Below are 72,089 nucleotides of genomic sequence, written 5' to 3' on the forward strand. Positions count from 1 at the left end.
TGCCCCGTTTATCTCACAGTCCATGTAAGACTAAAATAACACGCCAGGCTGAGTTTCACTGCCTTGTGATCCAACAGCCCACCATGATGGATTGAGTGACTGCAGCAAGTTGGCAGCTAAAGTGTGTTGTAACAGTATCTTTCTGTCAGCGCAACACAATGGATTTGCTGATTCCTGGGTTTTCCCAGTGTTCATCGTTACCATCGGCACAGAATTTTCTAAAGTTCATTTTCCAGAGGGCTGCAAACTGATAATAAATAACATACCAAAGGTTACACCATGCTTTTTTTCCCCTCCGCTGTCCTACTGCTGACGAAGTAGGGCTGTGGTGCCAGCTTTACTGCAGATGCAACAGCCATAAATTCCTATCACTTACTTTTCCAGAAAGGGCAGCTCTGACACTCTTTGTGTGAGTTCATCCTGCTGGGCCAACGCACGGCACACAGGGCATTTCAGCCCTGAACACAATGCTGAATCCAATGCAACACAAAAGGACGCTGCCACGTAAAGCAGTTCTCTCCACAAGAGCCACAGACTTGCTTTGGGGCTGGGTTTACAGCGTGCAGAGACATGAACATCAGAGTGTTTGTGCTGGGCATCCAGAACTGATCCAGATTTGCCCCCTTCCACCTCTGATACTCAAGATCCATATAACTCTAAGCAAAATCAAGTGTGCCCCTGCCAACAAAAAGAATGACTAAGAAGGTGAATGCACAAGAGAAATGACAAAATGCACACAGAAGGGACTTAAACAGGGAAGATCAAAGACAAGGATGCAAGGATATGAAGGAAGGGTGTAATGGGAACATGGGGCCAGACTGAGGAGCTGGATGAAGAACAATGTATGGCTGCTCCCAACAAGAATTTGCTTTTTACACTGATGATGTGAATCACTGCACAGCATAGAGCTCAATTCAAGGTGCAGGAGAAACAAGCTTCATGAGTTGTACATCCGTATTCGTGAAACAGAAGAAACATTCTTCACTACAAACTGAAACAGCAGCAGCGTGATAGGGTCACTACTGATGCAAGTCTTTGCTAGCTCAAAGCAGGTAATTACCCCAATACCTTGCAGAATTTCTCAGGAGAATCTAGCTCAGAGTTCTGTGCACCCCAGCACCACAGCCTGCAGACACATTACTCATCTAGCTTTGAACCTCAGAGGCTGCCAACAATGCCGACACAGCAGTGAAACAGAAGATGTGCTGTGAAAGCAGTTGGAAGCTTTACTGAGGCCAGCGCTTGTCAATCCACCTCTACCTTGCCAGTTGAGCTCAGCCCGTATCTGCCTACACAAGCTGCTGCAGCCAAGCCCTAAGAGCTCCTCAGGGGAGGGCGAGATACTTACACCTTAGCACAGTAACACTGAGGAGGGCACACTGAGCACACAGCCAGAAAGCCTGGGAATTATTAGGAAAAACGAGTGGGTGGGGGAGCTCAAGGGACCAGTGGGAGGATGCGGGAAATCAGTAACACTGATTTGAATAACTGGTAACAATTATTAGATCTTTTTCAGTATGAATCATCTCTCAGAGACTCACCACTTGAATGATGTCACTCAAGGGGCAGTAAAAATACAGTAGAAGAAACAAGCGTGCCCTGAAACAAGGGTTTCGAGCCGTAAGGTGAAAGAACAAAGTGGTCTGAGAAGTGCTGCAAACGTGTCTTAAAGGGAGAAACTTCTGTGGAGAACACACACTTTAGCTGACAGGTTGAACAAGCTTTCAGAAAATTATGGTGTTACTTAAAGCTCTGCCAAATCTCTTCAAACTGATGGAAAAAGAGTGGTCCTCCTTATCTGGTGACCGCTGAACTTGTCCTTGCCCCATTCTCTCTCCAGTGGTGACATCTGCATTTGAAAAACAACAGGCTGTAAAATTAGTCAGCCAGAGCCATCCCGAGGGAACAAAACAAAACCAGAACAACAAACCAAGGGCCCCAAACAAGCAAACAAAAACATGACTTTAAACACAATCCATTCTCCGGGTTCACCAACTGTACAGAACTGCTTCTGTCATTGCAGGGGATGGGGCAGCAGAGAGCAGTGCTGCCTTGTGCAGATTTTGACTGCTACTTTTACTTTTGAAACAACTGCATGAGGAGAAAACCTGCGAAGTAACCAGTGGCATCAGCAACAGGCTGATGCAACAGGCAAGCCCAGAAACTACGCTGCAGTTCATACTCTTTTTCTCCACCCCTTCTTCTAACACACCCCTACTCTTCCCCATCTACAGAAGAGACCTACAGCCCCTTTCTGTCAATAGGAATACCAAGCTCGTGCACCCGTTCTACATTCATTTCTCACCTATCAGAAAAAACACTGGAACTTTAAGAAAGCAGAATGACATCCCTGTTCCCTGGCAGGAGAGGAGTTAGTGAGCTCTAACTGTAACAGTGGGCTGCACCACAGCACTGCCATTCCTGCCCTCTCACTGGGTGAACCTGCATTGCTCTGAATGCACCAAGGCATGTCACCAGCTCCCTACCATCCTATGGCAACGCTGGGCTGGCCTGAATGACCAACATCTGGTATGGGAAACATCTGGTCTGTGTAGTAATGGCCGTCTGAGCTTCAGTCCTTCCTCAATATCCAGGAATTTGAGATACAAGGGAGACACTGTCAGTACTGCTTTGCAGCCAATCTCCTAATGTAAAGCTGGCAGTGCCTGAGGAGCTGTACACGAACTCAAACGCACATGAAGAGCAAGAAAAACTCGACCTCCTTCTCAGATCCAAAATGGGGGAGGGAAGCCATCCTGCTGCACTGAGCAGAGCAGAAAATACTCACAGCTCTAGGAAGGCTCACAGCTCCCTGAAGTCAGTGCTTATCTCAAGGTTTATACAATGTCCCTTCCATTTTAGACAGAGCTCCTGGCATTTACCATCTGAAAGTTCACTACCGATAAAAGGCTCTTTAAAGCCTCTGCAAAGACCTCTGTTTTATGGAATTTAGGCACGCTTACAAAAATCAAGGGCTGAGCTCCCAGAAACGCTGTGCAATAGGCACTTCAGTGGGTTTCAGGCCTTCCTCACCTACAGTGAGTGAAAAGGAAGATCAGAGAACAGGAGTTCCAATTTCAAAACACTGACCCGAAGCCAGAGAACTACATTTGAGGGTTTAAGCACTCTACTGGATGTTACTTTCCCACAAAGCTGCCACCCCACTAACTTCAATGTGCTTGGAGAGTTCTTGGGAGAAGAAGCAGTGAAGATTTCAAAACAGGCCAACAGAATAAATTCCGCTCTGGATTCCGTACCCCTGGAGGAAAGTCCATGATTTATATAGAGGTGATGTGAGTAAGGGCCATACTATGCCACATGCATTAGTAACTGAGAACAAAATTAAGCTTAATGGTTAGCATAATGCTATGTTTTTACAACATCTGTCAGCAATCATTTGTATTTACTTGCACTGCAAATGCAGATGAAAAGTCAGAGAAATATAAACATCAGAATTCACTGAATTCCCACCAGCCCTGCATCTTCCCACAAAGACTCTCTAACCATTCCTGTTCAGGCACTGTTTGCTCCCTGCCCTCTCCAGCATGGAATTTCTTCCTCATTTCTTCTCTATGACCAGGAATTACTGGTAGAGGTTCTACACCGGAACAAACACTAACTAACCCTATGGCCATATTAGCATTAACTTCAGTGCTCTTAAGACAGCAATCAGATCTTTTCTGGACTCAAAACAACAAATCGAACTCCTTTCAGTTCCTGCTCTCTCCTTGGCCATGCCTCACGCTACAGCAAAAGAGAAGGCAGGGAAAGCCAGGGTTGTGCTCTACTTGAGTTGTACTCCACCTGTGCAGTGCAGGGTGAGCAACAGGTTAGCTGGGTGAAAAGTTCACTGCAAGCTGAGCTGTCTGTTTCTCTTGCTTAATTTATCCGATATTTGGCTAACCTTGCTCTGAACCCAGCCCCCAAGACCCCCTTCCTCTCATCCCTCCCCAGCGGGCTCATGTCAGCCAAAGACACCGCCCCTTCTCCCTTCTCCCTGACCCTGCTGAGCGGAGCGGGGGCTGGGACACAGGGCCAAGCACAGAGCCAGAGTCCACGCGCTGGAGAGATAGCAGTTATTTATGCTTCGAAACAGGCCTCGTGCTCAGGAGCAAAAATATAAATCCTACAGCCAGCAACATTCACTTGGTATTGTATCCACATTTATCAGTTCTTCCAAGGCCAGATGGCACCCAGCCTGCACCCCCCACACCTCTGTGCCCCGCCGCTTCCAGAGATGCAGCACTCCTTGTGACCTTCATGCAGTCCACAAACTGCTCACACAGCACACTGTACAAAAGGCTTCGTCCATCCCTGCAGGCTGACCAGTGATGGTGCCTACAGCTCCCCCAGACCCCCCTCCTGTGCCCAGAAGTGTGCCAGCAGTGAGCCCTGAGCAGACTACCCTGAAGGCTCCAGTCCCAGCAAACACAAATTCTGCGTCACCTCCAGACCACGCACGTCACAGCTCCAGTCAGGTGACGCAGCCCACTGGAAACACTGCCCAAGAACACAGCTTTCTGAAAGGTCTTCATTATATTCCTGCTGTGCTCAGGACTGCTCCCAGCAATCTCCAGAGCAACACAAAGTGTGTTTGATGGCTTTCTCAACGCCTGGATACATCATCAGAAAACCAAACGCACACACCAAACCTGCCATGTTTTTGCTGCTCTGCTGAGCAGCTGGTACTCCTTCATCTAGGACTGTAAGAATCAACATGTTGTTACATTCATCTGCTGGCACTCTGGGCCTCTACGAGATGGTGAGCAAGCACGTGGCTAGGCTGCTAACAATACATGTTTCCTGCTGTAAACCTTAATTTCATTATGCTCTTTAACCTGACCAAGCACTCTGTAGCTGTCCCACACCCAGGCCGCTCCTGCAGAAACTCACACAAGCAGCACGTTGCTGTTAATGGTCTGTATCATCGCTGCCCCAACACACTACTGCAGTGCCACTGGGCACACAGAACAAAGCTGCAGTCTCACTGACGGGGCAAAGAGGAACAGCCTGACAGCTTTACAAGTAAGTGGAAATTCCTTGTGGTCTAAGAATAATATTAACTGGCTTCTCAGGATCACCAAATGACCTCGCCTCGACACATAGGTTAATTAGTCTGGAAGCAATGCAGATTGGAGAAGTTCTGATGTGGTCACTAATTTAGTGACACCATCCATTTCAAACCTCACCACTCCCACACCAAGGTAGCACAAGATCAGCCTGTAACAAAAGAGTCCTTGTTATTGAAGGAATCCCAGGCCCTTATCAAAGAACAAATCCAGCATCCCCCACGTAACCCCTGCATATTTTCAAGGCATGAAAATTGCTATGAAGAGCCAAGTAGAGTTGTCAGGAAGACATCAAACTTCAAACGACCGCATTAGGAAAAAAATCAGACGTTACACACCAAACTCTCAGCTCACAATGCATAACTCACCAGCATCTGTATTTCCCAGCAGCAGACCCAGTGCAGACACCCTCCACTGCATCAGGACCATCTAATCATTAAAATGGCAGACAATTATTGTAACTGTCCATAGCAGCAGTTCTTTGTGCTAAGTTTTCAAGATAGAGGTTTTAACATCTCTTCAAAACTATTCACAGTTAAAATAGAACCGGAATGACATGGCAGGCATCAACGATAACATGTAAAATCAATTGCAGAATGCAGGTACCCCACATCCAAGCCCTGTGCTCCTTCCATTCGCTGCACAGAAGAGCAAAATCGCTTTGAGAGAAACCACACCAGCATGGGAACATTAAGGGTAAGCTGAACTGAAAGGCAGCTCAACTCGTGGTTTAAGAATCATCCCATTAAAGAAAAAAAAATAAAATAAAAGAAGCTGATGTGATAATTTTAATCTTTTCGGCTTCTCCCAAAAGTCCAGAGTTTGTCAACATCAGGAGAGGGCTTCTGAAATCCTGGCCGTTCCTAAATGGAACAGCTTTCACTTCAGAAAGACAACCTGAAGGAGGATTGGTTGAACTTTAAAGGTAACAGCCTTCTTTTCAATGTATCCAACTTAAAGGATACTGTCATTTGTGGGAAACAAAAAAAACCCTGGCCCTCACCCACAGCAGCAAAACCTAAGGCAGAAACAACTGGAAACTGGAACTGAGCGTTTTGGTCTCTCTGGCAGATTCTTGGATTCTTCCAGACTGCACAAATTGAAGACAAATCTCTTTCCCCTAAAATGGCAGCCCTTCAAAAGCACGAGCCCTCTGCCTCCAGTTAGGGTTCGAGAAATTTCCACTTATTGCCTCTGCCATGAATGCCTGTCTGTGTTCACTGACAGCAGTCCCTTATACCTAAAGGGCAGGTTACCAAACGAGGCCTACAGACGTTGTGCTCAAAACGAAACAAAACAAAATTATCTCTGGACAACCAACTTCCACCCAAAACAGCCTCCGACATAAGACACCTCTGCAGATGGAAAAGGTGAAGAAACACAGCGCGATGGGAGACAAATTTGTCACATCAAAGTCAGCTGTAACAAAGGACAGGTGTGGAGAGACAAAACCTTATCAAGTCCACAAGCCGCCTCCTATTTATTTCCACAGAAACTACAACCAAGAGCACAGTAGCACTATTTGACAGAGCAAGTGCCCAGCTACAAAACACTATTTTTCAGCATAATCACCACCACAAGATCTGTATTTTCACCAGTGATGAACAACAGCCTGCATACCATGCTTATAAAGACCTGTACCAGCAGAGGTGACTGCTGCCACTGCTGAAACCCACCTCCCACCCATCTCTCTGTGCTCACATCCACTTTTTCTCTCCATAAGCGTTCAGTGTCAAGGAATGTAAATGGGTGCATTCTTTTCCGCAGGGAAGAATTCAATTACACAGCTTTCCTTCAATTCAAAAAAGACAGGGGTCTTCTAGAGCATCTAATGGTGGGCCACAAAGATGATCAGGGGCTTGGAGTACCTCCTGCGTGACGAAAGGCTGTGAGATCCCGGGCTGCTCAGCCTGGAGAAGGCTGGACTTGCTGACCCCAAGAAGTCCCTCCCAGTCCCTACGATTCCCTGATTCATTGGCACTTCCATGTCAAACACCATTTTTGTCAGACTGCCCCTCTGCTGCCAATCTGTTGCGCAGCAATAAATCATAGAGCAATAGTGCCAAAAAGCTTCAATCTCTACAGCCATACCACCAACAGCGACCCCTGACATCGTGGGCCAACATAATAAAACAGAACTAAAGAATCATTAAGTTCCAAAAAGAACAGAATCATTAAGTTCCAAAAAGACCTCTAAGATCATTGAGTTCAAATGCCCACCTACCGCAATGCTGCCCACTAAGCACATCCCTCAGTGCCATACCTCTACGTTCCCTGAACATCTCCAGTCGTGGTGCTTCTACCAGCTCCCTGAGCAGCCTGTGCCAATGCCCAACGATTAGTTTTTCCTAAAATCCAACCTGAAACACAGGACATTCATCCTGGAGGGATGTAATGGGCAAAGAGCCCCAAGCTCAGTGCTGGCACATGCCCTCATTCAGCCCCACTGCGCCCGGGGGTGCTTGGTGCTGCTGAACGTGCAAACGGCCTCAAAGCTGACAAAAGAACAGACTCTCAGCTCAAATCCTCCCAGCCCACAGTCCTCCAGCTGGCCGTCCATCACCAAAGCTCACAGTTCGGCTTCATTTCCCTCAGCCGCCCAGCCTCCACGCTTTCCAAACGGAGGGCGGTGAGGCTTTGGAACAGGTTGCCCAAGGAGGCTGTGGATGCCCCATCCCTGCAGGCATTCAAGGCCAGGCTGGATGTGGCTCTGGGCAGCCTGGGCTGCTGGTTGGTGACCTGCACACAGCAGGCGCTTTTTTCCCTACCTGCCTTCAACATCGCCGCTCTGGAAGGTTCTGTGGCACCGCCTCGCTCTTCTCCCTTCATCGGCCCTTAGCGGCCAAGCGGCACCGAGCAGCGCGCCCCCTACTGGTCGGAGGCCGCGCTGCACCCACGGCTCCGCGGTACGCCCCGAGCGCTCCATCATGGCGGCGGTTCTGTCAGCGCAGCGCGGGAGCCGCAACCGGGACCGGTTGTGTTACCCGGCTGTGCTACCAAGCGAACGACCCAAAATATTAAAAATCGCATCAAATCGTTCACATGTGGAACCCATTAGGAACACTGAGAAAGAATTCGCGTTCATTGTTTCGCTTGAAATATCAAGGTTATAAAAGTTAATGGCCGCCTGACAGGCGAGCTATATGAAACACTCAGAGATTTACGGAGAGGCCGCTGCGCTCTGCGGGCTGAGAGCCGCTCCGCAATGGGACCAACCTGTGGTTGGAGCGCTGGGGTTTTCTGGCAGGTTTTGGGGTGGTTTTTTTTCTTTATTTGACCTTGCAGAGCAGTGTTTGGTTACCACAGCACGAAGCGAAACGGCGAGGCTGCTTTTCTCTTCTTTCGAGTATTTATTTCTTTTTGTCCCGTTAACGTCGAATAATGAAAGGAACTGTGAGGGCTTTTGAAGGGGGTTGTGAAAAGAACGAAAGCGGGAGAAAGGAAAAAAGAAATATACCATCATAATGGCTTAATTTCTCACAGCATGTGCAGTGCAAATGAACAGTAAACACATACCACAGAAAAATGCAAACAAAGGCTGTGTTTGCTAAAAGCTCCAGGAAAACATGGGGAGCGCCCTGAGCAGTCATTTGTGCCATGAAACCCTCTCAGCGCTGTGCTGCTAGATCCAACAAGCCCAGGTTTTGTAGAATCGCGGAACCATGGGATCCTTGGAGTTGGAAGGGACGCTAAAGGCCATCAGGTCCAACCTGCACTGAGCAGGGACACCCACAGCTCCATCAGAGCCCCATTCCCTGACCTTGGGTGTCTGCACCACCTCCCTGGGCAGCCTATGCAGTGCCTCACTGCCCTCACTGCAAAAAAAAACTTCTTCCATTCAGTCTAAATCTTCCCCCTTTTAGTCTGAAACCGTTTCCTTTTGCCCCATCACAACAGATCCTCTTCCAAAGAGTCTGTTCCTTTCTTTCTTACAGCTCCGCTTTAGATACTGAGAGCCATTCTATTCCGTGACATCAGGTAGGGTTGTACAGTTTGCTCCTTCTCCTGTTTGCATCTCCTAGATGCACAACAGGAACTGAAACGCGCTGGCTAAGTGCTGTGTCTCATAAATAGTGCCTGTGGGTTTGATACAGGTGTTTCAAATGCAGACTCAGAGTCAAGATGGAGACAACGAATGTCAGGTGAACTGAACTATGCTCAGCAGCAAGCGCAGCCTTTCCTCTAACACACCTGTGCTCTTAGTGCATTTTAGCATTCTTGTCCTATGTTTGCTTTCTAAATTTAAGTGGCAGTACATTATTCCATCTACGATTCTATTTTCTTAAATGAACTGGGAGAGAGTACACTGCCAAACAAATCCCAAAGAAGTCTTCTACACTAAGGGTAGTGAGGCACCGGCACAGGTTACCCAGAGAGGTGGTGATGCCCCATCCCTGCAGACACCCAGGTCAGGCTGGAGAGGCTCTGAACACCTGATGGAGCTGTGGGTGTCCCTGTGCACTGCAGGGGGTTGGGCCAAATGGCCTTTAGGGTCTCTTCCAGCTGAAACAATCCCATGATTCTATGATCCTATGAAAGAATCATAAAGCCATTCTCCTCGGATGGAAATATGCCATCCCCTGATGTCAGGAAGTCACTTCTATAATAATAAACTTTTTCCAGTGTCAAGACTGTTGTGTTTGTTTTGTTTTGTTTTCCTATCAATCTGAAGCTAAGAAGGAGCTGAATCCTATGAAAGAAATAAAACACATGTGAACATTTGCTGCCATAAGTAAAGGCAAATGTATTCTTGACAGTATCCCAAGATTTTTTTTTCCCTTGAAGATTTCTATAGGCACGTTTTTGATCACAAGATTGGAATATGTCATGAGCACATTCAAATATTCATTTGCATTGATATTGTTGCCAGAAGCCATCTCACAGCCATCATCAGACATTTTGGAGCCCCTACAAAGCTTTCTGTGGGATTGGAAAGCGTCCAACCAGGGGAAAGCAAAGCCACCGTGAGATTTGGACAGCCAGTTCCACGGGAAAACTGCACATTAATGAATGGCAAGAGCTCAAAGTAGTAGTTATGGTGAATAACTTGCAAGCAAATTATTGGCTGAGACCCATCATGTATTTAAGCTATTTGATAAATGAAATTTTGAAAGAAGCCTGTTTAAAAATAATCCATTAAAAGACAGCAGGCTTATTTTATAGCTAGATTTGCCAAACAGTACTGCTAGCTGTAATGAAATCACTGGATTATAAGTTGCCCATCAGCCTTAATGCAGATCCACCGTGATCCAACTTCATGCTGCACTTGTACAAGTTTAGGCATCATCAGAGCCTATCTCTGATTCATGAATTATTGGAAGAAATCAAAACGCAGCACCGGGTATCTGTAGTTCAGATCTCGCACTGTATTCCCAGCATTTCAGAAAAGGGCTTGTGTGCTTTGTTCTTATTTTCTATTTCCTCAGCACTGGTCTATAAAAGCCACTAGATCCACATTTCAGTTCTTTGTCCCAGGAACTGAAGACACCAAACCCATTTTAGCACTCCGGACTTTTCACACCTGTATTGCCCACTTCAGGATACATCAAGTTTGCAATCCCCTTTCTAACCATCGGCCTAACAGTCCCTCTAAGTTTAAATTCAAATCCTGAAGGCCTTAAAAAAGCATATCCAGTTGTCAACTCGTTAGGCAGCATAACACAAGCTCTCTGCTTTTTGGTACACCTCGTGCTTAAAAGGAAGCTAATCTCAGAGATATTTAGGGCAGTTTGCAATGTTAATGTATGAGAAGGTGTGGACACAGGCATGTACAGGTGAGACTGCCTGAAGGGAAGGCAAGGAGCTGAACAATCTGCATGCACAGCATTCTGGCTCAGAAACTCTCCAAACACAACCCTCCCCAACAGGGAAAATTGGAAGAGACAGATGAGAGGATGAAAAATGAAGGGATCAGCAAAAATGAAACCTAATATAAACCCGACTAAAATAAACTCAGCATGGCTCCTGTGGCTCATTCAAAAGAACATCTTCTCTGAAAGTTCATTTGCAATATCACTGGAGAAATGCAGAATATAACTTCTGTGTTGTGCAAGATGAGGAGGCACTGGCAAATCTGTCTGATGAGATGGAGAAGTTTGTAAAGAGAAGTACTGAGCACTGCAAGATTGCCTCACAGGAAATGCGGCAGAAAGTGACAGCACTCCTAAATATTGGGGTTAAGAGTTTGAAAGAATGAAGATTTTTTTAAAGAATTGGTTGAAATGAGGTCAGAAGGCTCAGTGCTGTGACACTGCAATGATTGAACCAAGGAAGTTGTGCTATTGAACAACTAACCATAGCTGTTTGTACACGACTTTTGTTTTTTTTCTGAATGTATGTAGCAACTCTTGCTGCAGGACATCAACACTGTTGTTTTTTTTTTATATAAATAGTTGTCAGAGTCAGCAGCAGATCCCTCCTGGAGAAATTCAAGGCTGTATTTCATTTGATTAATGTGCTTGTTAAGCCTCAGCTATGGCAACGGGACAACAGAGAAGCTAACTGTGTTGTAGGCTTCAAAAGTATGAGAATAATTGATGTGGGTCGAAGGGGTTTGTTTGCTTTTGTGCATGGTTTTTTTTATGCAATAGCAGACAGTTGAGAAATATGTCAGATCACTAATACTGAATTTTCAAGAATATTAGGATATAAAAAGCTAAAAAGCTACAGACTATTCAGCTACCAAATTAGCTGGTGCCAACCTCTGTCTACTCTCTTTAGCATAGCCCTGAGACTAGCAATAAATTATTGTCCAGCTCTACAAGTATATTCCATCTCTTTACAGCTTTGATGGGAGTCCAGAAGACACCACAAGGTATTTTATTGTTGGGAGAAAAAAGCCATGCAATAGCTTACAAATTGATTTGTGATTGTGTCTAATCCTATTGCTGGTTTTAGTCAATCCTATTCTTCCCACTGTGTTTTTCACAGAGGGAAATGTGGTCTGGCACCCTCAGGATTCAGCTAGGAGCTGCTCTGACTTCTTTTTCTTGTACCTGAGAAAGTCTCCTCATCGCAGGCTGATGCTGAACTCAAGAATTGCTTTTATTCTCTGACATAAGGACATTAAAAAAAAAAAAAAAAGGCATTTATTGCTCTGCACTCAACAACTGAGAGAGCAGAGACAATGAGCTTGTCACCTCTGCTATTGCAATGGGCAAAATTGCAGGGGGTTATAATGACAGTGCAAGTCTGTTGAGCTCTGATATCACTTGTTTTCTGTTACAGCCATTTCCATCTTCTATTAACACTCTAACATTCTTCTGTGATGAGTCCTTATTATTATAAACCCAAATTCCATAGGACAGCATTTTCCATATAGCCGCGATGTTCCATAAGCAGTATCACCTCTGCGTTTATTTCAAGACCCCTCTCTGCATAAAGAAATTGAGAAAGAAAATCTCTTCCAGGAGATTTTCCTGGAGAAGACAGCACTGAATTAATTATTTTTTTACACCACTTTAATGCTGTAATGTGCTGAGGAGGAATGCAGGGAGAACTCAATGCTTAAAGCAACTAGCGGCTATGCTGCCACTAACACTGAAAAGGGAAGATAAAGAATTTCATGTCATGTATTCATTCACAGTAATCATACAGATGGTTATTTGAGGGAAGAAATTGGTCAGGATCAAATCTCAGTGGCAAACTGCCCTGAAGACACATATAGGAAATCATCTGGGGAAGCTGGGGTCATCTTCATATAGAGCCTGCAGGCTTCTGAGAGGTTGGAGCTAAATCAGAGATGCCTGGCTGTGAGAAGTCTGTACAATACAGAGGAATTCTTTCAAATAAGAAAATGCTTTTGCATAAGGAAAGAAAAGGAAAGGGAAGCACATCTACCTCGTACTGATGGGTCAGCATCAGCCCAGAGAACCACATGTCCTCAGGATACCTAGGCATGATGGATGAGCTTTGCAGCTGGCAAGGAAAAAGCAAATAACAAGTCAACATGACCTTTGTTTTCACATATATGAGTTGCTGTGCCTTCCTCCAAAAAAATAAAAGGACGGACAGCAAACAGTAAGTGAGGCATGGGAAATGTTCTGAGCCAGCAAGATACAAAGTGAATGGATTGCTTTTTAGGGCATGGTGACCCACAGGAATAAATAGAAGTAACAACACGCTTCTTTTAGAGACTCTGTATTTGGATGGAAATCATAATGTCCCTGTTATTATGTAAGTTCAGAAACAAAAGGCAAGGTCTTGCCTCTGGCTGGTTAGGGCCTCCAAACTCCGCCTCAGATTCTATCTACCCTGTTTTGTTTTTTTCCATATAATTGTTCTTTGGTCATCACCAAGCTGAAATGAGAGTACTTCATTCCTTCGTGTAAGGGAGAACTTTCTTTTGTAGATTTATGCAGAGAAATCAGCATATCTACGTCTTGATTTTTTTCAACTTGAATGGCTTGATGCAAAGATGAGCAGATGTGCAATATGCCTCTTTATGTTCAGACTTTTTTTCAGAAGAAAAGCAGGAATGGCCTCTGAGAACTCTTGCTACTGAAGAGAGTGCTAACAATCTCCTTACTTTAAACTCGGCTATGGGGCATGCATTAACTAAGGCACTAATGAGCCTGCACTCTTTGGGAAGGTGTGAAGCTATAAATCAACTCCTCATAGCTCTGTTCAGTTGTATCCAGTCCATGCAGGTCAGATCACTCCATGCTTCTGCTGAAGCTTCAACTTGAGGGATACAGGAGCAAGAAAAGAAGACAGGAGGAGCGACATATCTTTATACCCCATCAGCAGTGAAGCTGTGTTCTGTGTCTTCCATCTCTAGTTCCCTAGTCTTCCATTCTAGTTCTAGGTTGGGGGAATTAAACCCCCTCCATTAAACCCATCACTGGTTTTCTCAGGGATGTTTGTTTGGTGGAAATGGTGTAAGAAACATTTGACATCAGCTTGCTCTATCCCAAAAACTTACGAAGAAGAGCTGTCAAAAAAAGTGGCCATCACCCAGATTTAGTTGATTAAAGCCACATGAATAAAAGAAAAATAGATGATCCAAGGTCACCTCATTTTCTTTCCCAGCAGTTGAATGTCAGCTAGAGGAAAACACGAGGCTGAATTCATGTCTGCTACAAACAGATGTGGTCCCTTTGAAATAGATGTACCCACTTACTCACACGGTGCCTGCATTAAGTCTGTTAGTGGGTTTTTATGAGATCTGGCAAGTGTAATGCTATCTGTTAATATCTGAAGGTGGGAGTGTTCAGGGAGTTGTCTAAAAGGCTTGCAAGACTAGATCTGGTGATATCCACCCACACTAATTAGCACATTACATAAAAGTACAACAAGTTTCTCTTTGCAAACAGTAGAATCACTTGTCCAGGCACTTTCTGTGATTCTAGAAGAGCTGCTGGAAAGGACTCTGTTGCTTTTTAACCTCAGTGGAACAATGGAGGGGAGGCAGAGTTCAGTTCCCACTTTCAGGGCTCGCTCCTGTTCTCCACCTTCCAAAAACACGCCAAGCAGAGGAAGGATGTTTTTAGAGTTCATCAAGGGCAGATAAAGGAATGAGATGATTATTTTTTTCCCCGTCAAAAACAAAACACAGAAATCAAATATTGAAGAGGAGAAATCAGTTTTACTTACAAATGACTCCTTCCAGTCCTTCCCTCTCCCTCCCTACTCTGACTTGCTAATGATGCAAATTCCTTGGTGCAAACATCAGCCTCTGAAATCACCTGGAACTGAAAATATTTCAATCTGGGCTCATTTAAATACAGGGTCTTTTCATGTCAGGACAACAAATGTCCCACAATGGCTAACATTTCTTCATCATTCCCATTTTAAAACAGCAGCAATCTCCTACAGAAAAACTATACTAAAGGTCTACTTCTTCAGAGAATGGAGCAGTAAAACCCAAAGAGCTTACCTAATTTCCTATGAAACCTCTGTGCCCTGCTCTTACAGCTTCACCTCGATTCCTCCAGCAGGATAATAAATACATACCCTGATTTAGATTTAGTCCAGACTCTTTGTGTGACATCTGGCTTCAAGATGGTGGCACTGAAAAGTGCAGTAATGACACAGGAATACAGAAAGAAGCAAAAAAAGTTTGGAGGAGTGGAAAGCAGGAGGCAGTGGAGAGAGGAGGGAAAACCAAAATTAAAATAAGTCAAAGGGCGGAAATTCCTTTGGAAAGGCCTTAGGCTCCTACAAAGCTTGTCCACATTTGCAGCACTTCAAGATTACCCAATACCAACCTTATGTACAAAGGGACAGCAGCCCTCAACGGGCATTCCAGAGGAGCTTTTCTTTTTTAAGAAAATCTTTGTATGTATCCATCCAAACTCACAAGAAACTCACTGTATGTAGAGCATTGTATCTTGCAACACTCACAAGTGAAGAAACTCTATTACCCAACTCTTCCTTACTATCTGAAAAGCAATGTCAATGTTTTCCTCATTATTTTCTGTTTGCTGCATACCTCTCCCCCACTGTGACTGCTATTTGACCTGCTGTCCGCTCAGAGACCCTAAGGGAAAGAGAGAGGGAAGTGTGAGCGTGCGTCTCTGTGAGAGAAGAGAGAGATCATGAGAGTCCCTGCTACATTCTGACTGGTTTATATTCATTAGAAAGAAATCAACTGCACTTAGGATGTAAGACAACCTCTGAAGATAGGGAACATCTTTGATGTAAGGCAGGAAAAGAGTGGATGCATGTAAGGGACAGCTGTGGGCATGGGTAGAGTTGCTTTCAGCATGCACATGAGTTTTTACCTCTCTTTTGCATTAGGATGTCATTAATGAATAGAAACTCAACAGAGAAGTTTGATTTAAGGGGGACACTGCAGGGTGCCTTGCTGCACCAATCCCTTTTGCTCTTGCATCTACAAGCCTGGCGTGCCTGACTGTGGTTAATGAGAAAATAGGAAGGATGAGGGTGCAGAAGGGGAGGAATTATCCCTCTCCAGTGTTTCTTAAGCGTGCACCTCTAATACTGGCAGATCCTGGAAGAGTTCTTCCCCCATTGCAGCTGTGTTTTCAGTGAATTAGGTTTCCTCTCAAAAAGCGGACAGAAAAATAATGCTGAAAGCATCTATTAGGGAGGGCATCACAGTCACTGAGATCAAAGTTTCTTTTCATCCTCTCCAGAGAGCCTCAGACATTTAGGAATTTAAAAAGCCCTCCATTGTGAGATGCCTTGTCAAGGCTGGCGCAGGGCTTGACATTGGAAGGAAAGCACTGACCAAGACAGGAGAACGCCTCGAAGCATCCATAGAGGCTAAGGGATATCAGTGATACTGCACCTCTTCAGCTGCTCAGCGAGACACAGCTAGTGATCTGCAGTAAGGACAACATTCATACCATCATTCCTCCTAAGTAGTGAGTCTCCATTCTGAGATCTTCCTTTGGATCTGCCTTGCAAAAGCAGCTCTCAGCTTTCCTGCTGTCATTCATACCTCTGTACAAAGTTACAGATTTCAGCTTTTGTTTTTTTTGATTCCTCTCCACCATTTTGGTTTATGGGCACTCTTCCTTTCTACGGTGTTTTCCATTTGAATCTGCTGAGCGTCTGACAGACAATAAAGCAGTAACATTCACAACTCCTGAGGCAGGGAAAAGCTACAACTATCTGTTTTGCAGGTCAGGGTGTGCCTTGGGATTATGCAGCTTGGCCCAAGAGCATCTATGAAACAAGGTCAAAACTCAAGCCTGGAGCACTGACCTCACTCCTTTACTTCAACCACATGGCTTTCCTTGAGGCACTTCATTCAGGTGTCCTCCAGGCTGGCTTGTGACATTCCTGAATTGCAATGATATGAATTCCTCTTTTAGTAGCAGTGTTTCAATATGTTTCAACTACACAACTACGCCTAGGTTTAGATGCAGACTGCATCTGGCACTGGAATGCAGTGTTGCTCTTGCTACGCTGTCAAAGAGTCTATCATTATAAAAATAAATAACATCTAGCTGCTTCTGGCATTTCAGTGCAAGCAGTATTTATCACTTTTGGCTGATCAGTGCCTGATTCAATGTCTCTAACAAACAATGGGTATATTCCCAGTTGAATTCAACATGCATTTAATCAGGCCTTTGCTAACTGTGCTTCCAAACTCCACATTTCATGAGCACTACAGCACTGTCTCTTCCATTTTCAGAGAATTATTCCTCTTATTTCATTGTGCAGATCAATACAACGGATTTTACTCTATGGATTATGTCACTGAATGTGTTTTTGTACAAGCAGGCTCTAGATTTAGTTTACCCCCCAATGCGATGCTGTCTTACATGCGTGGCAATCTGGAATTAATGCTAAAAATATATATATATTTCATCATAAATGAACAAAAATATTCAGAAGGACAATTACATTCCATATATGAGCTCAATGACAGAAGGAATCTTCCGTGATTCAAGCTGTATGCTCTTCTGACTGAGCACTGCTGTCCAGCCTTCATGGGTGCAGTAAGACAGCTTTCCTGGGCACAGAGCAATCCTTGCAGAGAAAAGGCCTGGGGAGCCTTTCACAAAGAAAACAGCAGTTTGCTCCCTCCCTGACATGACTTGGGAACGGCTTCAACAACAAATATAAAGTGAAGGAAGGGAAGGAACTTCCATTCAATGTCCACGACTTGTAGCTCTTCATTTTTAAAGTTCCCCATTCAAAAAGCTGAAATGCAATCAGTGTCAGTTTGCAATTGCAGTTCCTCCAAAGATAGCGGATGAAGCCTGGGGTGCAACATGCTGCCTCTCAGCTGAGACAGCCCTTTAGAAACAAAAATTACATCTTAAAACTATGAGCTGATTTAACAATTGAACCCTAAAGAATTTAACATCACATAAACATTTCACACTTTCTGTTTTTTCTTGCCAAGGGTCCATAGTCTGGTCATTAAATCCTGTGCAAAGGTCATGTTACTATGGATATGACCTGCAAGAAATGTGTTGCCTCAAAGCAGCGCGAGTCACATGAACAGGCTACAAGCCAAGACTGCTGATTCACAGCCCTGTCAGGATTTTCATGCTTGTGCTGGTCTCTCTGAAGAACAGTCCTTCCACCACCAAGTCTATGTTCGTCCTTTAAAAGTGTTCATGCAGGTGTAGCTCCCAGAAAACTTGTGGATTTCTTCAAGTGCTGCCTGAGGGAGAATGCTGCAGGAGGAGCAGAGAGAAAATAAGCAGACCAGACAAACCTTTCAGTCTGTTCTAATAGGAGGATGTGTAAATATCTATATCTATCTATCTATTTTTTTTCCTCTTTTAGTATTTAGTATTGTGATTACTTTCCATTTCAGTTCCTGATTGAAGTAGGTTTTCCACAGGCTTTGGTGCAAATTTGCACAGAAAAACGTTCTTATGTGCTTTTTCTATTCAGTTGTTTCAAGATATAAAGTTATGACTTTCTTTCCTTAGGCACTTTAAAATAATCCTGTCCTAATCATACACACAAATATTTTTGATAGCTTCACGTGTTCTCTAAATACAGCTGTGATGCACATACTTTACTGCATAGGAATCCATTACAATACAAAGCACAGAGTCCAAAGAGTGGCTTACTGAATCAAAACGAGACGCACATGTTAGTGGTTAAGAAATTTCCCAGATGGCAGTTTTCAGACCTCAGGAAACAGAATCCTGGGGAGATCGTTTAGTGGGCATGGTGGTGATGGGCTGATGGTTGGACTCGGTGATCTAAGCGGTCTTTTCCAACCTTAACGATTCTATGGCTCTAATTTTGGGAGTAAAACTGGTTACAAGGGGCAAACTCAAAAAGAAAATCTAACAAATCTGCTAAGGGAACCTCAGAAAAGTTTCCCTCTACTGCTTCTGTGGCTCTCCTAGGAAGGGATGACTTGGTCTGAACCGTTACCTGATAAACAGTCAAATTGAGGTTTGCTTTGGTGGACAGACAGAGCAGGACTGCAAGTAAATCTTGCCTCACTAGCTGGACTATTGCTGGGCATGGGAAATATTTACCTTTTCAGGATGACCAGAACATTCATTGTCCATGGAAGGAGCAGGAAGGCTTGATTCATCTGCACAGCTTCCACTGTCCTCCTAGCCACAGTCTCTGGCTTGAGAGGAGGAAAAAGATTAGGGAACCTAAATAAATAAAGTAAAAAATAAAACAATTATTTGTTAACCAAACTCCTTCTTTTAGAAATCACTGTCCACGTTCTGTTACTCACTGTAAGTTATCATTGGCAGCTGATATTCAGACATGCCTCAAAGCAGGCTAAGAAGAGGCAGGAGATTGTGAAGCCCAATTCCAACCACTGGTACTGTATTACAGCTAAAGGGTTTAGGATGAAGTGGCACAAAGTATTCAGCACCCTGATACAGGGATTTTCTTAAATTGTCTGCAAACCAAAGCCAAAACGCTGCCTTTCCAATGTCAGTGTTCTTTCTCTCTGGTGCTTTTTGATTCATTCAAATTCTCGACAGGTGAAAGGCAAATATTTTTCAGCTCTTAATATCAAACGTAATTGGAACTAGATGATCTTAAGGGTTACTTCCAACCCAAAGCATTCTATCATTCTATGACTCTGTAAGGCTTTTCCTGGCTGGATGCTGCATATTTTCTTGACCAAGAGGTTATTTTGTTGATCGTAAAAGATTAACTTGGTCAGCCATTAGGCTTTTTTTTTTTTAGTTTAGCTTGTTTTAAAGGATGTAGTGAAAGCCTTGCTTCAGTAAATGGATTTCATGCCCTTTAGTGGGAAAGGATTAAATATATCAATGGATAAAGAAGGAATTTGCACTGTTAATTCTCAAGCAATTTGTAGACTGCTCCGTTTTGAATGACCTCAATTTTCAGATTGCCTCTCCTCCCTCTCTAAGTGGCTGCAAATGGCCCAAATACACCCAGGGAAAAATAGCTTTCAGATTTCTCTGTAGAAGCAACTGCCTCACTAAGTACAGGCAGGCAAGCTGGATGAATATGCCAGCAAACTGAGGGAACCAGTCTGATGAGTCCCAGGTGGCCTAGAGTGACCCTCTGTTCCCAGGCAGCCAAATGAGACATCAAATTCTCTTAACTAAATGAAGCATTAATTAGGAGTGTATTCTGATGATTCATTTAAAATGAGATGCTTTATTCTAGTTCCCCTGGACTGACCTGATTCTCATGCCCTGGAACATCTCTGTGCTCGTGTGGAAGGGCAGCACTGTTGTGGCATTCACTCCAGGACAGTCCAGCAGCCCCAAGGTCAGGCTCTCCATAAAGGCAAAAGAAGAAGCTTTGGAGGTGCAGTAGTCAATGGCACCAGGGATGGCTGACAAGGCCAGGACAGAGTTCAAGCAAACTATGTGTCCATTCTGCAACTCCAGCATCCTTGGCAAGAATGCTTTGGTGGTCTGAAGAGCACAACAGAGGGGGTGAGGGGGCAGAAAGGGTTTACTCAGCAGAGATGCAACAAAAACAACAGTTCCTGAAAAAAACAATAAGGTGACACAGAGACAACAAGTCAAACTGCACTGCCTGTTCAGCCAGGAAAGGAGGGGAGGAGTGCCTTGTTGCTTTGCACTCTCTGAAAGCTTTTAAACAGGAAAAGTTGGTATAGAGGATAACCAATATTTCCTAGTACGTACTTAAGCAGTTGCCTCAGATCAAGGCCACAAACAAAATGCTTTGTATGTTGAGAGCTTCTTGTGGAGGATAAAGTCCTCAGCAACGAGATGAAATCACAGGAAGCTCTTTTTTGTTACTATTATCTAACTCAAAACTGAATGCGTTTCCTTCCCCCAGCAAGGCAGTCTTGAGCTGATGTTCCGTACACATCACTGCACAGAAAACTCTCCTCTGTGGGCTAAGAGTTTCTCAGAAGACATCAGATGTTTTGCTGGAAATGACAGAAGGGGGATACAAGAGCATCAAATACTGCATTGCTATTGGAACCTTTGATGGTTATTTTATTAACTTCCATTTAGAAAGACAAAGCATCAGCCACGAGTTTATCTGTCACTCTCAGTCCCAAGTCTGAACCCGTGAGATGTGAGAGCTTATCTTACCCAGAACTGTCCCAGGGTGTTTATATGCTGTGATTTGAGCAGTGCATCATCGTCGCTGTCCATCAGACTTTTACCATGGACCACAGCAGCATTGTTCACTAGGACAGTGATGTCACCCACCTGCAAGGAAACAAATAACTCGTTACAGCACTCACTGTTTTATCTGAATGCCTACTACTGCCAGGTTACACTCTTATTTTCACAGCTTTTGGCATCCTGTCTGCAGGCATCCTTCTGGATCACTTAGAACTTTGCATGACATAAGCTGGATGTTCACCTTTCTTTTTTCCAGTATGACCACCTTCCTCAAAGAGAAGGAATTACTGCATTTTGCCTACAAACACTGTTTCTGCACACCAACCTTCTCCCGCACAGCTTTGGCTTGCCGATAGACTTCCTCTCTGTTTCCAACATCACAGATGAAATAATGGCATTCTGTCCCCATCATCCTGATTTCCTCTGTGGTCTCCTTCAGGCATTTCTCAGTTCGACCCCACAGGATGATCTGCAACAACAACAACAAAAAACCCAACAATCAAACCTTTTGTTAGAGCCAAAGTACTTCTGCTTCAAATCTAAGATAATTAAAACATGCTTCTGACTTCAACAAATTGATGAACATCTTTGATGTGTTTTCACTGTCAGCCCTGTTGCATTGCTTCACTTAAGACTAACAATGATTTTATAGTACAAGCAGATGGGACTTCAGTGAGCTGCTGGTGGCTGGATCCCACTGCTGATACTCTGCTTGCAGGTCCTTTACCAGCAACAACAAGAAAGCGCAGTTATTTAGCTTAACCCAATAAATACACAAAACACTTCACAAATACAGTAAGACATTTTTTTCCAGCATATCCAAGGTAACAATTCCCAGTGCTGACTGTTTCCAGGCTGGTGTCCTAGCTGCTTTTCAAGCAAGGCTCATCTTAATACAGCCATTTAGAGGGAGAGATTTCAACCATTAATTTAATTTGCAGCTAGTACAAGCAAGATTTCATTTGCCACTCCCAGTTAACAAACACAGTAAAACTGATACAATAGTTCCTGCATAAAGAACAATACTGGACACCCATGGAAACAAAACATTGTATAGCACAGATCTGACACACATTGAAGACAGAACCAGCACAACCCTGTCTGTGTTTCTACACCATCATGGAAGTGAGAAACAACCTGAGATGCTACCAGGTTGGTTAAACATCCTCATGGGGTTTTACCCCTGTAAGTGTTCCTAGTGAGACAACAAGGTGAGTCTCAAACATAAAGTGGTGCTTCCACCACAAGCTTTCAACCACTAATCCACAGCTTAACAGATTCAATGGAACATATATATATATATTTTACTATATGCAACACTATTTTTCTATTTCTTATAAACTAGAAAATGACATGATTCCATCTCTGTTACCTAAAATATCTACATATGAATCAATCTACCATTGTTGCCCTTCAAGCTACAGTCTGCTCTGTGTTCATCATCTTAAAAATGAATGGCCAGTGATTGGAGAATGATACAGAAACCATCTGACTGCTCTGTGATCCCAGCAGCAAGGTCCAAAGGAGAAAGAGCAAAAGATCGCCTCTACTCACAACCGTGGCTCAAGGCAACACAGGTTTTTCCACAGTAGGTTATGTCTATTGTGCATAATTGCTATTTAGTACTAAAAAAAATAAACAAAGACATTCACATAATCACATGCAGGTTTACTCTAATCAGGGACAGGTAAAAAATAGGCCTTGAAAATGGAAACAGTTTCATTGCTCTCGGAATGATGCTGTTTCCAAGCAGTGGTCTTATCACCTGCCACCCAGGATTACAGTTGTTTCCTGTATCACAGGAATGGAGTATGGATCTGACTGTTAAATTGAATTTTTTATGGTTAAATAAGCACACTTAGATTACTATATCTTTATAGTTCAAGTTTCTTTCAAAAGCAGAAAGAAGAGGGAAAGCAGGTCTCAATTACACCACTGCTTATAACTCAGTCCCTATAATTAATCACGGATCCTAAGAGTTGGAAGGGACCTCTGAAGGCCATCTAGACCAACTCCCAAGTACAGACTTAATACCAGCAGGATAAACACAACAAATTGGGTCCTGTGGTTTTCCCTCCCTACAACAAATCCCTTGCAGAAGGCTTTAACATGCTCATTTTTAAGGATTACTTAAACCCATCTCATACCTGGTACTAAAACTGATATCTGGCAGGCTCAAAGAGCCCTTCCCAGTGCAACTAAGCAAGAGTAAAGCCCAGAAGTATCTGGGTTCTCATTTATTTCCTAAATGAGTTAAATGTACAATTAAGCCCATTTATTAATCACTGGTGCACACGCAGGCAGACTGCTGGCTGTCCATTCTCAAAATCATTGAAGGGCTGCAGAACTTCAGAGCAAGCATGTGCATGGCAGAGCCATTTCATGGGAAATCTCATCTCAGAGCATCTCATTTGCAAAGAGAGAGCTGTGTTCAGACTGAAAAAGCTGTAAGAAAGCAGACAGATAACAATTTGGCCTGCGTGTTGGCCTCAGCACGTTGCTGTTGGCTATCAGGCTTTGGCATCTACACAGCGCCTGTAGAACTGAAGACTATTTACATGCTCCTGCACTCAGAGCTAGACTGGGTGATATTCTGTATGCCTACTCTGCAGACTTCAGGGGAAATGGAGAACATGTGAGAAATTTCACAGGCTCCCAGGAAATATTTACAAAATATTGCTTAACTGCAAGGGTACGCAGTTACTTGCTTTCTTTCACAACCTACATCTCTGTGGAAAGGGGAGAGAAAACACTACAAGCTGTCGACAGAAGCAGCAACAGAAGCATTTGACTGCAGTGTTTGCATCGGAGTGGAGTTCAGCCTCCTCACAGGACTGCATCAGTGATGTGCAGGCACTGCAAGGTCAACTGACAGCGCACAGAGCGATGGAAGGCACAGCAAGAAGAGCAGAAAGCAGTCAGGTAAAGGCAAGGGGAATAAATATGGTTAGAGACGGACCTCACATATGCACTGTGGCTTTCCCACTCCTATTGCAAAACAAAAAGTAGATCCCTCACTCTTCACTTTCATCTGTTTCAAACATCCCCACTCCCCAGAGCTGCCACTGATTCATTGAATGCCAGGAAACATACATGGAGGAACAGTTAAGTGAAGGACAACCTGTTAAAGGAACATCTGCCTGTGATGCAGCCCTTGGACACAATATTTTTTCTGCCCCAACAGTTATTTTGGGACCTTGAATATCCTATAGGCAAGTCATGCATGCAACCCTATTAAAATTTGGACCATCTGGGGAAGGCAATTTGTTGATTATCCTGCTGGCAGCATTAAGTTCAGGACTGATTTTTTTTCCATGGGAAGTTTTCACGTCCTTGACACTGCTCACACTCAGGTGAAGGCTTCAGCCTGCATCAGAGAAAAGCAGAAAATAAAAGACCATTCTTTTGTGAGAGGTGAAAGTTCCCTAATGGCACAGTAGGAAGTGAGGTTTCCTGCCATCATTTCTGCTACTTTTCACAGATGTATAAAACTCAAAACTCGATACAACTTGCTTTTGGTCCAAGTTCAAGATTGAATGCTCCTACACGGCCCTATGAGATCTCCAATTTCTTGTCTTACATCTGGCCAAATTAAATTGGCACAGGCTTCATCCTAAAGACTCTGAGAAGACTGAGTGGCTGCATCAGCCTCATCACCCATCCTCACCATCACAGAACCACTGAGACTGGAAAAGACCTCTAAGTCCAACCACCAACCCCACCATGTCCAGTCACTGCCCCCATGGGACGCTGGCCAGGAGGTCACCACGCTTTACTGTTGGGCCCCATCTCCGCCTCCCATGGAGCAGGATCTCCCCAAGCTCTTTTTTTGTGTTTTTTTTCTTTTGTTGGCCTGCTCACATGTGAGCCCTATGGTTGGACATGGGGACAGAGCGTGCTCAGAGCAGTGGGGCCACTGGAGCATTTTATTAGGAAGCATAGCTTGCAACACGTGGGCACAGTGTGTGTTGCTGTTCCTTTTTGAGGTTAATTCTAAACTGGCAATGACTGTGACCCAACTGGAGAGAATGACTCTTACAGACACGGCCTTTCCTGTCTGGGATGGAGAAAAATGCAGAAGAAAGGAGAGGAGATTCACAGCACTGCTTATTACACAGCCCGTCAGGCACTGCACAGCCACCCATTCACGGTAATTTAATGGTGGATAGAGGAATATTTAATCTGTGTCTCGGAGAAGTTCTTGGACAGACAGTTTTCCGTCCTGGAAAGAATCCAGCCACCATTTCTTCCCCCTTCATCTTTTCCCTGCCGCACCAGACACGCTCTCCTTTCACAGGGTTACTGACCAGAAAATTGGGGAGGGCAGCAGCCCAGCGAGGCGGTAAATCCCTGCTGTGGCCCTGCTCTTACCTCGGGCTGACCCCAGCAGGCAGGTGGGGTGTGAAATCCATCGCCTGCGAGTGCTGGCAGGGCAGGGAGTTTCCACACCGGGCACAAAGTAATGGATTTACAGCAACAGAGGAACTCAGCGTGCTTTTCTCTCTTACCTCTGGAGGAGGGCTGTGACATCACAGTTTACTGCAGATTTTCCCAGGATTTATTCGTGCTAAACAAACCTTATCTCTTTATCTTCTCCCCTCTGGCAAGGCAGAGAGCTGCTTATCTTGGCCTCAGGAAAATCACTCCAGCCCCAGTGGCAGACCCCTAGCCCTGCTCTCCCAGAGGCCTCGTTTAACTCTGGGCTTAATCCGCTAATGAGACATGCCCTAAGGTCAGAGGGCAGCCAGAGGGAAGGCTTTGGCTGCTGTTGGACTGCAGATTTTTCAATAGAGCCAGCACTGGATGCAGGCTCGCAGCCCCAAACCTGGCTCTAGGTTTCAATCCCTGCTTTTCACCCTGCACAAGTCCACATTTGAGTTGTTTTTGATGATTTATATAAACTGGTCTCGATTGATGCTACTGCCAACCACAATATACTCACATGACCTGCGCTCCCAGAGCCTCAGGTATGTGATTAGTACAGGAGATGAGGTTAATTTTACCTCATTTACAAAGCTATTTAGCTTGTTTGCTCCAATCTTATTGCTAGCATAAGTCAAGAATGACAGCAAAGGGATGCTGCTGTTACATCTTCAATTAAATTGGCACTGTATCCCTGGCAGAGCTGCTGTGCTGGACTTCGCACCACAATTGCAAGGTGACCCACAGCAAAAGCTTTTCTGAGCCTGAACACAGCATGGCTTAGGTTGGGGAGGACCTTAAAAATCAGTCACTTCCAACCCCCTGCCATGAGTTGGCTGCTCCCCACCAGCTCAGGCTGCCCAGGGCCCCATTCAACCGCCTTCAGAGATGGGGCAGCATGCTACAGCACCTAGACACGTGCCTGTCTTGGTGCTCTGGGTTATCCAGGCTGTATTCTACTGCACAATTCACTGCTACTCTTTTCCAACACAACAGCATGCACAGTGACTAGGAAAAGTAACTTCCATCCCCAGAGTCTCTGCATTTCATGATTCAGAAAGCAATCACCTGTTATCAACTGGCAGGCACTGAAAGATTAAAGAGTTGCAGAGACGAAAGTGCCCTTCCTGCCTGATCTCATCATTGCTACCTCCACAAACCAACCACAACGCCTTGCCTATCTCTAGATAAGAAGTATTTGGTAGGTCAACACGTTTTCCTCCCTTTCAACCTCCGTTCCAGCCCAGAGAAACAAAAGTTGCTCTGTTTGAGTTGGTAACTGTAATTGCACAGACCTTTGTTCAAACAGAGAAAGCCCTTCTGCACCTAATTCTGTGCTTTTAGGAAGTACAAAGTGTCAATAATCCATTGAAGTGAACCGGTCTTATCCCCACACATTCACAAAGCCCAGCAGTGCTAACTCACACTGGCCCTCCAAAGGCACACATTCCAGTGCCATAATCCTGGCAGAATTTGGGTATCATGAGATCAGCAGGCTAAATCCTACAGCCTCAAAAGCGTTTCTGTATTTTACATGGCAAAAAGGTTTTCTCCTTCACCCCTTCCCTTGTCTTGCCCCCAGGGCAAAGTCAGACAAGTTATTTCAGGAGCCCTTCATGGGAGAGGCATGCTAAAGACAGATTACTGGAAGAGTGAAAGGTGTGGCGATTCAGTGGGAAAAGCCAATCTTTGCTTTAGAAAGGGGAAAGAAAAAAAAAAAAAAAAAAAAAAAAGAACCTTTTGATGCCTGAAGTAGGTCAAAATACTTAACCCAGCTCCTTAGTGACACTGGTATAAAAATAAGCAAACAAAGCAGGTCATTGGCAAAATTTTCTCAATTCCCTCAGTGGAAAGTGAGCACCAAAGCTGGAAGGATCTGGTAGAAGAAAGATTACAGGTAAGCACAGGAAAAAAAAAAAAAAAAAAAAAAAAAAAAAAAATCAAAGGAATGAGCCTGTTTAGCCAGTTTACACACATGTTTCTCTAGGCTGGTACTTAGAGGTTGTAAAGACATCAGGTGAGAAGAATTTTATTTAACCCTGCCACCACGGTAAGCACAGAACACAGCCCTTATTATGAGCTGCTCTGAGTTGGAGCCAGGAGTAACATGCAGTAATGAGGATAAAAGTTTGGTCTACAGAGACCTCGGAAGGAGACAAAAGAAGTGAACTGCAGTTCCTTTCCCCTGGAGTCAGAACTTTTATTACTTTATATTTTGACTTTGCACTCAATGGAATCAATGTTATTTCCCTAAACCAAAGTCAACTCCAACTGTACCCCAGTCACCTCTTTTTCTTCCTCTGCAGGAAACAAAGCAGCACCTAAAACGTCATGGAGAAACACAGACACCTGCCTGCCGTCCAGCAGAGGCCTTCCTTGGAAAGCAAGCTTTCAGTCCTGTCTTGCAATGAGGCATTTAAGACCAGCTCCCTCTGAAGAAGCGAACAAATGCCCACTGTTCTCACAGTCAGGAACATTTAAGGACAGGTGGCCCCACGCTGCCTTTTTTTTTTTTCCCCCCCAATGGTTTTTCCAATTGCTTTTGTCTGCAACACGAACTGCAGACTGCCTTGGGAGCAACACTTCTCAGCTCTGCTGTACAGAGCAGTTGAAGAAGGGGAAGGGTGAGGGTTGTTTGCAAGAAGAGGTCACGCAGGAGTCAGCCTTTACAATCCTATTAACGCTGGGACAGGGTCAAACGGAGTGCACGTTCCAACAAAAGCACCAAGTGGCCACAAGCTGTCACCCCGCAAAGGTTCACCGAGGCATTTGTGGGGGAAAAACGACAGATTTTTAATGGTGAATGTCTGCCACACCATGTGTTAGAGCCGGCCTCTGCTCCGGGGAAGCAGAACACACAAAGAAACACCCAGCAATAAAAACCCCTTTGGCTGCAAAGCACAAAAAGTGTCTGGGGCTGAGAAGGGGGTGGGGACGGGGACATTTGGAAGGTAGGGATTCCATAAGAAGGCTTTGCAGACATCCACCAACAGAAACATAAGGCTCCATCCTGCAGAAATAGCCAGCGTGCCGCCGCCTCCAGTCGCTTGGCACGCCATCCTGTAATGCAGGCTCATGTAAAAACGTCCACAGAGAGCTCAGGAAATTGTGGGGAGGGTAAACATGCAGGTGCAGAAAGCCCTTTTGTCCTGCAAGGAGAGCAGGCAGGATGGGGGGGATAGGATGTCAATAAATAGCATTTCAAAGGAAAAAAAAAGAAATGACTGGGTCTGCTTGGCAGAAATGCTATGGTCTGTAGGTTTTCCTTCCAAAATTCTGCATTATTGCCTTTACTTACGGCCCATGGCTCTCAGAGTGAATTCTCACCCTGTGGCAGGTTTAGTGTGCATGTCATATAGCTAAGCACTGACTAGGACACAGCTATACTGACACTGAACAGTGTTTGTTTCAGTAAAGTTACAGACAACCCAGAGTTCGGATGGCAGGGAAGTGTTAGAAGGACTTGGATCCAACCATCTGACTGGGGAATGGGATTCCTAAAGATTCCTGGTTCAACCAACAGCTAACTGAGAAGTCTGCTCCTTCTTCACTGGCAAACTGGAAAAAAAGAAATCAGACCCAACATGAGCTTGTGGAAAACAAGAATTAAAGAGCTAGAATTATTGCTTTTTTTTTTTTTTTTTTTTTTTTTTTTTTTTTTGAGTTTGCCTTTATATGATTTCCACAGTGCCAAATCTTGAAGTGTTTCAACACCTCTTGGAGAAGGTTGGCCAATGCATCACCACCACTGCACTCAGAGGCTCAGGGCTGCTCCTCTGTATCACTTATTACCAACTGAGGGAGTACACCAAGCCTGCTTTAATTCACAGCATCTTCAGTTTTGCTTCAAACTACATCATTACAAGTGTATTGTCAACACTTATTTTAGGGGGGTATACAAAATTCCACTGTAACCTCAATAAAAAAGTAATGCAACTTGCCAATTAGATGCTGTGCTCAATGCTACGTGCATTGGAGGCACATTTAACCCACAACTGACACAGTGCTGAGATGTGTCATTACAGCCCTGCTGCCCTCAAGGGGTCTCGGCATTCAGAAATAAGGTGGATGAGATGGTAAATGGAATAGAAGCTCTGCTGGACAAGGAAAGCCACAAGGAATGTCTAACAGCCAGAGGACAGGTGGGACAGAAAATCCCAGTCTTTGCAGGAATATCACTGGAAAGAAAGACATGGGGAAAGTATTTGAAGTTATTAAACTTGAGGAATGCTTGCAACAAAAACAGACGTGGAAACCTAAGAATGAATAATGTTTCTAATGCTGTCATTATAAACTGCCCTCCAGAAGGACCTAAATGTGCTCCAGATCAGCCATGCACATAATATGATGCAGCTCGACTGAAAAAATTTCTCCCTTGAGGCTCCTGGAAAAGAACAGGGAGTTGAAATGCCTGCATTAAATCCACATATAAACTGAATGCTAGCAGCAGCTCCAGACAAGCTCCCCTACAACTCTCCTTACTTTGACTCCAAAAAAAAGAGGTTTGCTACCATTTTAAACCCATATAAAAGCTGTCAAAAAGCACCTTTTCATATGAGTATTTACTCAAAGAAATATGGGACACAGTTTAGAAAAAAAGCTTTGATATGTAAAAGCTTAATTGCTTTCCCCTATTTTTCTGTATGCTTCCAAATGTTATTTTTTAATGATGACTGTTGCTACGCAACAGGGCAGAATTTCTAAAATCTATCCATCTGCTGTACAAACGGTGGTTATTAGGATATATATTTAACTCTCTCAGCCCATCAAGACAAAGAAGATGGATGGGAATCAGAGGATGATAAGCTTCAGACAGTGCATCTCCAAAAAAACATGCAGAGTGGCCAAAAGGGTCTTTCAGTGGCCATAACAAGCCATAGAATCGAGGAATTATTCAGATTGGAAAAGACCTCTGAGATCATCCAGTCTAACCACCCTCCTCCCACCAGCACTGCCCATGTCCCTCAGTGCCACATCTCTACACTGACCATCTCCATGGACAGTGACCCCACACCTCCCTGTGCAGCTGTGCCAGCACATCACTGCTCCTTCTGAGGAGAAACTCTTCTCATATCCAACCTGCACCTCCTTGGCACAACTGAGGCCATTCCCTCAATACGCTGCAGACATGAAGTGTAATTACCCTGCTCATAAACATAAATATGAATTCTAAAAAAAGACAGGAAAACCAGCACAGCTCCAGCTCAAAATGACACCTGAATGTAGAAACAGAATTCTTATCCAGAACTGATCAGCTCTCCTGAGGCTCTGCTACAACGATGCTTATTTAATAAGCTTTTAATATGGCTGGTCAGGCAATCACAAATCAAGCTCTAGCATATTAATGAGTTACTGCTCTGGAAGATTCCATCCTTTGGATATGATTGTTCTTTGTAATATCATTTCAGTGGTTCAGAATTTCCCACGTTTAGTTTTCCCCTCTCAGCTCAGACAGGAAGAGCCGCTAGAATCGCTTCATGGAAGTCAAAGGCTCTCCTACATTTTTGATGCTGCAGAAAAATACTGGCCTAAAAGGATGACAGTGGGCAAACCCATCAGCTCAGCACTTCCTCTGTGTGAGTGGTAAACAAGTGCAGTGATGTCAGGAGGAGCTGGCTGACCCGCTGCTGAACCCTGGGTGTAAAGATGCAGAGTGCCAGATAGCGCCATGCACACACTTGCCCTCACACTTACACACACGTGTGCACACACACTCACGCCCTCGCAGCACAGGAGGCGTCACAGAGCAATTTGCAAGGGTTGCATGTCATCTGGGGAGATCAGCAGGATGCTCATAAAGAGACAAAGCACACATTCACATGTAAATACAATGCAGACAACAATCTCCAAAGTGCCTGGATTAAAATCCTATAGCCAGCAACACAAAGCACGCTCTACGACACTGCACAATCAGCAGATCTCAAACCCAAAATCAAACATCTCACTGCAGGGCTCCCGTGTTTCCCAAGAGCCTTGGAAACGTTCTGACATCACTTCTGACAGCTCATTGCCCTGCTCTATTACCACTTCGGGAAAGAAGCGTTTGTACCAGCTGGATCTCTTTAATATTCTACTTGGAAGCATGACCTCCTTGAGGCAGTAAGCTGAGCGTTGTCCTCACTGCTGAGTTCCTTTAGGAGATAGATCATAGGGAAACTGGAGTTTGTACTTAAAGTCAAGCTGCTAGAAGCTGATCTCAGGATTTCCCATTCCCTCTCTGAGCTACAACAGCCAAGTCTCTCCCAGTGCATGTGCTGACCAGAGATGAAGTGTTGTTTACTAGTAGCAAGAAGATTAAAGTGACAGATCTAAGAGAAGCACTAATTTAATCCTCACATAAAAAATACCTGATCTCCTGTTTTCTGTTATTGGTGATCCCTTCTTCTTAAAGTTGTGCTGGGGGAAGTGCAGGTTGGATGTTAGGGACAATTTCTTCTCCAAAAGAGCAGTGATGTGCTGGCACAGCTGCACAGGGAGCAGTGGGGTCACCATCCATGGAGGTGTTCACTGTGGAGATGTGGCACTGAGGGATGTGGGCACGGTGGTTGGGTTGGACTGGATGATCATAGTGGTCTTTTCCAACCTGAATGATTCTATGAACACTGCAGTGTCTTTACAACAAGATTTTCCACTCACATGCATTTAAGTCTCATAATATTTGAAGTTTTGCTCCAAGAGTTAAATGGTTATCTAAGAATTTTTGCTTTCATTTGAAGTGGTGCAAGTTTTGTTCGCTCCTCAGATATGAAGGAAATCTTGAAAATGTAACTTGGGTATATCCAGTGATTCAAAGGGCAAACAGAATGAACAAACAATTCTAATTGCTTCAAATCTCCTGTTTCTTTTTTTTTCTTTAAGTAATATCTCATGATCTCTTAAGTTCAGACTAGCAATACAGATGAACTTTGCTGCACAGAGAAGCTTCTAGAAGCACTGAATTAAGACTTTGTTCAGCCTCCACAATTTTCATTTTTGGATACAAATTGGTACGGAAACTCAGCTACAGTCCAGCACTGACTGGGAGAGAAGCCAAACCTAAAAGACAAATGCTGTCTACCTGTACAACTGCTGCAAGTTGGTGTGTGTGGGTTGAGAGGAAGAAAGCCAACACAATGGGAAGCCATGCTTGACTGCATTTGACCTATTTTAAAAGGTTGTTCCATTTAGATACAGGATGAAATATAGCAGCCAGGTCATACCAACAACCTTACGTAGGCAAACCTGTGGCTGAAAACATGCCCAGCCATAGGACAATCACAATCTCTCATCTTTCCATGCATTATTTTTATAGCATCTCAAGTATGTATAGTTTTAAGAGTTGCTTAAGCATACTCAAAGGTGCAACTGCCATTGATTATACACTGAGAGCCACATTTATCTCATGGTCACAGAATGGCCTGGGTTGAAAAGCAGCACAATACTCATCCAGTTCCAACCCACTGCTGTGTGCAGGTCGCCAACCAGCAGCCCAGGCTGCCCAGAGCCACATCCAGCCTGGCCTTGAATGCAGGGCATTCATCCACAGCCTCCTTGGGCAACCTGTTCCAGTGCCTCACCACCCTCTGGGGGAAAAACTTCCTCCTCATATCCGACCTAAACTTCCCCTGTCTCAGTTTAAGACCATTCCCCCTTGTCCTATCATTAAACAGTCACATTGGAAAGTTGTAACTGGTTTCAGCAGAGCTTCATTTGTGCTTTCAAACAATACTTTCTTGTCATTAGAGCATTGGCACATTTGGTCAGGCAGTGTTAGACAACAAAAATCTACGTTAATCAAAATAAGTCGGCTCTGTATTCAATAAATTGTAATTAAGGAGGTGGCAACATAAGTGTGGCTGTCCACAAAACCCTTTTGTAATTACACGTAGTTTATGGCTAAACTAACAGGATGAACAATTTAAATTAGTTGCAAGGCCTGCCAAGGTACCCAGCTATTCCCAAGTCTATTAATTAGAATTGGTTTGATCCCCACTGGGATAAAGGTCAAACAACATGTATTTGACCCCTTCCTACTGGCGTCAGTGTTATCAGCAAACACATCTGTCAGTTCCTGGCTCTGACTTATCCAACTCTTCAGCATGTTGATGTGATGCTTTGAAGAAGAGAGTCTGGACCCAGCTAGGAAGATCTCTATAATAATTTCTGCTCTGTATGCCTTAAGGTGCTGGAAGGTGGCAATGAGGTCTCCCCAGAGCCTTCTCCAGGCTGAACATCCCCAGCTCCCTCAGCCTGTCTGCATAGCAGAGGTGCTCCAGCCTCTGAGCATCCTCATGGCCTCGTCTAGACCCACATCTTCAGCTGGACACCCTTCAATTATCACCCCACATGCCCCAACCAGCACAGGTTTCCATAACAAGGTAAAAAAAATAAATCACATCTTTCATTTCTTCTAGGCATTGCAGTCAGAATGCTTAGAAATGTACGCAGGGCTTAAGGTCATTCTTAAAGCAAATTGCTGTGCCAGACTAATTAGACATTAGCTCAATGGCATGTTTAACTCATTTTTAATGCAGTAAAACTATGTATGTTGGTGCTTCAGATGGAAACAGTTCTGTCAACTTTTTCCTAGCCTGTGCCAGATGCACGACATAAAGGCAACAGAAATACACAGCAGCAAGTTTAAATGTCACTGAAGTGATAGAACAACACAAATAAAATGGGGATGAATCCCTTAAGATAAGCAAGATGAAAATCCTAGCTGAAAAACCACCTGAAATTCAAAAAAGCAGCTTTTGTCCTCAGACCCTACACCTGGACTACAGCTTTCACCATATCAACTCATTTTGAATTTTGCTGCCTCCTTGTCAAGCTTTCCATCTCTGATGGCTCCTATTCACCTTCAAGGCCAATATCCCCGTGTTACTAACAGCCATTCATTGGTGGCAGAGCTCCTCTTGCCACCTTCACCCCCCACCAGTGGATATTCAACAAGCGTAGTGTTTCCTACTGCACTCTCTACACCTGAAGAGCATCTGAGGCACTATGATGACATTAATCAAGCCTCAGTCTTAAAGCCTTTCCTAGAGATTTCTTACAGCATTGACGGTCCCTTTATTTTGTGAGAATTTCCATTTAGTTGTCTTGACCTCAGCCTTTTAAAAAGTGGTGGATTTTGGTGTAAGATGTGGCCTGGCCTCACTGTTTCCACACATTACTACCTTGATGCAAGATGCCAAGCCTGCTGCTCTGCGAGTCCCTCCTCTCATTAACATTATTTACTCTCCCTACAGCCAACAAAAGACAGGTATGCTCTAAACTATAAACAAAACCAGCTCCAGCCAGAATGCTGCTCCTCAGACATCAACAGATCTCATACTGCAAGCTCTGGCCATGCCTGCCAACCAGAGACACTCATTCAGTATGTCATCCAAACACTGGCCTTGGCACCAGTACACATAACAGGCCCAGTGCCATCCAAGTGCCATCCTTGAAACAAGGGCTCCTCTGCCCATCCTTACCTTCAGTCAACAGGGAAGTGAGCTGCCAGCAGGAAGCCCTTCAATGCAATTGCTGCCAGTATGCAAGCTTTGTAGAAATGAAGCCTTTCTAGAGGCTGTAAAGCAGCTCCATCTAATCTGTTCTCTCACAGCTCACCACAGATCCTAAATTAATATATTTTAAAATACATATTAATTATGGGAAAATGCTCACTCCCCAGTTCTTTTCACATACCTGGTGGGTTATGATGTGCGCAAATAGTTCATTAAGTGCTTAAATTTGAACAAGATTAAACTTATTTCCTTTACAAATATGCCCCAAACTGTTTTGCTCCTGTTGTTTTTTCCAAACCAGTACAGTCTCAGTACAGGACGCGCACGTTCTGCACTGGGTAACATACATCAGAACTGTGTCCATTTCTTTTAACACCATCATTTTAAAGGCTTCACAATTCCATTCCATCACAGTACCTGTCAACAACAACTACACAGCAATTAATCACATGAAAAATCAGTTCCTCTCAGCTCTGAAATTCTGCTATTGCAATCCAGCTCTTTTCTTTCTAGCAGAACACATCTGCTCTGGGATGGGCAGATCAGGTCTATGCATGTCTGCACTCAGAGTGGATTGCAAGATACGCCTCAGAAGCTGCTGCTATCCTGCAAGCGTTATTTTGAAGCGCGGCTCCTGAATCCTAGGACTCTACAGCATTTTTACACAATCTTCCTGCAATACTCTCATCAGCTCAAAGTCTCACTCAGCTCAAACTCTCCAATTATAAGAAGCTCTCAAGCACCTGAAGCAGTTCTGTTTGAATTAGTAGAACAGAAGAAAACTGGCTCCAGGCTTCCATGCAGCAGCACTGTCTTTGCACAGCTCTCATCCCTTCCTCCTCAGACTTCTCATTCCCATCCCAACCTGAGGGAGGACCGCCCACTCCAATGACAAGGGCTCTTTCTAAATGAAGGCACTAAGCTTTGAAAACATTATGCAAGTAATGACAGGAAGACGACTTGAGATTCCAGGAGACGGCTTGTAGCCTGAATGAAGTCATATGCACACAAGTATCTTCTAAGCACAAGTTTTCAAGTCAGGCCTTTGGGATCTTTGTTAACTGCCCCATGACAAGCAGTGTCAGCGTGTCTGTGGCATTCTGCAGCTGCCCACCAGGCCGACATCCTGCTAAGAGTACCTTGCAGACTTGCAAACAATTGTCTAGACTGCAGTGCTGACAGAGTGAGGTCATGGCTATCAAGCAGTACATTCCATGCAAGAGTGAAGTTTCCGTTTCTTGTTTTCTTTTTGGTGACACCAGCTCCTTGCCATCTATAAGGGCTCTTGTCTGTCCTGATATTCCAGACTGCTTACCTCATCTACCACTCAAGCATGCAAACCCTTTGAGTCTTCTGCTCTCCCGCAATACAGGAAGCAAATGTTCAGGGAACAGAAGAGGGAAAGGAGAGATCTTTCATTGCACCTACGAGGTCATTTCTTGCACGGTGATGAACGTGGATAACTCTCAGGAAGGTTAGTAGGAAGTTCAACCCTCCTCTGCAGCAGCATCATGCTAACAGAAGGCTGCCCCAATCCATCTGGTGTCTTGGAGACATCCCTTGTCAAAACACCCTTGATTCACCAAAAAAAGCAGACTCATAACAGCTGGAGGAAAAAAAAAAAAATAGAGCCAATCTAGGAGGGCAAAAATATACATGCTTTGAAAGAACTGAAATAACAGAAATGATCACAAAGAAGCAATAGGAAGGCACTGCTCTAAGATCTCTCATAGTTATGCTGCTGAAGATCCACAATGACCCATCTCCTAACAGGAAAGACTGAAGATACTCTTCCGAAGTCACTGTCAGATAACCTTGAGCACTAAAATACATACTGGAGTTGAAAAATGTGTTTCTATCTTATGACTGCAACCTTTGCCAGGTAATTTTATTACATTTTAGCAACTTTTAATAATCCAGTGCACCTAAGAATCAAGTATCTCTTTCCTGGTCAGTCTCAGATTAAATAATCTCCAAACAAACAAAATTACATGGAAAAGAAAATCAAAACTTCATCACAGGAAAGCATCAAGAACAGGGCTGACGGATCGCTGGCATGGGCACTGTCATTGAAAATGCTGTAGGCAAAGCAAGTGGTGTGAGAAACCCCAAAGCATTTTCCAACTCCATCAGTGATTGAACCCATTCACCCCTCCATCCCTCTGACTCACATCATTAAGGTCTGTTCCTCCATGCAGGAGGCATTGTTTGACGGGCCTGCGCTCCCATTATATTCTTAATGCCATCAAGATATGGAAATGAATTTTTATTTCCATAAGCATTAGATCACAAAGCCATGAAAATCTCCCACTCCCTTTTCAACAACACCCATATACTCTTCCATTTTGGATGAGCACAGAACACCAAAGGCTAAGAGCCCCAAGGAACTACCAATGCGCAAGGCAGAGGCAACACTCTATTGCTCAAATACAGGAGGTGTGCAACTCCTTATTGTCTACCATGGCCAAGTACTTCTTGGAAACTTCTACCCAAAAATAAAAGTGGAGTATGGATCCTCTGACCTCTTAGTATAGACTTGAACAGGAATGATCTAGTGACTGACGTTCCTCATTGCCTAAGGAAAAAAACCCCTGTGCATAAGAAGCATACTTTATCATTTGAAAAGTCAACTAATGCTGCTATGTCCCCTTTCAGAGCCCAAAGAACAACAAGGTGTTGTTCAAGTCATATCTGCGGCACAATGGCTGAGCAATGGAGTTAAAAGAATGGGGGTGGAGAATGGCAGTGAGGATGGATGTACATCATCATGCCCAAGAGACTGCTGTTCTGTTGGCTTGAGAATTTCAGCCTCTGTGCTCATCTATCAAGCTGAAAACTCTGTGTTTGTATTCAGCTCAACCCTTTTCTGATTTATTTCTTGCCTACTTCAGAGCTTTAACTGCAAGATCAAAATTCTACACTCAAAAAAGTTGCACATGTGACCATTTTAAATCTTCATGGAATACAACAGTGTCATCTCACGTGAAAATTGTGAAGATGCATCCTATCAGTGCTTAACAAAACCACCTTCTGAAAAGAAAAATAGACCACGAGTGGAAATCCAATCCAGTCTAATTACCAGAGGAGGTTTCATGTGCTAACAGGCTCAACTAACCTATCTTTCAGAAGATTCTAATCTCAAAATAATGGTTGTATATCGCCGCCTACCTCCAAAACTCCGCCACTATGTCTGTGTGCGCAGGCGCTGTGATGTGCTTTCAAGATATTCCACACACCCAGGGTTAGAATCTGAACTTATGGCACTGCTTCTGTTCACCTCTGTGCAGCACTGTGCCTGGCCTCAGAATTTGGTGCCTTAATGGATGCTTTTCACCAAACTTTCTTTGGGTGTTGTCAATACGCCGTCTGACAACCAGAATCTGATAATAAATTATTAATTATGATCAATAATTCAAGCTTTGAGTATAATTATACTACAGCTAACTGCATACAAAAGCAAGAAAAAGGTAGAATATTAGTTCTCCAAAGTCTTATTGAAAGATGACTTGTTGGCAACTCAATTTTCAGTTTGATTGCCCAATGCAATGCATAAGATCAAAGAGTAGTGTCAAACAGGGGGCTGCATTCTACATGGAGACTGCATGGGATACAGAAAGTCAGCCTGAATACAGAAGGCAGAAAAGGACTGAAACCTCAGATCAAAGGGAGTTAAACTACTACATCAAGGTAAAACTTTCATTCATGGCATCATGGAATCATTATGGTTGGAGAAGACCACTGAGATCATCTATTCCAACCATCAACCCATTATAAAAGTCATTAACAATGTTGAAGAAAAAGTTAATCCTACTTGAGCATTGCTGGGAAGATGTGCCACCACCAACGGGCCAGAGAGGACCACAGCTTGCAGAGTGCTGTGTTTCACTCTCCAAATCGCTATGATTTAATTGAAAGGAGAATCTAATTTGAGTTCATCAAAAGCAAAAAGTAAAACACCTCGATGACAGGCAAAGAAAACACAAAAAAAAAGCCACCTCAAAGTTACAAACAATGGCTAGCAACCACACAGCATCTCCTAACGCCATGAGATGAGTACAAAGCTGCCCAAGAATTATTCACTTGTTTAGCCTTTCAGCCTAAGATTCGTAGTGATTGTAGAGAGAGGACATGAAGATGAATCACAGTCTCTATCAGTTTTCAATAATTGCACCTTCAGCTCTTGAGCTCTTCTTGGCCCATGGCAGCAAGGGCTGACTACCACTGCTTAGCATCCAGTTGAGGATAAGCAGCCCCTGGGTTAGCTGTAGAAGTGGTAGCACTCCAATGCCACAGCTCAGCATAGCAACCACCCAGGCTAAATAACTAACAAGTGAATCATGGTGTCCTAACAGATAATGGAAATACACTTTCAACAAGCTGCTTGGGTCCAAAAGTCGATCAACTTATTTGTTCTGCCTCCATGAGTTGGTAAGTCTCAACATGATGTTTAAACACAAGCATGTACAAACATCAAAGTTCAATGCTGACTTTATTTTACACCTCAAAGTCGTGCACCAGAAACCACTCTGTGCCACACATGGAAAACTGGAGCACACAGGTGAGGAAGAGACAAAACACTAACCCAAACAACATGCACATTTTTCTTTAGCTGTCCTCATTCTGTACTTTTCTTCCTTACTCTGTGTTTACTCTCATTCATTCTCTCTCACATGGCACAGTATTTATGCAGCTGTCTAATTTCACATGGTTCTTCCCTTCCCCTGCTATCCCCCTAAAGAGGAATAAATATGAAACCTTCAATCTCAAATCCTTGTTTGAGGGCTTCATGCACCCACAGGTGATGACAAGTCTTCAGCTTCTCTTCAAAACTTGGAGACAACCAATCTTTGGGCTGGAAAAATCCTTCACCTCCCCACTCTCCCCCCCCCCCCCACCCCCCCCCCCCATCCATTGCAACCATCCATCTACCAACAACTGACCACATCCCTCAGTGCCACATCTCCACACTCCTTCAATACTACCAGGGATGGTGACCCCACACCTCCCTGGGCAGCTGTGCCAGTGCATCACCACTCTTTCTGAAAAGAAATTTTCACTAATATCCAGCCTGATGCAACTTGAAGCCATCATCTCTGGTCCTATCACTGTTACCTGGGAGAGGAGACCAGCCTCTGCCTCTTGGTCAGTCCTGGCTTTTTGCTTGTTTGTTTTTAACTATCCCTGTTTGATTCACACCTGTACTTATGAAAACAGATTTCAAAGGTACACAGCAGTTCCTGATGAGGGAAGGAGGGCAGCAGCTACATCTGCACCTCCAGGCTGCAGTGCAGACACAGCATTCTCCCAGTCCCTCTCCTTTCCTAAAGGAAACACACAGACCAAAGGAGATGCACAGCTCATACTCAGTTGTGCTGCTCCTCCTTGCTGTGGAGGCACAGCCTTTGAGCAGCACTCATCTTACCTCAAACAGGGTCAGCAAAAGGCAGCACAGAAGTGGCTTCAGAAAGCACATGAAATGACTTGGCAAACAGAAAGCCACTGGGGTGAAGCAGAGCTCTTCCCACCCCAAGTCCCAAAGCAGGGCAGGCCCAGGTCATGGAGGTGAGTCCCACTCCAGCTGCCCCTTCTCCCCTCCAGCCCCACGGTTCGGGCACAGCTCCGGGCCCCACACAGCAGCAGGTGCCCATTCCCACATCCCATCTCACCTTCCTGGCTCCTCGCCTGGCAAATTCCCGGGCCAGTTGGCGGCCGATGCCACGTCCCCCACCTGTCACCAGCACGGTGTCCCCAGACAGGTCCCGTAGTTTGGGTGGCAGCAGAGCACAAACGGCAGCTTTCAGCACCAGGTAAAGCATCTGCACGGGGAGCAGCAGCACAGCGCCCAGCCATTTCCAAACCATCCTCTTGTTCCGGGTGATGGGTGGCAAAACTCTCTTCCAACCCTTCACGAGACCAAGGGAACAGAGATGGAAAGCCAGCACCCTTCATGCACCCGCAGGTGGGTGACGAGTCTTCGGTCCCCCTCCAAAACTTGGGGGCAAGCAATTCTTGGGCTGGAAAAAAAATGGGGAAAAAAAAAAAAATAATAATTCCTTCTCTTCCTTCCTAAAAAAAAGTGGGGTGGGAGGAAAGCAGTGCAGGAGAGCTCTGCCTCTCAGTCGGTGTCCTCCAGGGTCGTCACATGCAGGTAATGCTGATCCCGTGCCTTTAACTGGAAGACAGTTTTGTAGGAAAACAAAAAGTAAAATTAAAAGTAGCCATCCGTCCCTCCGTGCCAAAGGCCGACGTGCAAATCCCGTGTCCAAATGGAAGGGTTTTTGGTTTTTTTTTTTTTTAATACTTGGAAAAAATAAAATAAAGCAGCCTATGTCTCCAAATTGCTGCCTGCAGCGCCTTCCAGGCGGCTCATTTCTATTCTTAGACTCAGGAAATCGCTGAAATGAGACAGAATTGCCAGGACTTTCTATTTAAGAAAGGGTCTATTCAGGGGAAGGTTGTTTTTGTTTTCCTATCTATAAATATCTGCCGGCTCTCCGTCCCGAGCGGCTGCAGGGCTGGGCTGCCCCTCTGCCCCCTCTCCTGGTTCCTCACCCGGCGGATCTGCGATCACAGAGCAGGAATTACGCCGCGCACTCCTTCAGCCCTTACTCATTTCTCCCTATTGCTCTCTCTGCCTATCGCAGCCGCGGCGCTGGGGAGGTTTTATACCCCATTAAGCCTGATTGACAGTTAAAGTGTCGGGGAGATTTCACTACTGTTCCTGTGAGTGGCTGGCTGAGCTCTCCCCTCCCCCGGAGCCCGGTTCCCGTTCTCCGGCTGCCGCCCGCGGTTCGGGGCTGCACCGCACCGCAACCCGCACGGAAGGGAAGCCCTGGCTGCCATAGAGCCGCCTGCCCGGCTGGAACCGGCGTCGGTGGGAAAGCTGCTTGCATCCCGAGATGGTTGGGCTGAACCCAAGTCGACATCTGTCAGCACCCAGCCGATGGTTTCACGGACAGCTCGTGGGTTTTCCATGCTGGGAGATGCTGGTGTTGCCCATCAGTGGCTGGGCAGTGACAGACGGAGATGCACTTTTTTGCATCGAGCAGCTTTTTGGAGAAGAGAAGGCTATGGGCAGACGTTGCAGCCTTCCAGTGCTTGAAGGGAGCTTACCAACAGGAGGGAGAGTGACTTTTCGCGTGGTCTGATACAATGGGACAAGGGGGAACGGCTTCAAGCTGTAAGATTTAGGTTAGATGACAGGAAGAAAGTTTTGACTTTGAGGCCCTGGCACTGCTGCCCAGTGAGGTTGTGGGTGCCCCATCCTTGGAGACATTCAAGGTGGTGTTGGATGGGCAGCCTGAGCCGGTGGTTGGCAGCTCTGCCCATGGCAGGAGGTTGGATCTGGATGGTCTTTAAGGACCCCTCCAACATAAGTCACACTGTGATTCTGCGATGATTTCTCACTCCTTTTCCATGACTTTTGTCCAGACACAAGAGCACAGTTGCAACACAAGGTCTCTGTAGCACTTTATGTTGTAACAGGAGAAAGGGCAGAAATGTTGCAATTAGGTCCCTGAGTTGTTTGTTCGCACTGTTAAGTGTGAGGTGGGTAGGTTGCATACTGAGGAGGGTCGAAATGCACATTTCACACCATGGCTTTGGCTGGAGGGGACCTTAAAGACCATCCAGTTCCAACCTCTGCCATGAGCTGGTTGCCCCCCACCAGATCAGCCCATCCATGGCCTTGGGCACCTCCAGGGATGGGGCATCCATCACTTCTCCAGGCAGCAGTGCCAGGGCCTCTCTACCTTTGAACTCAGGGCTGCTCACCCCGCATTACCAATTGTGGCAGCACCATCATAATCTGAAATTTAAAGTTTACACGATGCCAGAAGATCCTCAGCGATGTCAACTTCACACTGCTGGTTCAGTCGGGCTGGTTTTGATGAGTGTGCTGTTAATAAGAGCGTGCCAAAATGAAGCCAACCCCAGAGGTGAATTCTCAATCTATATCCACTATCCTGGGAAGCCATCTAGTGGTAAAAACTAGAATTACTGAAAAATCATGGAATGGCTGGAGTTGGAAGGGACCCCAGGGGCCATCAGGTCCAACCCCTGCACTGAGCAGGGACACCCACAGCTCCATCAGTGCTCACAACCCCATTCCCTGACCTTGGGTGCCTGCACCTCCTCTCTGGGCAACCTGTGCCAGTGCCTCACCACCCTCACTGTAAAAAACTTCTTATATCTCATCTAAATCTTCCTTCTTTCAGCTGGAAACCATTCCCCCTTGTTCTATCACAGCAGACTCTACTAAAGACTCTGTCTCCTTCTTCCTTATAGCCCTTCTTCACTGAGAGGATCCAAATGACGAAACTGAAGGACATTCTCAAGCTTAATTTCCCCTACTGTTTACTAAACGACCACTGATATGGAACTGCACGAGTCTAAAAGCATCCACACACAGGCAGTGAAGTTACATTACACAGCCAATAGCAGTGAGCTAGGGAGCCAAATCCCTTTGAAAATAAACCTGATTTTATGCTTCATTATCAAGCACGTTCTTGAAACCGCATCTCAAAGCAGCCATTTGGTTCAAGGGTTATTTGGTGGCAAAAATAAGGACTGGATTTTTGATGCCTCCCACATTCAAACTTGTATCACGTATGGTTCTGTCAACACTGAATATGAACAATATCCAAATCCCTTCAACCTCAGCACCGTTAAAACTTCCACAAAGGTTTCCAGAAAAAGTAAGATTAAGAGAGAAGCTTGCAGAGTTCTCACCTTTAAATGCCAGTTTTCCTTTCATGAAGTAAGTCAAACGATGGTCACAACCTTGTCATACGGGACCAGGAGAGGGGCTTCTAGGGAGAAGAAGTTAAGCCATTGCAACTGCAGTCTGCAGAGCTTGTTCAAAACCAGGTATCCCCTAACATAGCTGCATCTGAAATAACCAGAGCTGTGAGAATTTCCATGGCTGCTTGGCAGCACTGAGCACTTCTGTGTGTTTTTACAGTTAGAAATGGAGCTGGGGGAGGCACCTGGCATTACAGCTTTCCTCTCAGTCCAGAAACTCTGAAGGGGAGAGAGAAATTACACAGAGAGCCCAGTGTCTGGCTTAAACAGGAATGACTCAGTGTCTGGACTGGTAACAAATATAACAACTTTTGGTATAGAAATAAAGAGCAGTGTTAAAAATGAAGGGATATGAAGTTCAAGCAAGGCTGGTTTTTTGATTCTTTGAGACATTCACAAGTCCTCTAATGCCGGTGGAACTAGTCCTGTGAGTATTTATCTGCTTCCTCATTAAACAATATTCTGAAATGCATTAAAAATGGCTGCTTGCTTTTTGGTTTTTTTTTTTTTTTTCCATTCATTATGGATGAATGTTGTGCAAACAGGCAGCTGGAGCCAAAAGACACAGCTACATACTTAAAATGAAGTATTTCTATTTTCCTAACGTCACCTTCAGATTTCAGTGGATGTATGAACTCTTTCACTATTTTACTGCTGTGCTTTGCATTCACCTCGAAGCAGTTGCAACCAGAAGCTCACACACTGTGCAACAAGAGCAAGAAATAGAGGTAATACAGCAAAACTGGAGTTAGTGCTTCTTGTCTGCAATAAACCTGGTGAAATTCATGCAGCTCATTTTGAAATTCACCTGACTGAAGTGAAAAATCAGATAGCTTTAAATGCTGCATGTACTGCGTTCTGCATGTACTGAGATTTGTCCTCTTGAATTGCAGTTGCATTCTGGAAAGTGGCAAAAGAGTATTCTGGGATTTCACCTCATTACTGCCTGGTAACCATGGCACGCTGTTTGGCATGAGATCTTTTTCGGACCATCTCCTCAACAAACCCAATGTGTGCCTCTGTTTAAAAAGCTCATCTCTTTTTAGTGAAACCCAAACCACGCTTTCATTTGGGTTTGGTCACTGTAATTGCTTTCAGTCAACGTCTTGGTACATACCTTGGTTGTTGAAAATGAGGGTCTGTCACATCACAGCAGTTGTTCCTGATGATCTCCTCCATGTTCCTACTCAGAAGTCCTTCCCCATTGCACTGCAGCTTTCCATAGGCAGGCCTGTTAACAGTGCAGAATTGCATCAATTGCTGACGCCATCACTTAGTGCCAGAATGAACTGCATTTCAGATAGCTGCACAGCACTGAACCATTTGTTCCATGAGCATTCACTCCCAACAATGTACAAACTGCAAAACCCCACAATCACTTGGGTTGAGCCATTTTCATGGCATTTTAAACGAAGTTTGGTTCCATTTTGCACAAGAAGGCAGTTGTGCTGCACATCTCAGTGGTCACTCACTTTGTTTCTACTTCTGTTTGTCAGCGTTTGGGTTTGTGCTTCTGAACAGAAGCGTTGGGCTGTAATGCATTTTGATGAATCTATTGTGAATGATTAGGCTTAAATTTAGAATGACTCATTCCTGGGACCATAGCTCGAAAGATGCATTCATGGCAACCCAGCCCATGGCAGGGGTTGGAACTGGGTGGGTTTTAAGGTCCAAACCACTAAACCACTCTATGATTTTATGTTTTCTGAATATTTAACCATGAGTGCCTAACTGCAACAGCACCAGCTTAAAGCTAAACCTGCAGTTCATACTTAGATAAGCTAGTTTAAAGGCAGGTTAGCAGCCTACAATAATTGAGACACAGCAATGTGTGCTAGCACTCTCAATGAGAGTCATAGAAACATACTTTTCCTTACTTCCCTGTTCCTGAAGGAATAAACAGCAGTGAAAAAGCAACTTTTACCTGCACACTTCCATAAAGAAAGGTCCATTTTTTTGCAGAACAGACTTTTCTGGTTCTATAAAGAGGCCCAGGGAAGCCTTAAATATGGAAATGTCTTAAACATAGAAAATCTGCAATACTAAAGTGTCCAGTAGTACCAACTCTTTACACCAATGCAGGTTCTTAACCATAGACAATCCATCACAGGCAGAGATTAAAACTAAGCCTCTTTGTAAAAATGAAACTCCTTGGCCAAGACGATCTGGTTTTTGTTATATGAAGTACTGCTGTCAGATTTGGATAAAGCAAGAGCTGTATTTTTGTGCTTCTTGATTTCATTCTTCCCTTGAGTTCACATTTTCCATTTGAAATGTGTCCCAGTGGTCCTATGATTTCACACTGTCCTTCTATATGCTATTAAGTATTAAAAGTCTGATATTGTTGCATTGTAAGTGGAGTTTTGCCATGGACTAAGCTCACAGGGACCAGGTTTCTGTTCAGCTTCCAGCCTTGACAGAAAGCAGTCTGTGTGAAAACCTACATTTGGAAATCCGCTTTCCCAGGGTCTCACAGCAAATCAGCATTATGAACAGAGATACTGCAAACCCTCTACTGAGTGAGCACAAGTTCCAGATAGAACAGAAGAACCGCAGACTCACTCACTATGGTTGGAAAAGACCTCTAATCATCAAGTCCAACTGTCCACCTACCACGAGTACTGACCACAAAACCATGCCCCTAATAGAGCCATAGAATCATTAAGGTTGGAAAAGACTTCTAAGATCATCTAGATGATACGGCCTTTCTAAATCCAGTATGCGTAAAAACTTCATAAGAAGAACATTCAAAGTGCTTGTTGGTACTATCAGGAATTCAGAAAAAGGCATGCAACATCAAGGATGTGCTATTTCTTTCAATTGCTTAATTGTGTTTTTGCATATTAGATTTTATAATTTGTAATAACTGCCTGTCTTTTTTCTCACCTTGGTTTAATTAGAAGCCAAAACCATCTCAGCCTATTAAGCTTGTGTCCTCATATTGAAAGAGAGAACAGGGAGAAACACCACGTTGGCAGGAATCACAGAATCATCAAAGAATCATAGAATGGCTTAGGTTGGAGGGGATTCTAAAGATCATGCAGCTCCAAACTCCTGTCATGGGCTGGTTGACCCCTACAAGAGGCTGCCCCGATGTCCAGGAATGGAGTGGCTGTGCAGTGTTAAACTGATTAACTCATCTAACGTTTTGTTTTGTACATTTACCTCACCTTTACATCACCCAGAACTTGCCAGACCCTCTCGTTAATCCCTCAGTCCTGACAAAACCTCTAACACACAAGAACTGGTGAAGAATTAAGCCCTTAAGGCAATTAAAATTAGAGAAGGAGTTTATTATTTCTGTTAAGAGTCTGAAGTGAAATCTGACTAAACCAATGTGAAATGGATTCGGACAAAAACTAAACAGTAGGTTTATTCTTGAAAAATTTTGCACTGGAAGCTTGTAAACTAGCTAAGGGATAAGTTTGTAGATGAAATCTTCTCTGAGCCCTTATGAACAATGCCTTCTTTAAACATTCTCATTAAAAGTGGTTATGATTTCTTTCCAAAGCCAGTGGTTCAGTAGAACATATGAAGAAGAAAATAATCATCAATGGAAAATGCTTTTGGTTGGAAGGGAGAATGGATCAGCTTTAGGAATATAGGGAAGTAAGATCAAGTTACAAATCAAATGATGGGAAAATAAGATCTCTAGAGAGATACAGCTGGGCTTAAGGCAAAAGGCACAGAGAGATGACACTGTGTTCATTCAGACATTCAGAATCATAGAATCATAGAATGGCTTGGGTTGGAAGGGACCCCAAGGATCATCAAGTTCCAGCCCCACTGCTACAGGACCACCAACCTCCAGATCTGGTATTAGACCAGGCTGCCCAGGGCTCCATCCAACCTGGCTATGAACACCTCCAAGGACAGGGCATCCACAGCCTCTGTGGGCAGCTGTTCCAGCACCTCACCACTCTCTCTGACAAACCTCTCCCTGACATCTAATCTGAACCTTCCCTCCTTGAGCTTAACCCACTAAACTTTTCATAGAATCATAGAATGGCTTAGGTTGGAGGTGACCTTAAAGATCACCTACTTCCAATCCCCTGCCATGGGCAGGGCTGCCCACCACTAGATCAGTGATGATGATTTCTACAAGGATTAGCTGAATTCTTTAATAACTCATCTGAAAGTTTCGAGCACTGTACCCACTGTTAGCAGAAAGCCAATCTGCCCATCCTTGCTGAATCACTGCCATTACCCCCTCAAATTGGTACCACTAATATTTTTAAGTGAACAGCAGTTTTGGAAGTGGACATGGGAACAGATGATACATGGGGTAAACAACCAGGGGCTTCCAAAGGCCAGCTAACCCTTATAGGGCCTTCTGCATTCTTACGAATGCCCATGTGCACCAATGCCTATCATGAGGATAGGATTAGCTGAATCTCTGGAGGAAGAAACATCAGTTATAACCATAGCATGCACTGATCCAGTTATTTGCTAGCAGCTGACCTGTAGAATAAACCAACAGAGATGCTTTTACAGAACAACCATCTCTGTCCTCCAATTAAACATTGTCCAACACCATTTGATAAAAAATAATTCCCCCAAAGCAACCAGTCCCAAAGTCCGTGAATAACTCTTTGTAGGATGCCCACTACTCCTCCAGTCTCTCTAATGGTTGGCTGCTGCTCTGAAAGTCCTGGTTCAGAACTTAGAAGCTATTAATTTTAGTACAGATTAGTTACATTCATCACATATTTCCCAGAAATTAATTTTTGCTTTAGTTTATGGCTTTATGTATCTATTTAAATCATTAAAACTGACATATCTCCACAGGTCTGGATGACTAAGTGGGTGGAGGGGCCAAGTCAAGAGTGCTACACCTCACAGTGATGGAAGGGATCAATGAATCCTCAGCTTAGTCAAGTAACTTGGGTTAGTTTTGGAAGGATGTGCACTGTGATCACGTTCCAGGCCTGCTGAGTTAAGCTGAGAATTCTGTTATGACTTTCTTATATGGATTTCTTATGCTTAACACCTTTATTTTATTTTATGTTGAGGATTTTGAACCGCATAGTTTGAATAGCTGTGCTTGTTGGATTCCACTAGGGTTAAATTAGACCTATTCACATAAGAATCCAGTCTAGTCACCCTTATCATCCAGTAGTTTCTCTCTTATGACTCAATCTGTTTACCCTCAATCCACATAGCTGAAGATTTCTTCAACCTATTGACTTATTCACATAAAGATTTATCCCTACTTCCTTTAAGTAGAGACACATATTGTGTAAACGAGTTTTTTCTAGGTAGGTATATTTAATCTTCTTTCGTAGGCATAAGAACAGCTAGAAATGACTCACTTTTTTAGTCAAGAACCCAAACTCTGAGGGAATATCATCATAGAAGTTTCTGTGCCCTAGAGGACTCCAAGAGCTCCTCTAGGGAACCCTAGTACTGCTAGAGCTTCTATTTCTCCTAGAGTTCTCCTCAATGTGTTCTAGGATGTCCTGGAGCCTTCCTTGTGTGCCTAGAAGCCCCCCAGAGTACTTGAGAGCACCCTACAAGACTCCTGGAGCTGTCCAGTGTGCTCTAGGATGTAATAGAGGTTCCCCAGTATACTCTAGAGGTCTCCAAGGACAGCCCCGTGTACTCAAGAGCACCCTAAAGTACTCCCAGAGCTTCTACGATTCTACGGTCTGCTCTACGATGCCTCATAATGGCAGTGAGTGAACAAATAAAGGAACAGGTGATTCAGACCCATAAATCAGAATACAACTAAACGAGATGAAAACTAAGTCCATTTGCAATTTGGGAATACGCAGAGTAGTGACGTATCTTGATGTACTGCAGGCATTACTTTGGCCATGCTAAATAAAGCTGTAATAGCTGGCACTGCCGGATGTTTGCACGTTGCTAGCATCCGGCGGCCTGATCTGTAGGTGGAGGGTGGAGGAAGTTTGATATGCAAATGACTTCTCTGTTGGGTCAATCTGGAGGATATAAATATTGACAGAATTGTATCAAACAGTTCACTACAAAATCACCCTCTCCAAAGAAAAATGGAATTATTTTACGGTCTGACATTAATAGCAGGAATTCTACTTGCTTTTTTATTATCGGTTTTAATTGAAGCCTCTTATCGTTCCTTCAAGGCAAAAATTCCTCCTGAAGTTGACCAGCCATCAAAGCTCAGCTTCTATAATTGGCTTTTTACTATGGTTGAAATTCTGGTGAGTTTATCGTGCTCTGTGATTTTCAGGAAAGGGAAAACGTGAGTAGAACTATGAACATAGCATTTAAATATTGCAGCTGTGTGTAATGGGAATCGTATGGTGACGCAAGTTTGGTATTTTAATACTGTCCATAAAAGCTGCCTACATGAGGTGACATCTTTTAAATGCTGAGATTTGTATATTTACACTGCAATTGTAACTTGATTGCCTTTTGTGATGAAATGATCGGTCCAGTGAAAAACAGAAGGGCAGAAGACCTGATAAATGAACCTTCTGTATCCCAGGGCACTCTGATCTATTTGAGGTAATTTCCTAAATTTTTATCTATCTGTGGTAATTGTCGTACTCATGATTCTGTTCTTATTTCTGCAGTGACTAAACTGCTGTGTCTTAATGAGTTAATACAGAATCATGTATACTGGAGGTAATCTAATCATAGGATCATAGAATCCCTAGAGTTGGAAGAGACCCTAAAGGCCATCTGGTCCAACCCTCTGCTATGAGCAGGGACACCCACAGCTCCATCAGATGCTCAGAGCCCCATTCCGTGTCCTTGTGTGTCTGCAAGGATGGAGCACCACTCCCTCTCTGGGCAACCTGTGCCAGTGCCTCACTGTAAAAGACTTTTTCCTTAAATCCAACCTAAATCTCCCTTCTTTAGTTGGAAACCATTTCCTTTCAACACAGATACTGCTGAAGAGTCTGTCCCCTCGTTTCTTACTGCCCCTTTAGATACCAGTAGGCGGCTCTCAGCTCTCCGCAGAGCCTTCCCATCTCCAGGCTGCACAGCCCCCAGCTCTCAGCCTGCCCTTGTAGGAGAGGTGTTCCATACCTGAATCATTTTTGCGGCCCTAATCTAACCTCCTGATCAAAGAAAGTTCAGTCACAAGAGCTGTTACTACTTCTTATTTATTTACTTGTAAACTAGACTGTGCTATATGTGCTGCCAGCAGAGTAAGAAACAGCTCTTGCCCAAGACATTTTCAAAGAATACAAGACAAGATCGGCCTAAGCCTTATCACGTTTGGCAGATATCATTATGCCTGGACTTGATTTACGGTCAGACGTGGTGATCTTACAGGTCTCTTCCAACCTAAAATCTTCCAACCTTCTATGATTCTGTATCAAATGGAAGTCTGTAGGAAAATAGTGATTTCATGATTTCATTAGTGTTTGTAAGGGGTTCATCTCAAGCAGCAGTGTTCTGTCATCCTCAAATTATATGTAATGTACAGTAATCCTGAAAAGTCACTTGGGGTGATACAATCAAAGACTTACATGGGTTGCTTAAACCTACATGCTTTCACCAAACCAGGTCTCTCATCCTCCAATGGCTTATACCATGTGTACCTATCTACACTGCCTGGTGTGAAGGAAGAGTTGCTGTCCTTACATATTTCCGACTGCTCCTCATGTTAAGCTATATATAAACATAACACAGTTAAATGACTGAATGTTATTAGGTCCTCTATGTTTCTGTACTTGGTTTGATGAAAGGATTCTTTCAGATGACTCTCTTTTCTGAAGCTGCTTCTACAAGCCGGTTTCAGCTGGGACAGGGTTGATTTTCTTCACAGTATCTGGTATGATGCTATGCTTTGGCTTTAGAAGAACAATGTTGACAGCACGTCAATGTTTTAGCTGTTGCTGAGCAGTGCTGCACAGAGCCAAGGATGTTTCAGTTTTTCAGCTTCTCATACTGTCCTGCCAGTGAGGCAGCTGGGGGTCCCACGGAGCTGGGAGGGGACAGAACCAGAGAAGCTGCCCCAAAGTGGCCAAAGGGGTTTTCCATACCCTATGATGTAGTGAGAAAAGCTATAAAACTGAAGGGAGCTCACCTGGGGGGCAGCTGTTGTTTGGGTTCTGGCTGGGCATCGGTCAACGTGTGGTGAGGAACTGCTTTGTGCATCCCTTGTCCCACTCCTGCTGTCCTTTGAAGGCCACTAACTCTGACCCATTTGGCAGGCAGTCGTGCCAATGTGTGAGTTGCTTCACTATGCAACAACTGGTTATAATGTAAAGTTTAACTTTGCTCCACATTGGGAAAGAAACTCACTAATCTGTATGATGAAAGCCTATTCAAAGTTTACGCTGTTATTCTCAATTATTCCTCAAACCACCCATTTCGATATATTTTACTCTCCCACTTTCTAGAGAAAAGTGGGGAAAAAAAGGCTTCCATTTGCACCAGATAAGGTTTAGATCAGATAGCAGGAAGAACTGCATCACAGAACGGGTGGTTGGGCATTGGAATGGGCTGCCCAAGGAGGTGCTGGGGTCCCTGGAGGTAATGAGGAGCTGTGTGGATGTGGCACTAACACACATGGGTTAGTGACTGACCTGGTGTGGTTTCTTATAAAGCACACAGTGCTTTGTGCATTGTGCATGTGCAGTGAGAATATCCTGCTAGTTCTGATGAATGTTGCTGTTGTTGTGCCAGTGACATCTCCTTCTGTGCTCCCTGCCATGTACGTTGCAAGGAAGGCCTCTTTTTTATTGTAGCATAGCACAGTCTTCTGCCTTTTTGTTGAACTTATTTGAGGCCCCTTAGATGGATCAGCATTTAAGCATCTACTGGAACAGAGGTGTCACACATATGATGCTCCAGCTGCTCCTGTGTACATGCTTTCTTGAAGAAACTAATGAAAATCTCAAAGAGAAAAGATGGGAGAAAGCCTACCTGCTCACAACATAGCTTCTGTGTTAACCCATTCCTACAGATCTGCATTCAGATCTGTGCATATCACACTGTGATATAAAGCTCTGATAATTATTTTGGTTGGCAAAGCATAATGCTTCAAGATGAGTAAGAGAGAGTGACTGTCAAATGGACTCTCCAAGTCCATGATGGACAAACTGAGTGTTCTTTCCCATTTCATATGTGATTTCTTACTTAGTTGAAAAGTAAAAATCTGGTCATCGTGTGATGTTCAATGTACAGAGAAGCCTGTGGCAGGATCTAGGCATTTGAGCAAACAGTTTTTCAAATTATTGCATGCTGGTTTGGGTTCTCCTTTTCTTATACAAACACACATTTTAGAACCTGGCTTACATGATATGTTCACCTACTAATACAATCATAGATATCTAGAAATAGCCATACCTCCTCTATTTTGAGTGGACTGTTACTGTTTCTGAAGTATTTTGTAATTATTGATCAAGAAAAAGTTTTTCAGTGCAAAATTGAATAACATACCAAATTCCCCATTCTTCTTTATGACAGTTCTTTTCCTTAAAATTGAAGATGTGTCTGTGATGCCAGGAGCTCCTAGAATAAGGAAAAGAAAGAGGATATTTACATAGAATGTTCTGATACCATGTTTATCATATATATAGTTAATACTTGCCACTTGAAGGCTCTGCTAAAAAAAACACAGGGATGTTAGAAAGTGCAGGTGAGATTAAATAAACAGAGCAGCAATGTGTTAACTTCAACATCCCAACATTGTCACTTCAACAAAAAACAAAGAAAAAGCAGAAGTCAGAAACGTTAGGTTACAAAAGCACAGTGGCCATTAGTTGATGAGGCACTGATACAGTACATACATGCATAATTCTGCTGCTCAGAACAGAACAACACAATTTGCAAACTGCTTGTTATGATTACCATCATTCCGTTTGTAATTAAGTCATCATTTAATAGGAAAAGAAGTATTGTCCCTGGCAGGAAATGCATCACTTAGAAACCATTCTCAAAATAAAGGGGGATTCCAGTGTGATCCTCAGGTTATCTATCTCAATTATCAGTAATTGAATGCCTTTGGATAAGAAGACATTTTACTTAACAAACATACTTTGTTTTCCCTGCTGGATTTAAGAAAATGAAGAGCCATTTCCTGAATCCCTGTGGGATCTCGATAAAGGTTTCACAGATGGAGGAGATAAGGCTCAGAACCATTCTCACCAAGGTCTTTGGAGCAGCATTTCATTACTGATTACAAGCATCACTGACTTTCTAAAACCTTGTTGTCACTGATCCTGCGGCTGGAGGTGATCAAAGACCACTCAGTTACTGTCATGGCTGGGACATTTTTATCTCACTACCTTACCTTCATTCCTTCAGCCGAGCCATCTGGAGTGGACAGTCTCCCTTTATAATAAATGGTGATGAGCAGCCATTTCCAGAGCATAGCTTAATATACCTGAAGTTGGAACTGTCCTCTAGAGATGTCTCTTTCTCTTCTCAGACAAGAAAAGGAGGCTTAGACCTCATGACACCTACACTGCATACCTACACAAATTGCTGACGTGTGGTAAAACTAGATTACAGAAATAAGAAGGGATTTAAAGGGGACATTCAGTGGAAGGAGTATTGCAAGATTCTTCTGAAAACAACATTATCTCAATCCACAAAGATGTACATTTCCATTTCACAACTGAAATCACTGAGCTTTTTTAATGAAAATCCTGTACAGTAGCAAACACCCAATGCAATTCTCCTAAATATAACACAGAGAAAGGCCGCTTCTGGCCTTCTGTGGTCCCAACAGAGCGGAAGGGCTTGGATTTTCTAATCTAATTTCTTATTTTTTCTGTTATATCCAGGCAAATAAATCAGTGAGTTTGGGTATCTGCAAGAAGCACGTACTTATCAGGATGTTTTCTAACGGACTGAGGGCATGGAGGGCTTCAGAGCTCCTCATAAAGGATCTGCACTTTGGTGAGGTGCCAGTGAGGATCTACCTCCCAAGATCACCATCTGCCAGCAAACGGAGGGGAGTCGTCTTGTTCCATGGAGGATGTGGGATGTACGGAAGCATAAGTAAGGAACTGAAAGAGAAAATGTGATCTTTATCATTATTTTTTACACACGCTCATTAATGATACATTTTTAAAAATTATTTTGAACCTAAGAAGTGACAGAGGCTTAGCTTGGGCAACCAAGAGACATAGCACGATGCTTAGTTTTACTTTTTCAGTTCTTTAATCTGCCTTTGTTGAATATCTAAATTATTCTTGGGAGGATAGAGCCCTATTTATGGCATTTACAACAAGTGGTGCTGCTAAATGAATGCATCTGTTTTGGTCTGAAAACATGACAGAAGTTATTAACTCCTGCATTCCTCCATTGGATCCCTTCCTCAGTGGCATACAGCTCCTGTGTGCCCCAGGTCCTTTAATTAGCTTGACTTTTTTCAGTTTAGTTGATTAGAGAAAGATTTAGTTGATTAGAGAAAGCAGATAATTGCAAATTTAATCAAAGAAGCTCCAAAAGATACAAACACATATTAAAAGGTGTTAGGATTCTGAAATTTAAGGTGGAATGTATTATTGAGCAAATGGCAACAAGCCAAGTCTTTTAAATGTAATAAAAAGTGAACTTAAGTAGAAGAAAAGCCCAGTGTATCTTTAAATACATTGTAAGAGGCATAATCCTACCCACTAACTTACAGTGGAATGGTTTTATAACTCGTTAATGAGATTGTCATGTGGTCATCTCTGCACACCTCAACTGAGGTGTTACGCCACCAAGAAAGAAGGGAGGATATTGCTACAAGTACTCAAAGACATTAACTGCATTCATGTTTGTTCTTCAGAAAGCCATGAAAGAATATGCCAGCACATAGCCAAAAAGTCTGATTCCGTGGTGGTGTCAGTTGGGTAAGTTGAGCTTGAAAAAACTGAGCTCTAGGAAAGTCTGTCCTTACACAGACATGTGCAAGCCAGCACGTGCATGACAACAAATACTGACTTGGGTTTATCAATAACAAAAGCAATTATTAGGATGTTTAACTTATTAATCCATAGATTTGATTAAGTGGAAAGTAGAAACAGTGCACTTCAGCTAACAGAGGAGGGTTAACAGGCATAGCTTGGAGAAGAGAAGGCTCTGGGAAGACCTCGTAATGGCCTGCCAATACTTGAAGGGAGCTTATAAACAGGAGGGAACAGCTGTTTATGAGGGTGGATAGTGACAGGACAAGGGGAAATGGTCTTAAACTGAGTCAGGGGAGGTTTAGGTTGGATATGAGGAGGAAGTTTTTCACCCAGAGGGTGGTGAGGCACTGGAACAGGTTGCCCAAGGAGGCTGTGGATGCCCCATCCCTGCAGGCATTCAAGGCCAGGCTGGATGTGGCTCTGGGCAGCCTGGGCTGCTGGTTGGTGACCTGCACACAGCAGGGGGTTGGAACTGGATGAGCACTGTGCTCCTTTGCAACCCAGGCCATTCTGTGATTCTATGAACAGAGAAAGCCTGCATTGCTGCCTCAGTTGTATTTCTCTTTTCCTTACTCAACTAATATTCTCCAGAAAGATCACAAATGCAGAGAATAAAGAGCCATGGCTGTGGAGGTGCATCTTGCTCTCATTCACTTTGACCTGACTTTCTTTCATCTAAGAAAGTACATTATTGGTTAAGAATTAAACAAAGAGAGCCTTATGTTGTCATCACTCCTCTGTAATCCATTTGTCCCAGTTAACAAAATAAATGAAATAATTGTCTGCAGGAAGCTATTTCATCACCACTGTACATTTACTGCATGGTGTTTTATAACACAGTGTCATTAAATTACTGTTATTATATTAAAGTGTAATAATAACACACAAAACCTCACTCATATATAATAATACAATACCAACAATATGATAATATAAAATATAATGCTAAAGGTAATGATCAGTGTCCAGGATCCAAGAATCATCTGGACCTTTGGGTATGCAGGATGTACATCCATGGTACCCACAGTCAGTGCAAAGGGGAGAACCGATGTCATTTAGCTGGACTTGAGCAAAGCCTTTGACATGGTCCCCCACCACATCCTTATCTCCAAATTGCAGGGGTGTGGATGTGATGGGTGAACCACTCGATGGATAAGAAACTGGTTGAAAGGCTGCAGACAGAGGGTGGTCAGCAATGGCTCTGTGTCCAGGTGGAGGCCGGTAATGAGCGGCGTCCCCCAGGGCTCTGTCTTGGGACCGGTGCTTTAACATCTTTATCAATGACAGCGATGGCGGAGTCGAGTGCATCCTCAGCAATTTGCTGACGACACCAAGCTGAGCGGTGCGGTCAACACGGTAGAAGGAAGGGATGTCATTCACAGGGACCTTGAGAGGCTGGAAAGGTGGGCCCGGGTGAACCTGATGAGGTTCAACATGGCAAAGTGCAGAGTTTTGCACCTGGGCCGGAGGAATCCCAGGCATCCCTACAGACTGGAAGGAGAGCAGCCCTGTGGAGAGGAACCTGGGGGTCCTGATGGATGAAAAACTGAACATGAGCCAGCAGAGTGCATTGCAGCTCGGAAAAGCAAATGGTATGAAGAGGGGTGGCCAGCAGGGACAGGGAGGAGATTTTCCCCCTCTACTCTGCTCTTGTGAGGCCCTATCTGCAGCACTGTGTCCAAGTGTGGAGCCCCAGTACAAAAAAGACAGAGAGCTGTTGGAGAGGGGGTCCAGAGGAGCCACAAAGATGATCAGGGGACTGCAGCACTTCCCCTATGAAGACAGGCTGAGGGAGCTGGGCTTGTTCAGCCTGGAGAAAAGAAGGCTGTGGGGTGACCTCATTGCAGCCTTCAGTACCTAAAGGGAGCCTGCAAACAGGAGGGGAGTCAACTCTTGGAAAGTGGAGATAACAGCAGGACAAGGGGAAATGGTTTGAAGTTGAAGGAGGGAAGATTGAGGTTGGATGACAGGGTGAAGTTCTTTGCTGTGAGAGTGGTGAGGTGCTGGAACAGCTGCCCAGAGAGGCTGTGGATGCCCCGTGCATCCCTGGAGGTGTTCAAGGCCAGGTTGGATGGGGCCCTGGGCAGCCTGGTCTGGTATGAAATGTGGAGGTTGATGGCCCTGCACGTGACAGGGGGTTGGAGATTCATGATCCCTGAGGTCCTTTCCAACCCTGGCCATTCTGTGATTCTGTGAACTGCAGACAGCACTGCTGGCACAAACTTTGATCACAAGCACAAACACAGAGGCCACAAATTGAGTAAATGTGTGGGTTTGTATAACGTGGGTGGTGGAACTGCACTATGTAAGCCTCCGTGCTCTTAAATTATGCCAGAATAAAGCAATTGACAGACACACAAGTATGTAGAAAGTGCTGTCTTTTGTACCTTCCAGGTACCGCTTGGCTCCTGAGCACAGTTTCCCAACCCAGAGCTTGGACTGTGTCACTGCCACCATCCACTTTTTGAAGACCGCCAAGAACTACGGCGTGGATCCCGATCGGATCATTGTATGTGGGGACAGTGCAGGGGGCACTTTTGCAACAACTGCTTGCCAAGAACTTGTGAACAGAACAGACATCCCGAAGATACGTGCCCAGATCTTGATCTATCCATTCCTCCAAAGCTTGAACTTCAACCTGCCGTCTCACCAGAAGAGTGCTTCCATTGGCTTGCTGTCCCTGGAACGGATGGTCTGTTTCATTCTGATGTACCTGAGAAAGGATTGCTCTTTGATGGAAGCTGTCTTGGCGGGTTCTCACGTTCCTGAGAGCATGAATTTGAAATATGGGAAATGGATAGATCCAGATCTTATCCCAGAGAAATTTAAACAGGACTACAAGCCACCATTACCTGCCTCATACATACCCCAGGTCCATGAGGAAACGAAAGAAATGTTTGAGACAAGGTTTTCACCACTCTTAGCAGAAGATGCTGTTGTTGGCTGCCTACCTGACACCTGCATTATCACCTGTGAGCACGATGTGCTCAGGGATGATGGGCTGCTGTACAAGAAGCGGCTGGAAGACAACAATATCAAGGTGACCTGGCACCACATTGAAGATGGCTTCCATGGTGTGCTGTGCTTTTTGGGTTATGGCATTTTCTCTTTTCCCTCAGCAAGTAAGATAATGGATCACATTGTAAACTTTATAAAAGGCTGTTAAAAATGTCTTCTTCAATACACTGAACTACTATGCAGAGCGAGTGCGTTTCAGTTAATCACTCAGTATCAAGAAGTAATAACTTATGATAGTGCAATCTGCTGACTTCTGGCTTTCAGTTGCTCCTCTTAGAAGCACGATGTGGTTTCCTTTCTGTTTTTATCCATTAACTAACATTTCATCCTTGTTTTGCTTCTCTTTTTCTGTTTTAAGAATTTATGTTCTCTTCTTTTGTCAAAGAACAAAAGCTCATGATTTATACAGAAAAACACACTTTAAACCCTGGAATACATAAATGACCATAAATGCACGCACATGGATCACACACACAAAAGCAGTATGAGAATACAGATAAAATGAAAGCCTGAAAGCCTCTGGAGGGTAAAGATTCGCTCACAGTCCCTGAAACGAGCAGTGATTACCACTGATTTATAGGCATATTCAGCCCATGGGTTTGGACTTGGCTGTAAAACCTGAAGGGGGAATGGAGTGTACTTGCAGATCTTAGCTTACAGCACAGTGGGTGGCACAGAAGGGAGTAACAGAAGTCAAAGCTGTTGGAGCTTTCCATGTAAGTATCTGAGAGTGGCGATGTGGAAGGGTCTTTTGGCCTTTCAGGGCCCCTTCCAACACAAACAATGCTAGAGCTCAATGATTCCAAGTGGAACCTGACAAACATCACTGAATGTCCTCTAAGCTGTAATCTGTGAAGCTCCCTTCTGAGGGGCATTTGCTTCTATTCAGGGAGACAGACATAGCATTTTTGTTAACTAATAATGCAGTTATTAGATGAGAACTTGAGGGTAAATTCAGAAACAGCACTAAAACGGCAAGAATACCTTCTGCTAATGCCCAAAGCAAAGGAAAAATAATAACCATAGAATCCTTTGAATTGCAACATGAGCATAGATTTGTTTTTTAGGACAGATCCACATTTATAAACGCAGATGCCTGGCTGAGTGCCAGAGCATGTCAAAAGAGCTGGTCATGCAATGCCTAAGAATTGTAAAACATTTCATCATTCTTATGCAATCACTTTGCTCTTGTAATAGCCATGCAGATAAAAGTGTGGAAAGAAGGCAGGGAGTTATCTTTCTTTTCCATCAGCTGAACTGTGAGTAGGAAGAAAATGCTGGGTTAAATTCTTCACACTGTCACTATATTAATTAAATGTGGTGACACAGTAGCACTTAGAAACCTCTGGAGCAACCAGTAGTTACTTGTGAATTCTTGTGTTCTCTGCAAAACGAAATGGTGTTTCTTTGTGCTCCATGGACACAATAGGAATTTGGTTCCATTTTTCCTGTTGCTGGTGTTAGTAATTTACTCTTCAAACAACGAAATTCTCCCAGGAGTAAACAATGTGATGAAGCTTACAAAGTTGTGCTGATTGAGGATTGCAGGATTTGTTTTGATAATAGGACTTAGTGTGAAATTGGCAAGTCATTTTGGTTTCTGACCTGACTATGAAGGCTGGCTCACCAGTTGATGTGCTGGTAGAAGCTGGGCCAGAAGTGCACCAGGATTTGCTACAAAAGCAGTGCAAAATGCTGGCTTGCATGGAGCAGTTAATCCATGGCAATGTCTGCTCTGCCACAGCAGTATTGCTACCTGCACAGGAACACTCACAGTTATCTTGGGTATGTCTGTATGAACTTCAGTCAAACCTGGCAGTCATCGGCTTATCTTTATTCAGGATCAATTTATTACACACATGGCATCTTCACAACTGTCCTTTTATTGATTCCCAAGTGTGATTTCTAAAGTTTCTGGAATGGAAGTCCTTCCTCCTGTCTGAAGCAAGAGAATTTGGTAACCAAAGTGACCTGAAGCGAAAGTTCAAAGGCCTCAACAACACTGCATGTGACACATTGCTCACTGGTGCCCAGCCTCTCTAAACAGCTGCCTTTGCATCTGAGCATTATGGGCACTCATTTCTGTCATCCTGCACACAGCACAAAACTAAGAAACAAGGACACACACAAAGATTCAAGAAATCAATAGAAGAGCCTCCAAATATAACTTTCTGTGTATGTTTCTCAAATCTCCCCAAACCCCCAGAAGACCACTGAATCCACTCAGGCTGTGGCCAGCTCTTGTAAGGTTACCTTACCTCATTCTCCTAAGTAAACTTGATGATAGGTTTCCCCATCTGATTACCTCACTTAAAATAATAGTTTTCCTTCACAAAATCCGAGATTCTTATTATCATCACTGAACTTCTGCACATTTTTTGTCTTAAGTTTTCCACTTGGCTTTTCTCCACTTCTTGATCATTGTGCTGATGAGACCAAACGTGGCAAAGAGTGGATAGAGGAGAATGTTCTGTATTTCTTGGTAAGCAAATAGCACCAATAAAGCTTTTGAACAACGGTGTTGACTAACAAGTGCAGCCTTGTAATGTTGGCTTGTAATGTTCTTAATCCTTTTCACCATTCTACTATTTTGAAATGACCACATGACTGATAATTAACTTTTGCAATGTTTTGTTTTGTTTTTTGGTTGTTGTTGGTTTGTTTGTTGGTTATTTTTTTTGCCATGTTAAATATCACATCAACATCTTCGTGGTTCTTAGAAAAGCCTCTTGAATATGCCAATATGCAATGCTCTAAAATGTTTTCTCTGCTGCTTCCCCACCTCCCAGGCAATGATTGCACTGAGCAAAGACTTCTGTGAGCTGTCACAACCCTCTACTCAAACAATGTGTTCCTTGTTAGAGAGCCTCTTACCCCATCCCACATTGTTGTTCAGCAGAGTCCTCTTCATTTTGAAATCCACTCCTCTGCTTGGTCACCAAGGCTGTTTTGTTACCCTTTGAACACTTTGCATGTTCTACAAAGAGCTAAAGATGTCCCTACAATTCTACCTTGTGCATTACACGTTATGAGATGACCACCTCATCCAATGCAGTGTGTTATGCTTCAGGTCAGTTCAGCAGTCCACACATATTTTCACTGTTCATCATCTGGACCATTATCATTTATGGACCACTGTTCAAACTGCACTGGTCCACTATTGAGATTTTTCCATAGTCTTTACCTGCAGGTCTTGATTTAATACAAATATTAATTGGTTTATAATGCCTGCATATTATTAGCCATATTGAACACATGCATTTTAATCTGTATTGGGAATTACAGTCATAGTAGTGCAGACAGGTAACTGGAGAAGAGCAAGTACAGAAACAATGTACTTTTTCAGTACATTTTCCTTTTTCAGTAGTGACTCCAATATTTTCTAAAATCTAGAAAGCAGAACGACCTCATTGCGTCCAGGGAACTTCCTGTCCTCTAATTTGATTAATTATAGATCTACCTTACATTCTTAAGCTAGACTGCTTGTTCATACAAATACCTGATACGTTCACATGAGCTCACTCATATAAATGACATATGATAATTTCCACAGCTTTGGAAATTTTAATTCGTTTAAATATTTTTTTTTTTTCTAGAGAAAGGCACAGCAAAATTGTTCCTATCCTCTTTATTCAGACACTTTCTGACAGCATGCCCCTTCCACCGTCCACATCTTCAAGAACTTAAACACAAGTGCAAACTTGCAATGTGCCTACAGTTATGCACACGAATGCCTTTGGAGGTATGGAATTATGGCAAGAAGTCATGCATGCAAAGAAATACTGATGGATACAAGTAGGCACACACAAATCTGAGCTTGTCAGCACCTCGTATCCAAGCTTACAGCCAATGGCAGTGGGCGCTGCTGAGTTTCACTTGGCTCGTTCAGCTTTCCAATTCAGCTTTCCAGCACCAGATGGCCCTCATGCTCCACAGACCTCAAGGAGCACCTCCAGCAGGAGCCCTTTCCCAGCATCTGAGCAGAGGCATCCCCTCCCACCTGGTGTGTCATGGAATCACAGAACCATTAAGGCTGGAAAGACCACTAAGGTCATCAAGTCCAACCATCTACCCATGCCTGTGACTGCTCTAGACCACGTCCTTCAGCACCTCCACAGACAGTGACTCCACCACCTTCCTTGGCCAGCAACAAAGGCCACAAAGATCACCAAATCCAACCATTAACTCATCCCCACCATGCCCTCTAACCGTGCCCCCATGTTTACCTCGTGGAAAGCACCCCAGTTGTGGTGGTGTTCTTCTGTTCTTCTGGTTTTTCCTCCATGCTTCTTATCAGTGCTTATCAGTGCTTCAAGCATCAAGTATTACTCTGTGTACCTCTGTGTACCCAAGAAAAACCATTTCCTAACTGCCCTATGTACCTAACCAGTTTGTTTCTTTTCCTGCTGCTATCCAGACTTCAGCACAGAGCTTTCACGTGGAAGCTCTAACAGTGATGCTGGGTTGTTGGCGGGCTGCTGTGATGCGCAGATCCAGTTAACGCATCCAAAAGAGTCACAGAAATCACAGAAATCACAGAATCACCAAGGTTGGAAAAGGCCTACAGGATCATCCACCCCAACCATCCACCCATCACCAATAGTTCTCACTAAACCACGTCCCTCAACACAAAATCCAAACGTTCCTTCAACACCTCCAGGCTCGGTGACTCCATCACCTCCCTGTGCAGCCCATTCCAGTGCCTGACCACTCTTTCAGACAAGTACTATTTCCTAACATCCAGCCTAAATCTCCCCTGGTGCAGCTTGAAGCCTCTGGTTCTATCACTGTTACACAAGAGAAGAGGCAGACCCCCAGCTCATTACAACCTCCCTTCAGGTGGTTATAGAGAGCAATGAGGAATCCCCTGAGCCTCCTCTTCTCCAAACTGAACAATCCCAGCTCCTTCAGTTGCTGCTCATCAGCCCTGTGCTCCAGACCCCTCACCAGCTCTGTTGCCCTTCTTTCAACCCGCTCCAGAGCCTCCGTGTCTTTCTTGCAGTGAGGGGTCCAAGACTTACAGCTCTTGGTAAAGTGACTTCCATAAGGACAGGTACCAAAGCAGGTTGAAACCAGCTGAACAGTGGTGGTAAGAACCTCAGAACAATGGTTCTGTCACAGGTGCTGCCACAGGGGCCACATCTGATGGGCACGGTTAGGCCACACCTGTCATTGGGACAGCACAACTTCAGCAAAGCTGATTAATTGCTTTCACTATTAAAAACTAAAGAAGGCAGCTGCAACCAAGTTTTGTGCAATGCTGTTTCCTAATGCTCTTGTCCAAGCTGTGAGAAAGCCAATTTGCACATCAGACTTGACGAGTTCGAATTTCCTGCTTCAATTTCCCAAGAGTGTCCCAATCTCCAGGCCACAGGCGACGTGCCTTTCACCAGCAGCCCTTATCGAGCTGGGTGACACAGCTTCCATAAGAAAGGATAAACAAACAGGAACCAAACCAACCCTCTGGTGAAGAGAGATTGGGAATGGGATGTTGGGAAACCAAAGTTGAAGAGGAGGTGTTGGATAACATGAATAGTTTGGGGAGATGAAGCAAAATATGGAATAAACTTCTTAGAGAGTGAATCCTCAGGCTCTAGACTTAAGTTCCTTCTTGTTTATTCTTTCCAATTAATAAACAGTTTCTGAAGTCAGGAATTAAATGTGAGTGGTTATTTTTTCCTATGCAGGTCACAGACTGTGTTTTCTAAAGCCTTAGGGTGCTCTGAGTAAAACTGACCTTGAGATGTATATTAACATGAAACTTATCTCTTGAACTCTCTTTTGGAAAGAGAAACTTCATGCATTTGTTTCATCCATACCACGACTTTGCAGAGGGAGAATTTGTTGTGTTCACAGTTTTGCTGTAAAGGCACTGTTCCCAAATTACACCTTATGAGCTGGAAAGGCTTCATTTTACTGACCTTTTGGGGGTTAAATCTTGGCACTAATGATTTGTGTACTGGGGAATACGAGCATGCTCAAGAGGAAGGCACACACAGAACACAATATTCTGCTGGTGTCCAAGCCTTGCTTCTAGTCCTGAAACTGTCAAGTCCAGGTGCATTTCTCACCATCTGCAGTTACATTTATACCTGGAAAGACATCTGTAAGCAACATAATCACGGCACAGAGTGCAGAGACCTAAGGCTCAACCAAGAGGCTGCTGAAAAAGTCACTGAGCAACCAAGCGTAGCAGTGGGTACTTTCATCTGCTGGAGAAAGGATGTGCAGGAGGAACAAATCACTGGTGCTTCACACTGCAACGGCTCCTAGTTCTGCTAGACTCAAAGATGTCACTGTGTGCCAGCGTACAATAGCAGTCAAGCAAGTCCCATCCCAAAAAGCAACCTGGCTTTGAGCTGGAGGTGAGGAGCCCAGACAGCCACAAAGAAGGGAGCTACTGCAAATGGATTTGTTGCACAGTTCATAGACTCTAGTGCTAAATTGCTCTGATATTCATCTCTGCAAAAAGCACATAGGTTAACCTCATTTAAAACCCCTGTAAGATTTAATTCACAGCTTTGGTTGTCCCTGGGATGCTGGATAAATATTCTGTTTGGCCTTGGTGAATGAGATACGTTAGGAAATACATTAAGATCATGCTGATCTGAAAATTGAGAGTTCCTACTGATGCTTGTAACTGCCTAGAAATGACTTGCATGTTATTAGCTATTGCCTTGCACTACCAGAAATTAATCTTCTAAGTGCTACGTATCGTGTGTGGTTACAAACAAAGTGCTGGCTGAGCTCTGCAGTGTGACAGCAACGCCTTGGATTGGACTGGGCAGGGTTTGGAAAACAAGAACCAGAACGAAAGGTAGTGGTGGTAGGGGGGCAGTGGGACCGGATGATCTCAGAGGTCGTTTCCAACCGGACGATTTAATCATTCTTTATACCTCTTGACACAAAACTGTCATGCATCATTTGCTCTCAGTCTCCACAGCACGTTTCAAATCCAACGTTAAGAAAAATCAACCCAATTCTGTTGGCTTCAGCAGAGCAAATCTGCATCTGATAATGCTCTTACCACTCCAATGTCCTTCAGAACTGATGCCGTCAGATATGAAAAGCATAAAGCTTTTATTTCACAGGGTTAAATATTACCAATGGAATCACCTCTGCTTTTTACCAGCAGTGATTTTTTTTTTCTGGCCTGTGTGTCAGCTGCTCCATTATTATTCTTATTTTAGCAATAATAAAACATATGTGAATGCTCTCGAGAAGAGATCATAGCACATACAAAAACCAACATTCAATACTATCCTTGCTTTAAAAAGATTCCATTCTAAGCTGAAAGATCAAGAATAGGGTAAATACATTCTTGATAGAGGTGTATGTGTATAGATACATAAGCAAACAAGTAATTCGTATGACCAGCACCAAATACAAGGTGAGGAGGAACATCTGCAATGCTGAAACCTAGATTTCACCAGGGGTCTGAGAAAGGAGGATGTGGTGGCACAATAAATAAGAAATCAAACAGCTCTGAAGGTGATTACTAAGAAATCCTGTCCCACTTGAACTCAGAAATAAGACAGGCTTGACTGTATTCAAGCAATAGGGAGAGATGTAATAAGTTTTATCTCCTTGTAACACTGATGATATGTCAAGAACATACGGTAATGGGCACAGAACCAAAACATGTTAGCTGTAAATATGAAAAACTGCTTATGCAAGCCTCCCTCATGACTAATTGTTACTGTCTATTTAATTGTATGGTTTGATTGCCACATGCTTTCACCTTCCTATTGGGATTTTTAAAAGCTGGATGATGGGATTCTAAGGGAATTGCCAAACCTGTGCCTTTACCTTCAGAAATACTGCAAAAGTCAGAGGGGGAAGGAGCTGCTTCTTCCATTTGACTCCTAACAGTGCAGCAAGATGGCACTTCTCTTCACCATTTTTCTTGTTTTGATTCTAGTTGTGGCAATGGGATTCTACTATGAACACCCCACAGCAAACATCCCACCTGGATTCAGCGAGCGCAAAAAGCTTTATGCTTTTCATTACATCATGAACTTTGGTTTCGGTCTGGTAAGTACACTTTGCTTAAAGCTACCTTTTAAATTTGATTTCTGATAGAGGGATAAGGGATCAGTGAAATGTTTTGGAATCGATATATATCAAGTACAGAGCTGGATTTATTTGGTGATGGGAGCACTCTCGTGGATACCTGTGGTTCAACCCCACTGCTTGCCGTGCAGCACTAAAGCAAGCAATACAAAAAAATAAACTGCAGACAGCATAGTACCTCATTTTTCCCGATGGCTTAAGTTCTAGCTTTTAAATTGTGCAGCCTCAAACAGCTGCTGCACGATATATGTTAAACTTCTGCTTTGCATAAGAGAGAATGCAAGGCTGCACTGAGCTCAGCTCTCTCCTACAAATGCATGACTTCTGAGCCATCTGCAGGGCAGCTGCTACATTCATCACTTTTCTCCTTCACAGTGTCTGTGTGATTTCCTATTCTGAGTTTAAAAAACACTTCTATGATGGCTAAGTCAAGCTTCTTTTAGCCTTTTAAATGACAAAAGGAAAACACTCACTTTCTTTGGGTTGTGCATGACATTTCACTGAAATTCCATGTTCTGCTGTTATTATCTTGTTCTTTTTCCCTGCTACACTGCTTATTAAGCTTTCTTTGAAGTCAGCCAGTAAGTTCCTGAGAATGTGACTCAGTGTGAGTCCTGAGGGGTGCCTCACCCAGCCCTGAACGCTGCTGTGATACAAAGCAGTGCAAGAAAACAGGACAGGAATTGAAGTCACACAAAGTCTTCTTACACCTACTGCACTACAGGTGGAACTCCACATTTTCCAAACGCTGTGTGCACACTCTTTTTCCATCTAAGTTTGTTCTTTGTGCAATTGGTATGCAGCAGGCCAAACTGCAGAATTTAGAAGCTCACTGGTAACTCTAACCCTAACCCTAACGCAGTTCTCAGCTTCTGATTTTATCATTTCGTATCCTCACTGCTGGTCAGTGAGAGGCCAAGGAAAAACAGGAACAGAGAGGTAAGACGATTAATGTGTAGTTAAACAAAAGTATAAATGCAAGAAAGTTTGAGTCATAAAGTCATAGAATCATTAAGGTTGGAAAGACCTCCAAGATCACCAGGTCCAACCAGCAGCCCACCCCCACCACTGACCAGGCACAATGCGATGTGTACTCAGTAGGAGCTCTGGTTGTTGCTGTTCAAAGTAGCCAGGTCCTCTCCAGGAATGGCCACCAAAACTGCAGGGAAAATTAAAGTTTGCTATGGTAGATCTAGACAAAAAATGCATGTGAAGTCACTGGAGACAAAACAGCTTGATGTAACTGTGCACAATCTAACAAGTTGTCTGAGGAACTATCTGTATTCACCTCTGAGGTTATACTTAAATAAGGAATGTCTTAATCAAATTTCTTCATTGAAAAATCTACCCATTCTTTATTTTTCAGTATTGGTTTAGAATTTGGTCTATAAGAAGAAAAACTGACAGATTTTAGAGGTAGCCAGAGGACTAACTCCATCTGGGAAATTGAGTTGCAAACAATGAGATGCAAACACGGAGGGGCTGATTACATTACACTACCTACTGTGTTAATAGCTCTGTAACTTCTTGGAATCAATTTCTTTTAGTAATGACTGAGGCAGAAGGGCTGGCACAGCGTGCAACACACATAACTTCTGTCTGTGTACCTGTGTGAGGAAAAGAAAGGGCTCTAACACTGCAGTCAGCACAGACATCGCCTCCCTCCCTCAGGCAGCACCTCCTGCATGCTGCTGCAGGTCTGCTCCTCTGCCCAGGCATGTGTCTGCACTCCCACTTCTAACCAGCTAGGGTTCCTCTCTGCCTTTCACACTGCTTTCCTCTTGGAGCACAGCACTGCATTGTGAATGACCGCTGGTGGGCACTCCATGCACTGATGGCAGAGGCTGAGCTGAAAAATGGACTTGAAAGCAAAAATGCCAACGCTGCTGATTCTTATGGAGCTTCTATCTGCTGTGCAATTTAAAACAATTCCACCAGATAAAAATGTTGTTTGCATACTACCAGAAATAACTACGAAGATTACATGTCCTGACCAATAACTGATGTTCTTCATCATGGAGTGGAATGCAGACACCCAGGGTCAGGCTGGAGGGGCTCTGAGCACTGATGAAGCTGTGGGTGTCCCTGCTCAGTGCAGGGGTGGGACCTGATGGCCTTCAGGGTCCCCTCCAGCTCAAATGCCCTGTTATATGTGATAGCTGTACTTTGTTGCAGTTATCCACAGCAGATACTCAGAGCTAACAGTGAGGTGAATGAGAGCAATATAAACAAATGCCAATCTCTATGAAAGCTGATCAGTCAAAGTATCACGGGTTTAACAGTTGCTTGTCAGGCTGCCAGCATTAAGCACAGCAGCTGATATGGACTCTTCTGCTCTTTTTTGTATTTCCAAGACAACATACAAACAATGCAGTTAATTACAGGTGCAACCCTTACTGTTACAAAAACACTAGTGTGAGGAAACAATACCAGAGGGGAGTGAAGGATTAAAGAAACAATTATTTTCCCATGGTTATCATGCAGGAGATCAGTAGAAGTAACTAAAATGGGAATAAAGTCGGACCACAAAAAGATCCTTCTTGCACAGGGGGATCAGCTCCTGAAATGGCACAAAATGAGATACCTACACCAACCTTCGCAGGACACATTGCTGAACTACTGAGGTCTTTAAATGCGAGATGAAAGACTCTCACAATGGGATCTGAAGACACAAGCTGTATATAGAATTCTCTTTGAAATACACATCTGTATTTCAAATTCTGTATTCTGTAGGAATAACGGCAACCCAACAAACCATCCATTCTAACTGTGTTTGGGTACAAAGCACTGCAGTATGTGGAGATGGAGGCAAGGATCAGGAGTACCCTTGTTCAGGAGCTGGCTGTGGAAGATGCTATGGAAAAACGTTCTTTTACGGGCTGCTTTAAAGCCTAACAAGTGGAAGTATTGGCTAGTGATAGGACAATGGGGAATGGTTTTAAACTGAGACAGGGGAGGTTTAGGTTAAATATTAGGAGGAAGTTTTTCACCCAGATGGTGAGGCACTGGAACGGGTTGCCCAAGGAGGCTGTGGATGCCCCATCCCTGCAGGCATTCAAGGCCAGGCTGGATGTGGCTCTGGGCAGCCTGGGCTGCTGGTTGGTGACCTGCACACAGCAGGGGGTTGGAACTGGATGAGCACTGTGCTCCTTTTCAACTCAGGCCATTCTGTGATTCTATGATTGTATGAAGTATTTGACACTTCTGTCTCCTATTAATAGCCTATAAATAGATTTATTCCATTAATAGAGACTAAGCCAGGATTTCACCACTGAAGAATGAGATAATTTGTAAAACATCACTCTGTCACCCAACATTTCTAACATTTGAGATAATTTGTGTTTCCTTTTCCTTTATTAACAGGCAATATTACTAGAAAAACTTGGTATCATGTCAGAAGTCAGTTTACTCAGAGCTATAATGGATGGAATACCACCACTAAAAGATAAACGTCTTATTATCAAGGACTTAATCTTTGAAAAGGTTAAAGTAAGACTGTACCAGCCAAAAACATCAACCAGTGGCCAAAGGAGAGGAGTCCTGTACTTTCATGGCGGGGTTGGACGGTTTGGAAGCATTCGTAAGTCATGTAAACACTGTAACTAAGCATGCTATGTGGTTACTGAGCTGATGGGGCATTTATCAAATGATGAGAAGAGGGAGGAGGCTAAGTATGAGAAATCAAAAAAAGTTGTGTCAGGACACAGGACAATTTCATTTCTGAGTAGCAGGCATTCTGTTACATTATCCTTATACAGGTTGTGCACCTCCAACTCCTCTGATCGCTTCTCTTCTCCTTATGCTTATGAGAAAAGTTGAGAAGTTCATAAGAACTTTTTCACGCAGATGTAACAAGGCTGTGAGCAATGTTCAGATTAGATCACACCAGCTGTGGGAGATTTACAGTGAAGCTATAACTGCAGAACAGAGAGAAAGTCTTGAGAATATTTTCTTCTGACTTACTTTTAAAGCAACTTACAATTCCCCTGAAATATATTTTTATCATTATTATTTTCTTTAAACAGGGGCCTATGAAAGAACATGTCGCATTCTTGCTAGGAAAACCAATTCAGTGGTTGTGTCTGTTGGGTAAGTAGGGTAAATCCAAGCACACCGTCCTCCTGTCTCCCCCTGGGTTCCTAGTTCTTTAATGCATTAGTTCCTGCAACCCACACTCCCTGCAAACCACATAGAGCACTTGTATTTAACGATCACACGTGTTTCACTAGCACTAATGACTCTTAGAAAGAATTAGTTCACTAATCCCCACTTGCTAATTTCCAAATAAAATCCATCGGAATAATTTGTAGCTACCATTGGATGTGGATGGTTTTATTTATTTCCTAAAGCCATGCACATAACTTGAAACCAACACTGTGTAATTAACTCTGATGGAAGCATGGCTGCCCAGACAGCTCAACTCATTTCCTCAGTCACCTAAAACATAATAACTAAAGATATGTTTTCCAAAGAGAGGATAATGCACTGAGCTCCCTCAAACACTAAAAGCAGTAAATAAAGATGGCTCTGAAAGTAATGTCTCCTGTTTATTTCCATGGTAACTATGAGAGATACAAAGAGCACGGTAACATGATTTGATAGAGCAAATTCTCAGCTACAGAACGCTATTTTTCAGCGTAGTCATCACCATGAGCTACGCATTCATCTGCAATGAACCAAAGCCTGCGTGCTGTGCTCATCAAAATCTGCACCAGTGGAGACAAGCACTGCTGCAGAAATGCACCCCCCACCCTCACTGCGCTCACATCTGCTGTTCCATCTCCATAAATGTACAGCAAGCGTCAATGAATGCCAGTGGAATGTCATTTTTCTGAATGGAGGAATTAAACACCACCCCTTTGATCCATGTGCACTTCCATGTCAGGCACCGCTGTCAGACTGCCCCTCTGCTGCCATCTGTCACACAGCAACAAAATGTACTGGCATATTGATGGGAAGGTTCAAACTCTATTGCCACCCACCAACATCTGCATCCAATGCCATGGGCCAACACCATAAAATAGGAGGCATTCCTTTTGGAGCAGCCCTCGTACACTGCAAGCAATAATTACTATAATTTCTGTTGTTGTAATTATAGTTTGAGGATATTTTCCCATCTTCACAATGAAATATATGAATGCACAACTGAAAAGACAGCGTGGGTCCACTCAGTAGATGTGACCATGCTGAAACCCTTCTGTTCCCACATAGGTACCGCCTGGCTCCTGAGTTCCCATATCCAACCCAATTCCAGGACTGTCTCACTGCCACCATTCACTTCATGAAGACAGCACAAGATTATGGAGTGGATCCTGCCCGCATCATTGTCTGTGGAGATAGCAGTGGAGGGACACTGACTGCTGCTGTTGCCCAAGC

The 72,089-nt window shown here is 43.9% G+C and overlaps 3 protein-coding genes across 3 annotated transcripts in view; 2 read left to right on the forward strand and 1 right to left on the reverse strand.

Moving 5' to 3' along the window:
• Positions 1–18,084: 18,084 nt before the first annotated feature.
• Positions 18,085–40,838, reverse strand: DHRS3 (dehydrogenase/reductase 3; the record flags this gene model as incomplete). The annotated part of the gene is made up of 6 exons (XM_079545613.1): positions 18,085–18,169; positions 18,995–19,120; positions 20,136–20,374; positions 21,029–21,148; positions 21,390–21,533; positions 40,644–40,838. 6 exons carry the CDS (start codon positions 40,836–40,838, stop codon positions 18,085–18,087), a joined length of 909 nt encoding a protein of 302 aa, XP_079401739.1.
• An 8,952-nt stretch (positions 40,839–49,790) lies between these two features.
• Positions 49,791–58,788, forward strand: LOC306954377 (arylacetamide deacetylase-like 4; the record flags this gene model as incomplete). The annotated part of the gene is made up of 4 exons (XM_079545461.1): positions 49,791–49,961; positions 54,510–54,726; positions 55,502–55,565; positions 58,017–58,788. 4 exons carry the CDS (start codon positions 49,791–49,793, stop codon positions 58,786–58,788), a joined length of 1,224 nt encoding a protein of 407 aa, XP_079401587.1.
• Positions 58,789–66,521: 7,733 nt separating this feature from the next.
• The window catches only part of LOC306954527 (arylacetamide deacetylase-like 4), a gene marked incomplete at both ends in the record, with an annotated part of 6,184 nt that continues 616 nt past the window's right edge, over positions 66,522–72,089 (forward strand). Inside the window, 4 exons of the mRNA XM_079545623.1 lie at positions 66,522–66,674; positions 70,077–70,293; positions 70,739–70,802; positions 71,925–72,089. The exon at positions 71,925–72,089 is cut by the window's right edge and continues 616 nt beyond it. Of these exons, the coding sequence (XP_079401749.1) occupies positions 66,522–66,674; positions 70,077–70,293; positions 70,739–70,802; positions 71,925–72,089 (599 nt within the window). The remainder of the gene's footprint in view (positions 66,675–70,076; positions 70,294–70,738; positions 70,803–71,924) is intronic.

The sequence above is a fragment of the Tetrao urogallus genome (assembly GCF_951394365.1).
Source record: "Tetrao urogallus genome assembly, chromosome: 21".
Lineage (NCBI taxonomy): Eukaryota > Metazoa > Chordata > Aves > Galliformes > Phasianidae > Tetrao > Tetrao urogallus.